The sequence below is a fragment of the Amblyomma mixtum genome, chromosome 3 (assembly GCF_055824585.1).
Source record: "Amblyomma mixtum isolate Tamu chromosome 3, ASM5582458v1, whole genome shotgun sequence".
Taxonomy (NCBI): Eukaryota; Metazoa; Arthropoda; class Arachnida; order Ixodida; family Ixodidae; genus Amblyomma; species Amblyomma mixtum.
Window position 1 is genome coordinate 322,714,411 of NC_143014.1, and position 72,089 is coordinate 322,786,499.

General features: G+C 45.8%; 2 protein-coding genes across 8 annotated transcripts; both read left to right on the plus strand.

Annotated features, from left to right (window-relative positions):
* Nucleotides 1-3,126: 3,126 nt before the first annotated feature.
* On the plus strand, nt 3,127-14,724 carry LOC149355771 (uncharacterized). 2 transcript variants are annotated; one of them, XM_089584005.1, is made up of 4 exons: nt 3,127-3,735; nt 4,996-5,103; nt 11,822-11,869; nt 14,139-14,724. In XM_089584005.1, the coding sequence occupies exons 2-4, from the start codon at nt 5,044-5,046 to the stop codon at nt 14,361-14,363; spliced, it is 333 nt and encodes a 110-aa protein (XP_089440131.1). In that variant the 5' UTR covers nt 3,127-3,735; nt 4,996-5,043; the 3' UTR covers nt 14,364-14,724. The 2 variants fall into 2 exon arrangements, with proteins under 2 accessions (XP_089440131.1, XP_089440132.1); XM_089584006.1 differs by lacking the exon at nt 11,822-11,869.
* Nucleotides 14,725-38,182: 23,458 nt separating this feature from the next.
* On the plus strand, nt 38,183-54,552 carry LOC149355772 (uncharacterized). Of its 6 annotated transcripts, XR_016291577.1 has the most exons (6): nt 38,183-38,475; nt 39,375-39,456; nt 40,028-40,102; nt 44,344-44,474; nt 50,070-50,178; nt 54,053-54,552. XR_016291577.1 is itself a non-coding variant. In XM_089584008.1 (5 exons), the coding sequence occupies exons 1-5, from the start codon at nt 38,460-38,462 to the stop codon at nt 50,120-50,122; spliced, it is 357 nt and encodes a 118-aa protein (XP_089440134.1). In that variant the 5' UTR covers nt 38,183-38,459; the 3' UTR covers nt 50,123-50,603. The 6 variants fall into 6 exon arrangements, 4 of the variants coding, with proteins under 4 accessions (XP_089440134.1, XP_089440135.1, XP_089440136.1 ...); XM_089584008.1 differs by lacking the exon at nt 54,053-54,552 and having other exon boundaries at nt 50,070-50,603; XM_089584009.1 differs by lacking the exon at nt 54,053-54,552 and having other exon boundaries at nt 39,378-39,456; nt 50,070-50,603.
* The last annotated feature ends 17,537 nt before the right edge of the window (nt 54,553-72,089 follow it).

Sequence of the window (72,089 nt, forward strand, 5' to 3'; positions counted from 1 at the left end):
TGCTGTCTAGAAGGACGCGGGTTCGGTACCGGGCCACGGCGACTCTATTCCGATGTAGGAGAAAGACCGGTGTACTGTGCGACGCCAGTGCACGTTAAAGAACCACAGCTAGTCGAAATTTATCCGGAGACCTGCACTACGGCAGCCCTCATAGCTTGAGTCTTTTTGGGACGTTTAGCCTCATAAGGCCGTGAAACCAATTAGGTATTGCAAATTTTTTGGCTATATCGCTGGCCAACAAATGCATGATATGAACAGTGTTACTATCGATACCCTATTGAAAAAACTCTGCGTGAGTTTGCACGAGAACAGTGATTTTTGTACGATCACGTTCATTTTGCACACAAATGCGCAGAAATTGTGCGTTACCTGTACGCATTCTGTGCGTCCTGTGTGTACATATGCGCGTACTGTGAGCTGATAGACGTTCACGCACACTCTTTGCGTGTAAAAAATCGTGGACTCTCGTGGAGAACTCTCTGTACGTGGACATCTGCGTGCTGAGAGGGGGCTTGCCGAAGCTGTGCGTGCTTATGTGCGTACTGAGCAAGCTCAGTGAGGTTGCGTGTGGCCATGTGTGCGTTTGCTTGCTTAGTAGCAACTTGTCGAGACTGTAAAGGCCCATTTAGGGTGAAAGCAAACAAGGTTCGAGCATTCAGTTAATGATTACTTCTCAATAATGAGCAATAAGCTCACGTTTTGCTGTTTTATAATTTTCGTCTTGGCGTAAGTACCCATTAATCATTTTCAACTTCAGCAAACAAATAACCAAAAAATTATCTTTTAGTGCAAAATGGTTTCCTTGGATACTGCAGGGACCTGTACATGACAACATGCACACTGAGCAAGAGCTTGTCAACATTGCAAGTTTATAGTAAAATAATGTAAAAAACAAGCTGCTAATGACTCTTACAGCATCCTTCAGTTCTTCCTTTAACCAATCCTGAAAGTTACAGATATCTTATAGATGCATGATGAAAGCCATCCAGAGCACTTATGTTGTTGCCCGTCATGCAGACAGCCATATTTCGAAATCAGAAGCAACACAACCATTTGTTGCTTGCACTCGAAAGGAGTCAATCAATGGAATAACTCTGAAAGGGCAACAGTGTTTGTTAGGTGCAACAAACAAGCTTGGGGATATAATCAGGTTCAATCAAACATGACGTGCAGAAAGCGAATTGTGAGCTGTAACAGGAATGTTACGAGGCAATTTCCAAAACCATTTCCAAAGCAATTTCCAAAGTCATTAGCATAAATTTACATACACGTAAAAAGGCCATGTAAGCCTACACGAAAAGACAGTTTTGAATTCACAGTTGGTGTCAAAAGTTCAGAAATTAGTGCCCTCTCTCAAATTCAGTGACAAATCACAGATCGATTAATTAATTCCCAGTATGGCTCCAGAACAAATCCAATGAATCTCATATGTGCGAAGTATATATACCACACATGTTGCCTGATTAGCACCAGCATTGCGTGATGCATGACGAAGTATCACACTCTTCATTCTTCAATCTGTTTTGAAATTTGCACTACCACAAAGACCATCTGGATGTGCTATTATTCCATCATATTGCTGAGAGTCACATTCGGAGACCAAGAGCAACACAAAAGTGTGCTGCACATGAGTGGATATAATGCACTGGGACAACTGTGCACAGTAAGGAACGCTTGTAAGGCGTCAGGTATTTGCTTGGGGAATGTAATCGAGTTCAGTCATGTTTCATGTGTAGAAAGGAAGATAAAAGTTGTAGCAGAACTATGAAATCCAACATCCAATACTGAACTTCCCCAGGTGATCTACACACACATAAAAAGCACGAAAGGATAAGCTCAGCGGTACTGTTAAGTTTGATGCCCTTTGAGGTTTGACTTGCGCGTCTGTATGCAACCATCAGATACCATCTTGAAGTTACCAGAATGCCCAAAACAACTTTGTTGAACTGTTCTACTCTAAACTGAAATACTTTTCCTTAAAACATTTTTTTTTGCGACATGCTGTGTAGCTAATTATAAAATAAAGAAAAGAAGCTGATAAAATTTTCTCATCTCAAACGTACTGATAAGTACACAAATCTGAGTGCTTTCAAGAGAGGTGACGCACCCGGTATTCAGTGTCCAGAAGCATACATAATGCTGCAGAATCCTATAGCAAGAAAATTTCTTTTAGTTGACAGATGGCTATGTCTGGTTACAAAGTCAATACCAAGTAAGGCACATATCCTAACCTGCAATTACAGGAAGCTGCACGTGCTTCATAGGCTGTAACTCCGCCAATAACTACTACATATTTCCCACCTCTAGCACGAGTGCGGAATCAATATACAGCATGGAAACAGCAGTTTTGTTGCTTTAGCTTCTTTACTATGCTGTTTAGGCAAGGGACGAGTTGAAATATTTGCATGGGCAGTTCTCGATTGAAGTAACGTAAAAAACATCCGCACTCCTTTCTGCTGAAGCGACTGGTGGACCACTTTTGCATGTCGCATCTCGTATGACTTGCTAAGGGTCCAGACTGACACACGCACCTCGTCAAACCTTCACACAAAACACTCTTCGCTTTTGCTATAAGCTCCGGCCACAGGCAGTAAGTGTCCCGTCACCGTTCACATCGCAAAAGAAGGCAGCGCTCGCAGGCGGTCAGTTTGAGCTGACAGCGACAGGTGTTGCAGGCACACCGCCGACTAAGTTTCCAAGGAAGCCACACTGTAGAAGGGCGCCGTCTTGTAATCGAAACACACCACAGAAACAATGGCCACTGTCGCTGCTTATGAGCCAGGCATTTTTGCAACGAAGTTAGCAGTGCAATAGGCCGAAAGGTTCGACTCATCAAACGACGGCACCGCACTGCTGACCTCATTATCGTTGTCGACCAGACATCCATAGCACATATGCCCCGACGGATCGCTTAATTGGGAGCTGCTACTACTCTTGGATGAGAGCGCGCCCACCGGCAGCACACACCGGTAATCCTTCTTCTTTTGCGATTCCAGCACAGTAACAGCGGCGCGCAAGACAGCCCAGCAGCAGTACGAGAAAAGCGAAGCTCACGGCGGTGATCTCAGAAACCATGCAGCATGTCGGATAGGCTTTGGATTTGACGAGCTAGACCATCCCACTCACGCACGCACGCACGCACGCACGAATGTACCGACACGCATATTAATGCGTCCATGCGTCACAAATTTCTCAAGTTTTTAATGCTAATATGTGCACAAGAACTTAATTATTTTTGTAACGAAAGTTTCATTTGGTTTTAGTTCTTTGCTATCGCACTGCCCAAAAGCATAGAGCCCGAAAGAGACGACCTGGAGGAATGCCTGGAGGCGATGCCTTTCTAAACGGGTCGAAGGAAGCCGGAACTGGCCGAAGCGCTAGCCAACGAACGCAGCGTCTGGGGAGGGACAGCATGGCGGGCCGCGGTCAGCGTTACTACGTTTGTCGTGGTCCTTTGTGGTGCCGAGGGCGTGAACGATCGCTGGCATGAGCATTTGTCACTCTTCCGATATGTGATGTGCCGACAGCAGTGAAATTCGCTGGTGCGATGTACGAAAACGTGGTAAGGTGCTGAGTAAACCTGTGTTTATAGCGTGCGTCAGCGGGCTCGACGGATAGCGCGTCGTCCTTTGCGCGCCTTCACTGGAAACGCTATGCGGACGGTGGGGCTCATTTCCTCCATGGCGGAGCAGCTGGTGGGAGACCACTACCCGGGTGACATCTCGCATCTTGGGGGTAAGTTAATTTTCTTCGAACCTGTTCATTATTTCAAAGCCTTTGCGCACAACTGGCCACGTCAACACAGCTAGTACAGAGACGCGAAGACGCAGTGCGTATCGCGGCAGCACGCAGCGCTGAAAGGTTGTTTGCTGGCGGCACACGGGCATGAATGCGCGTGTAGTGTCAGTGGTCACACGGTCATGGTCAGTATGCCATGCAAATATGCACAGCTGATCCGATCGCGGGGTGCACGATATCGGCGCCGTACTGCCGCCGTACTGCCATTCATCTCTCGCCGAGAATGGAATATGTGCCCACCAATAGATCTTCGGCCCGGGCTTTACATTCTCGCCGCATGTTACGCTGTAATTGAAGTAACAGCGCTCGAGCAGTTTAACTACGTAGACTGCGATTCAGCTGTATGCGTTTGGATTGAGCTTCCTCCTCTTTCACTTGTATTTCACTTGTACTTTTATAAATTGTGTATTTAAGGTACGAAGCTCCATATGATCCAGCTGCGTTCGTACTTATAGCCGAGCCAGTGTAGTCGAGCCTTGAATAGCAGAACGGTGAGATAAAAACAAATTGCTCTGAAGTTTTTCGCCTCTATTTTGGCATTCGCTTTTTCATACTTTGGCTCGGAGCTGAAATGGTACAAACAACTGCAAAATGCACACAGGTGCCATAGCTCCATTTGCCCTAAATCCCGAAGTTGCAGTGAAATTTAAGGGTAATTGAGCCTTTAATATGTACGAAGAATAAACTTCATTGTTTCATGATTATAACCAATGCCGCAAATAAATCTGACTTTGACTTAAATATGCTGAGGTACCTCTCCAATACCTTATTTGATGTTAAAGGAAAAAGTGTGGTTTTTCTGCAATTGGCACTATTAATTCATCATACCTGTGAGAATGTGAAATCATTGCTAATCATGCCAGATTTCAAATTGAGGGACGCATGCAGAATTTGAAGCAAACCAGCCTTCTACTGAAAATATCGTCCTGCTGTGGTCTGTTCTTTTGAATGGTGGCATGTATTGTAGAAACGATGCTGGATATCGATATGCAAGTGATGTCTCGTCTGAGGCTAGGTTGTGAATGACTGCCGTGGTTATGAATTTCTTGTTGCCTGGCCCACTTCGAAATGTGGTTAAACAGTTGTGTTCCATTATGCGACCGGCTCCTTTTTGTGCCTTGCACTTTGCCTTACATGCTTGATTCTAGTCCATTTTTTGCACTGTGCTGCTGTTAAATGTGTCTTTTTACCTTGCAGCAATCTCCACATAGCTTTACCAGCAATGCCTCTTCCAAGCTCTCCAGTATGGCTGTGCCAGCCTTTCACTTGGTGCTAGGATGCCCAGCAAGCAAGCAGGCTTTTGAGGTAAGCACTGAAGACATCTTCCGACACAAGTAGCTTTTATTTTCCTAGTCCACTGCTACTTGTGTGACCCCTCGAGTAAAGATCAGGTTCTTCTTCTTCTTTGCACTACAGGTGCACCGCCAGAGACGGTTGGTAACTCGAACTGAAGCTCTTCGCACCAGGGGTGCCACGTCAGAGACGCTCGTGTGATCAGTTGACACGCAGGGATAAAAAAAGGCAATAACTGAGGTTTATGTACAGATATTTACAGCGTACAGAAGTTTAGACACTCGAGACAAATTAAACGGCAAAAGACAAACAACAAAAAGGTGGATCTGGCTAATACTAGGGGAGGCCCCTACTCGGCGTGGCCGAAGATGCGTTGCATCTCACCTTAGCCCAGAACCCCGCTTCCAGCTCCGGGGCCCGGTTTTAAAGCCCTAAAGGCCCGGCCCACATTCCATAGCTTCCAATCATATTGTGCTCTCAACATGATTGGTTCTTCAAGAGCCTGGCCAGCCCTCCAGCTGCCGTAAAATAGAGCTCTCTCTCCACCACAAAATAAAAACAAACACAAATAGACATCCGTGCCAGCACGTGTGCGAATCAGTACTGCGGGTGGGGGGACACCCGTATACCTGCCGGCGCGTTCGCGAGCGGCCGCGTTCCAAGAAAGGAGACGCTTCGCTTTGAGCACCCCCAGGCGCGTTCCGATGACCCCGCGAACGCTACCGAACCCTTACACGCCCTTCCCAAGATTCTACAAAGGGCTCAAATGCCACTTTTAGAATTATAACAAAGGGATCGGTACGGGTCACAAAACCACCCTGTGGGTGACATACCGCAGCTACACCAGCGCTGGCACCAACAAAACCAAAACCAAAAACAAAATGCAAAATGCACACACAACATCAGCAAATTCCACAAATTCACACGGTGGCATGCCTGCCGTGCGCCGTAACACGCGTCCAAGTTGGTGCGTTGCACCCAGTTCACCAGCATGCACACCCGCGTCCTGCTCGACACACACACCGACACTCACAACTAGAGCGTTCAGTAGCACTGATATGGGCCACGTGAGCCTCCTTAGTCGCACCGAGCGTCCCTGTGCGCGTTCGAGCCCACACGTGCCTCATTCGACACGATTAACACCTAATGGCCACTATGCTCGTCAGGCTGGTGCCACAGCGGGGCGTGAACTGAAAAGACGGTGCCCTCCAGGATCAAAAACGTCCTGGTCATCGATAGGTGAAAATCTCTGACCATGCGACGCACTTGAGAGCACTCTCTCTCCGGCGCACCAGTACGACACGCGTGGTGCGTAAAGAGCATAGCCCCTGGCCCGTCCAAATATAGCAGTACAGCCAGTCTCGCTACACTTGATACGCCGACCTCTAGCACGGAACATACTGTTCCTCGCGTCGACTTTCAGCGTGAAAACCACGCACCTGCCTCCTGCCACTCCACCTCGCCCGGGGTCATCTGCACCTTTACTGCACGAGCAAACTTTGAAACCGCCCCTCCGTGCTTGATCAGCGCCCGCTGGCCCCGTGGCATAGTCTGACTCCGAGGCTCCATGAGCTTCCTGACAGTCACTTGACCCGGGCTTGCCTTGCGGCAAGTCGCCACACCTTTCCGGGTCCTCAACTGACCTGGTCGGGCACACACCGGGTGCGTTCATCTGCGCGGCGTTCTGCCCGGTCGGCCCAACAGGCCCACCTCCGCTCTTTGCCTCGGATGAAGGGCTCTTGCCACCAGAAACGCTACGGGGCACTTCATGCTCCATACCCGACACAGTGTGCGGTTGCGGCGACGCCAGACTTCCTCCTTTCACTCGCTCGCCGATCTGACGTCTGTCCTCACCGACCGTTTCCTGCTGCACGAAATGCTCTTTTTCACAGCTTGCTTGGGACTGCGTTTTCGGAATTGTCAGAGTGACTTCCAACAATCCTGAACTCGCGTCCGCGTCCCTGGTCTCATTAGGGGTTGAGCTAACTTGTGCAGCTGGATCGTCGGAGTGCGCGTTCACCGCCTCGACTACCGCGACGCTGCGTTCCGTCACGATACTTTCTTCACGAGAGATTGCACTTTCGTGGAAAGCTGGCTCCCTCTTTTCTTCTGCCTGGCTGTTTTCTTGACCTGTGCTTGACAGGTATAATCCTTTGTCTTCCAGCACAGGCGGCCTCGCCTCTCGAGACTCGGAGTAGTTGTCCCTCGCTAGTTCACTAGCTCTCTTAGACACCTTGAGCTCAGCGAGCTCCAGCGCTAGCTGCTGGCGCTTTGCTTCTAATTCCTCCAAGACGCACTTAACATCCTGAGGTTTCTCCTCGCACAGTGGCGCCTTTCCTCCATTTACTTTCGCAAGTTCAGCCTGAAAGTACGCTAAGCGCGCCTTCGCTAATTCCACTTGGTACCTCACATCAAGTGAGGGCAGGCTTGGATAGCTCTCCATACCGCCTTCCGTACCCCTCAGATGTCCTATCGGCTCGAACACAGGGACGTGAACAATGCGACCAAGGAAACTCACGGTTTCGATGCGTCGATCCGCATTGCCAGCTCCTTGGCGTCGGGGTCCACCGCCACTTTCCCCGGACGCTGCGATGAGCTGTCGCACGCCGCTGGTCCGCCGCCGGTGATCGTCGAGTTCCCGACGCGCTGCTTCCTTGACCGGACGCAGTCCCGCGTCGCTGGACTACTGCCGTGGTCCTTGCGTCCTTGCCGCCGTGTCTCCGCAGGTCCGTTCACGATCGCTGACCTGTCGCCTTGTCGTCACCTTTCTCCCTGCCTTGTCTTCTTCCTGCGCCGTCTTCCGTGGCCGCAGGATCCTGTCGACTGCGCCAGTAAAGATCAGGTTCTTCTTCTTCTTTGCACTACAGGTGCACCGCCAGAGACGGTTGGTAACTCGAACTGAAGCTCTTCGCACCAGGGGTGCCACGTCAGAGACGCTCGTGTGATCAGTTGACACGCAGGGATAAAAAAAAGGCAATAACTGAGGTTTATGTACAGATATTTACAGCGTATAGAAGTTTAGACACTCGAGACAAATTAAACGGCAAAAGACAAACAACAAAAAGGTGGATCTGGCTAATACTAGGGGAGGCCCCTGCTCGGCGTTGCCGAAGATGCGTTGCATCTGACCTTAGCGCAGAACCCCGCTTCCAGCTCCGGGGCCCGGTTTTAAAGCCCTAAAGGCCCGGCCCACATTCCATAGCTTCCAATCATGCTGCGGTCTCAACATGATTGGTTCTTCAAGGGCATGTCCAGCCCTCCGGCTTCAACAAGGTAAAACCACCCTCTCTACCACTAAATAAACAAAAACAAACACAAATAGACATCCGTGCCAGCACGTGTGCGAATCAGTACCGCGGGTTGGGGGACACCCGTATACCTGCCGGCGCGTTCGCGAGCGGCCGCGTTCCAAGAAAGGAGACGCTTCGCTTTGAGCGCCCCAGCCGCATTCTGATGACCCCCGCGAACGCTACCGAACCCTTACACCTCGTTATGTTGATTTTGGCAAGTTAGGTTGCCTATTAAGGGCTCTCTTTTGTTTTTCACCTGCTGCTGTGGCCTACTGCATTGGTGTTCGGCTACTGAGCCCAAAGACGCGGCATTGAATTGTGGTGGCTTCGTTTCGACAAGGCGAAATGCATATTTGCTCGTGTTTTATGCAATGTCAGTGCATGTTAAAGAATCTTTGGTGGTCGAAATTTATGCACAGCCCTCCTCTATGAATGGAGCTATTGTTCAACTTTGAGGCATTAAAGGGACACTGATGGCAAGCTGAAGTTGACCTGTGATGATGAAGTTCCGCATCCTAACCACAAAGACGACACTTTTTCTGAAAGTGGAGCTTTATAAGCCAGAGAAAGCAAAACATACAATTTTCATCAGCACCGGCTGATTTCGGAAGTAAATTGCGATGCGCTGACTCCGTTTTTTTTTTTTGGCACAGATTCCAGAGGCTAGGCTGAACTGCCATTCACCTCAGAACGGTTATCATGGAGTCCTTTGTGTAGACTTCATGAGTTCAAATCGAGTGGCGGGAAAATTATTAAATGTAATTTTTGCACCAATCATTGTGTTGATGGCGTTTGCACTGCTGTTAAAAACCGGGATAGCAGTATGGTATCCCATAAATCTAGGTTCAGGACTTGCAGGAAGTGGTTTATCACATTCCGCTAGCTTGTGCAAGAAACTACATCAGGGATATGTGCAGGTGTCTTTAATGTGTTCCTGAGTGAGCACTAACTCGTTAGGGGGAAGGCAGCTTCTAATCTGGCACTACAGTGCCAATGTCGTGAGTGTAAATCATAAGATGACCCATCAGTATGTACGCCTGATTTCTGTGACACTTCAGTGGTGTATAGAAGTGGTAAACAAATCTGTAAGGTATTTGATGCATATCTCCAAGGCAACGGCTGTATGAGTAGCGAAGCCATTAGTCAATCTTCAACGGAAAGAATTTTCTCTTTTAGATGACGTGCTTGTATATCAGTGACAGTTATTTGTTGTCCTGCCTTTCGCTGGTGTGAGTCATGTGTGGCGCATCTTCATGCGAGCCTTCTTTTCCTTTACAAAAAATTCAATTGATAGTCCAACCTGTTTTCTTCTTTTCCTGTGTTGCATCTTTTGGCTGGTTTTAAATCTGTAACTGAGCTCAGACCGTGATAATTACAGCCGGTAAACAGGGCTACTGAATGTGAGCTTGGCATACATGCGTACTGTATGTGTGAAAGTGCAGTTTACAATATTCAGAAATGCTTGATAGCCTTACAAGAATCTAAAATTTTGTTGGAATTCCTATTTGTTCTCTGTTCAATTGTCGAGAGTTTTTCCGCTTCATCGTGTGATTAGAGCCACTTTGGTACTTAAGCTGAAATCTTTTCTTTAGCCTGCATGTTTCTCACTTTTGGGACAGAAACGTGGAGGCTAATGAAGAGAGTTCAGCTTAAAAGAGTATAGACACCTAATCTTGGTGGCATGTTTTCTTCTCTATAATGATGCGGAAGACACTACTGTGCATGAATCACCATCTGGTATTCGTGTGAGACCGCTAAATAATTTATAATCAACTTTTTCTGCCATCCTGTTTCGGTGAACAATTTGACTATGGCTATGACATCAAAGAGAGCTTTTAGGTCACGTGAGGCGTGGAAAAACTGCACTTATAATCGCTGCTTCATCGTTTTAATTCGCTACAGCGCTGACGCCAGCATTCCTTAAGAGCCAGAAGTACCAATTGTATTGCAGTTTTTCATGCCTCACGTGACCAATAACCTCGCTTTGAAGTCACAGCCATCATTCAGCTGTCGAAACCGAAACAAATACAGCAGGAGAAAGAAATTTGATTATAAATTATTTAGCGGTCATAGGAGGATGCCATGTGGTAATCCGTGTATAATACTTTATGCCTTATTACAAAGAAAAAAACACGTGCCAAACGATAAGGACAGCAAAGTGAGCTATGGAAAGAAAAATGATAAGTCTAACATTAAGAGACCAAAAGGGGGCGGAGTGGGTGAGGGAACAAATGCGGGTTAATGACATGCTACTTGAAATTAAGAGGAAGAAATGGGCCGGGGCGGGGCTTGTAATGGGAAGATAACATAACCGCTGGTCCTTAAGGGTAATGGAGTGGATTCCAAAAGAATGCAAGCATAGCAGGGGGCGGCAGAAAGTTAGATGGGCGGATGAGATGAAGAAGTTCGCGGGGATATGGTGGCCACACCTAGCAAAGGACAGGGTTAATGTGGAGACATGGGTGAGTCCTTTGCCCTGCAGTGGGCCTTGTCAGGCTGATGATGATGGTATGTGTCGCACCTGCTGCTTCGTGCTATCAGCTGGCCCATGCTTGGCCGACCGGACTAGCCAAATTTGTGATGTGGGTTTTCTATTGCACCTGCATTTGTGTACACAGAGGACTTGAATGGTAGCAGGCGATGCTGTGCATGTGTTCACGCCACAGCACACATGACCCACACTGAAAGCTTCTCTGCCTTTAGTAAGACAGCTGCGTCAGTCTGGGGCATAACGTATCCCAGTGCTAGAGTATGAGTAAATTGCTCTGGAATTTTAATCTGGTATCAGGTAGCATAGCGCAAAAGAAGGCTAGCGCGGCTGCCTAATATTCTCTTGGGCAGCTGTGTTGGATTTTCAGTGCCTGTTAGTGTAATCCGTGAAAGTTCACTGTAACCCATTCGTTTCGATGTAAATTAGGAAGTCCTTAGAGCCCTGTACTTTTTAATGATAATAACAAGGTAATGCAGTAATTCAATTGTACCTGTTCTCTTTCAACACAGTAAAGTGCTGCTGGGTCGAGATCACAGTTTTACTTTGTAGGTGTGCTCAGGCTGTCATCATCAGCAGCAGCAGCAGCAGCAGCAGCCTGACTACACCCACTGCAGGGCAAAGCCTCTCCCATGTCTCTCCAATTTTGTCTGTCCTTTGCCACTTGCGGCCACTGTATCCCCACAAACTTCTTAATCTCATCCACCCACCATTTTTTCCTGTCTGTGTGTCTTCTTCGCCATTCTGAAATTCATTCATACAAATGGATTGATGCACGTAGTGTCAGGTGCGTAATGTGATACCACCAGCTCACCTCAAGCTGTGCTCAGATTTGCCTCATTGCTGCAGGAGCAATAAGGCAGGCTTGAGGCTGAGTGGTGCAAAAACATGATTTTTCAAGAATGTCTTTGTGGAAATTGCAATTAATCATGTGAATTTGCTTTCATTTTAGGAGCTGCACACAAGCTGTGCGCCTTTCCATGCTGATCATGCTGGCCAGGTACGCTTATGGTTACATTACTAGGTTGTTTTCATAATGGCAGTTGTGGATTTCTGTGTGGTTTTAAAACATAAATTGTATAAGTATTTGCCCTGCCACAAAAGTATAGTGGTGCATTCAAGGCCAGTGTTACAAAGGGATGTTTTGATTGCTGCAAGAACTTGAAGGCCCCTGTGTGGTCACTGTGGAAGGCCCCCTCCCTACTTAGGAATTGCTATTTGGGTTACTCAGTCATTTGGCAGAGGAATAGTGTATAGAGATAAGGGATGGAAGAATGCTTCCAACTAAAGAAAAAAATCCAGCAAGCAGTCATAGAAGCAGAAGTACAAAAATGGCAAGGCTTTCTCTAATTTACGTCGAATCTTTTTCACTTAGACTTCTTATTGCATAGAACGGCTGATGCTTGGCTTACACACATATTTTCTTTAGGTATGCAGTAGGTCTCACATTCTTGTATGATATGGTCACGGTGCCAAAAAATGATGGTGGTGTTAGAAAACTCGGAATATAGAGGAATTTTATTGCTGACCTTATGGAGAACTATGGTAGCTGTGCAGTCGTTATAAATATCTTCCAATATTTTCACATAACACTCTTCTACACCCTGATTCCACAATGCCTGCATGACAGCTGTGGTTCCACCGAGTCAATTGCTGTCTGGTAGTCAATGAAGGCTATATATTGGGGTTGGTTATATTCTGCCCATTTCTCTATCACCTGATTGATTGCATGAATGTGGTCTCTTGTTGAGTATCCTTTACGAAAGCCTGCCTGATCATTTGGTTGATTGAATTCGAAGGTTGTCCTGACTCTATTAGTGATTACCTTAGTAAATACCTTGTAGACAATGGATAGTAAGCTGATTGGTCTGTAAATCTTCAAGTCCTTGACATCTTCTTTCTTATGAGTTAAAATAATGTTCGCATTCTTCCAAGCTCCTGATACGCTCGTGGTCACGAGGCAAGCGTGTACAGGGTGGCTAGTTTCTCTAGCACAATCTCTCCTTCGTCCTTCAACAAATCTGCTGTTACCTGATCCTCACCAGCTGCTTTACCCCTTTGCATTGCTCCTGAGGCTTTCTTTACTTCCTCCCTCGTTACTGGCGGGAAGTCCCATTGCTATGCTCTACTGCCTCTCTCCGTAACGTTCTGATTACATTCACTACTGTAGCGATTTGTGCAGAACTCTTCGGCTACTTTAACTATCTTATCCATATTGCTTATGACATTGCCCTCTTTGTCTTTTAGCGCATAAATCTGGTTTTTACCTGTGATTAGTTTTCTCTTCACTGATTTTAGGCTACCTCCATGCTTTAGAGCATGCTAGGTTTTCTCCATGTTAAACTTTCTTATGTTGGCTACCTTGCACTTATAAATAACTTCGATAGCTCTCCTAGTTCTATTCTATCTCTGAAGTTAGACGTCCTCATGCTTTGGCGTTTCTTCATCAGACCTTTCGTCTCCTGAGGTACCTTGCAGGTATCCTCTCGAATGATCTGACCACCTACTTCTGCAGCACGCTCCAATGAATTTAAATATGTATTTAAAGATAACAGTTAAGGTGGGAGATTGAGCTTCGAGATTTGCACTTCATCTTGGGAGTTATGCCACTGCTACACAGAATACTTGATCGCCGTAGAGATATTTCATCATCTCGCACCAAGCTGCTGTGGCGCCACTGTCACAGTTGATAATTTTGCTGGGAAGCTGTTGTAGTGCTCACACAGTTTTGAAAAGGTGGTATTCATTGTATTTGTGCTATTGGCAACAGTGATAATATGCTTGCTGCAGTGTTTTGTGGCTAGCCTTCTTTTTTTTTAGTGAAATAAGTTGTACATTTCATGTTGAGTATTCTTTCAGCGATTAAATTGCTTTGATTTTATTCCTTAGTGTATAGTTGCGAGTGCTCCATGTCTGAGTGCAAATTTCTACCACTGAAAAGCCTTCAAAATCTTAATAGATGTCCACACTATTCTAGGGACTCAGTGGCTATTGGAAATGCCCATTTAGCTGTATTCAAGTGCCGTTGAGTTAATAGCCATTTGAAAGCCTTCAAAATGCCTGTGTGACACGGTTATTAGATTTTGTGCAGGTTTGATGCTGAGCAGTCTGCGTGCTTGAGTCGGGTTTTCCAGTGTCTGTATTTCAAACCTGAAACTTTTCGAAATCATCATTGGTTCATTAATGGAAGAAGTACTTGTGCCCTTTTCTGGAATTTCCAGAAAACAGATTAACTGAATTTTTTTGCATATACTCCTACCTTTTTGCAGGTGCTGCATAGTGAGAACCTGTATCAAGACGCCAACCTGCTGGACTTGGAGAAACTGAAGAAATTGTTTAGCCACTGTGTGGCACCCGTCATGAGGGATGTGGCATTAATAAAGCCAGTTAAGGTGACCTTATCTATGTCCTTTTGCAAGCATGCTACACACATGAGAGCCATCCCACGAAGCACCGTTTCTGCAAAGCTTGTTATCTCACAACATGCATGCTGAATGAGGCAGTGACAGACAGATGAGGAGGCCTTAATGCAGTACATTAGCGTACCGTGTTGAGCAGTGATGTAGGAGCCTTGCAGCCATGCAAGGTATTATCGGTATCATGATGGTAACTCCATTAGACACTGTCTAGTGCTCTGTGAGCCAGACTCGGCTCTTGAACATTCTGGGACTCACCCTTGGCTCTCGGACATTCTGGAAGCCTCACCCGGCTTGCGCATATTACGCGAGGATGTCTCCTGCTGTACGAGCCTTACGCGGCTTGCGCACTTATGTGAGAGATGTCTCGCGTTTGCGAGCTTGCTCGGCTTGCGCAAATTATGTGAAATATGTCTCGCGTTCTGCGACCTCGTTCAATCGTCACATTTTGCGTGGCAATAAACACGCAAAGATAGGCACGCAGAATTCACGCTCAATATTTTCAATAGGGTAGTCTTACTATCGACAGTTTCACTATCGATAGCGGTAGTACCGATAGAATACTATCGATAGCAATAATATTGATAGTAACACTATCGATCCTACTATCGATAGTACGATCAGTAAAACTATCGATAGTCTAACGATAGTAGTACTATCGGCAGTTTTTTTACACCATCGATAGTTTAAAAAAAGACTATTGATACTAGCGATAGTAAATTTCCCAATAGTTTTGCATCACTATTATAGGCTCAATACCAGCGACGACAGCCGCATTTCATGCAGAAAAACATGAAAGAACGCCTGTTACTGTGATTTTCCTCCAGGTTGAACATCGGCAGGTGGCCAAGATTAATACAGGGCCTTTCAGCACAGTGTGCATCATTCCACAGCGTTGCCTTCGGACGTCCAAATACATCCTTCAAAGAATAAATTCAAAAAGAATAAAATGCCGAAAAGTCCCCGCATCTCTAGCGTCATACATCTTGAGGTATGTGATTAAGTTTCAGAACATAATCACAGTTTTTTATGCTACAGAGTTTCCTGTACAAAAAAACTATAAGTAGAGCTCGTCAGCTGCAGGAAGCAAGCATAGAACATAGGCTGCAAAAAGCTGTGCTTTCTCTAACCACACTAAAATATGTTGAACAAATGTATTCGTTTGGGTGAGGTGACAGATTATTACAGCATATGTTGTGGTCCACACACGTAGCTGAGTTATTACAAAAGCTGTTTCATTAGGCCGTCTCAAGAACACAATAACCCACCGTCATCTTCATCATCAGGCTGACTACGCCCACTCCAGGGGCAAAGGCGTCTCCCATGTCTGTCTAGTTAACCTTGTCGTTAATTACTCGAGAAAAAACAAGAAACCATCGCACTTTGCGGAAAAGGACCTATGCACAAAAGCTGTCAGCCTGGTAGCAGCCTAGGCAAGAAAATATCCTCGATCTGCTCTCAGTAGCTAGCGCAGCCAATGTCAAAGCTATACATGTAGTTGCCGTAGGGATTGCTTCTGGGCCAAGCTGTGTGGCTCGTTACGCGTCATCAGTGCTCTACATTAACTGAGGGTGAAAGAAACTCTCGCCCTCACCCGCTCGATGTTCGAGCCACGGTCCTGTTGCACTCGAGGGAGGATACTCTACCTCAACGGCATTGCTGCAGACCTACACCATCAATGCAGACTTCAGACGCGTTCGCTTCGGATAGTGCGACACCCGTCGAGACTGACATGCGAGTGTTGTGGCCTTACATAGCCCTGCTTTGAATTGCGCGGAGATTCGCGCTCTTGAAGACCTCATGTGAGTGAACTATACCTGGGTTTCGGACGCGCCGGCTTCTCATAAATAACTTTCTTCTGTTCGTCTTGGGTAAGTCAGTTTGCGCCGCAAATGACCACATGTTGTCTGCGGCCTCTGAGAAAATTAATTCCTTCCTAGCAAACGATCGTAATGGATGTTTCATGTCACGTTGCTACAACGTCACACACTGCTTAAATTCTCTGACGCCATGCTGTGTTACCTTCTTCCCCTGTTTGGACCAGATATCATGAAAGTATAACACACTTATGGTTGGACGATAATGTGCACCCTGTGAATGTGAAGTTATTCATAAATGCGGCATTCATCATCATCATCATCATCAGCCTGACTGCACCCACTGCAGGGCAAAGACCTCTCCCATGTCTCTCCAATTAACCCTGTCCTTTGTCAGTTGCCGCCACTGTATTCCCGCAAACTTCTTAATCTCATCCGCCCTCCTAACTTTCTGCCGTCCCCTGCTACGTTTGCGTTCTCTTGGAATCCACTCCGTTACTCTTAAGGACCAGCGGTTACCTTGCCTACGCATTACATGCCCTGCCCAAGCCCATTTCTTCCTCTTGATTTCAACTAAGATGTCATTAACCCGCGTTTGTTCCCTCACCCACTCCGCCCTCTTCCGATCTCTTAACGTTACACCTATCATTTTCCTTTCCATAGCTCGCTGCGTTGTTCTTAACTTAAGCTGAACCCTCTTTGTTAGCCTCCACGTTTCTGCCCCATAGGTGAGTACCGGTAAGATACAGCTGTTGTATACTTTTCTATTCAGGGATATTGGTAAGCTACCACTCGGCATTAGGTACATGCAATTAAGATGGCATTATTGCTGCATGCTACAATAAACCTGCCTTCCTTTTGAACAACCTATATAAGGCGCCACACTCCAGCATTTTCGGCGCATGGTGATCAGGTTTTCGGGCAGTTATTCGCTCTTGTGCGCTATCGCACGCAGCCCCGAGTGATATCAACGTACGGAACGAGCGCGGGGCGAAAATAGGCCATCTTGTTTCCCTCTTTCCATCCGGAACAGCACCAAGGTACACTGGATCTGTCATCATCATCATCATCAGCCTGACTACACCCACTGCAGGGCAAAGGCCTCTCCCATGTCTCTCCAATTAACCCTGTCCTTTGCTAGTTGCCGCCACTGTATCCCCGCAAACTTCTTAATCTCATTCGCCCACCTAACTTTCTGCCGTGCCCTGCTACGTTTGCTTTCTCTTGGAATCCACTCCGTTACCCTTAAGGACCAGCGGTTATCTTGCCTTCGCATTACATGCCCTGCCCAAGCCCACTTCTTCCTCTTGATTTCAACTGGATCTGTACTCGCCACTTATTCACTCTGGTCAGCCTTGGACTAACAGTGACAACGCATCAAAGTGTCACAATGTTTGCTGCGCATGCGCAAGCAAGTCGTGTCCTCGGAACGAGCACGATGCTCCGAATAACGACCGACATTTCCGTTCGAAAAACCGCAACATACCTTGAATTCAGCGGACACGCCTACCGAACTACAGCTGCCAGGTACTCAGTCGACACAGTTACCCATTGCCCCGGCAGCGCGCCTCTGCTAGACGCTTGAAGCGGGGGGGGACATCCTTTGGACAAAGGGCCTGGCTACGGCGCGGCTAAAACACCCAAGGTAGGCATCCTTCCTCAAGTTCTTTTTCATATTATTTAATTATCTCATGGCCCATGGGGAAGCCGTTAGTTTGATAAACTAAATTCCGGCCCCAGCGTTTTTTTCCCCTTTGCATGTGCGAACTGAAGCGGAAGAGAGAAGGCGCTGCGGAGTAAGACTGCCCTCTTGCGTTTCACTCGCATGGCTCAAGATCTTCTACTATCAACCCCCTGTATCGCCCTTGCTGGCGCTTCTTGGTAGCTTATGTTGTTTTCGGAATGCTGCTGCCGTACGCATTTACCCGCCTGCCCCACAAAAATATTACCAATTTAAAAGTATTTCAAGTGCGCTTCATGTCGGAAGAAAATCTAACCAACAGCCGCTTCTCGGGTATGTGCCATGATGTAATGTTATTTAGTTGCGCTGAATTGCGTGTTAAGCGTGTGAGTATGACAGCGGCCAGGTAGTGAAGCAGGGCGGAAAGCTGCTTGTTCGCAGGCATACATGACTGAAACAGCAGATTAAAATAACAACACTATCGGTCAGCCTTGGTCGTCTTATGCGGTATTTGGCTGTTCCTCGCTGTAGTAAGATAGAATGTGGAAGTACATGCGCGGGCAAAAGTGGAGAGACCAAGGAACGGTGGCAGAACTGCTAATCAACGTTTCTTGACGGCGAGTGCCTAATATGCTTCAGGCCTGTTCGGGCTTGCATTTTCATCGGACCCGGCTTCTTCGAGAGCAAAGCCGTCAGGGACCGTTCTTTGCTTCCGCAGTGGCAGGCTGTCAGCATGGGTGAGCGAGTTAGCGCGCACGGGCCTTTTAATCAGTCAACCTCCACTGCAAGTTGCTATTGCTGCACAACTTCGCGCGTTAGTTCTGCGTAATATCTAAACCAATGCGCGGCTTCCATATAGCGGTGGGTATTTTCCACGTCACTATGCGGCAGAGTGAAAGCTATAGTAGCCAGTTTCTTGCTTCTTGCTTTCACTCCTGTGAAAGTCGCCTCCTGTGCCATTCAACGAGAGGCAACGGATCATTGAGCCCAGCTCGCAGCATGTTACACAGCGCGAAATTTTTGTCTCTACTGGCCTTTGACGGATTATTATTGCAGAGGCACATCCATAAATCTACGCGCGAAATATTACCGCGATATCTACTGCGACAGGCTCGTGCGCGCTAGCTCGCTCGCCCAGATAGCCTTAGCCTTACTATGCGGAACTGAAGTGCGGTCCCTTGGTGTTTCTGTAGGAAAGGCCGTGTCCGACAGAAATACGTGTGCAAAGAAGCCATAATATTAGGTAGGCACACCGCGCATGCCTCGAAAATAGGCGCATGACGTCAGATACCTCTGACGAGCAGCTGTCACAGTTCCCGTAGGGGACCGCAATGGTGGCCTAGGGGTTTGAGCATCCGCCTCGCATGCGGGAGGTGCATGGTTCGATCCTGAGTCCCGCCGGGTACCCACCCAATAGGTACAGGGTCGTCCCCTCTAAGTGCGAACACGGCTCAGCGTGGCTGCGCTGTGCGGAGCCACGAGGGGTGTAAAGAATATAGCCAACTGAGGTATTTAACATCCACTGACAAAGCTGAGCACACGAGTGCCTTGCATTCCCTTTCCACCGAAACGAGGCCGCCGTGGCACCGATCGCACTCGGGTCTCCGCAGTCGGACATCTTAGCCGCTGAGCCAACGGGGCGGTGCATTCTTAGGATTTAACCAACTTCTTTAATTGACCAAGGTAACAGGCAAAGATTTTCTCTGCGCGTGTTGTATAAGGCGGATAGGATGTTTGCATATGCAGCTGTTAATGGTGTGTGCACAGAGATAGCGTTGAGCACGTTTTTCTTGGTCGAAGTAGTCACATTATGACTTCAGCGCGAAGCAGCTCGTGGATCGCGTGGCGAGATTTCACAGCCCATAAAAGAATTTTTGGAAATCACCTATATTGGCAATGAGGTTGAAAACAAATCACAATTCGTTTATTCCATCATTTACTTTTTTTTTTAGCGGGCTGAACGACTGTATTTCGGTGGAAGCTGCCGGTCACAGGACCCTAGTACAAGCACTGAAACGCCTCGTAATGCGCCGACATTTCCGATTTGCCTCAGTCGCATGTTGGTTTCCGCTAACGCTTTTTCGCTCTTGCTTCGGACATGGCGGAACGTCGCTTAAAACAAATGTGACATGCGTAAAGACCCACTAAGGACAGCTGCAAACTAGGGAAGAAATTTTATTCCAGGAAACAGACGTGCTGTTCGCTGTGAGTTATGCGGTCCGCAATACCAACGAGAGCGAAGAAGAGGCGGCGGCTCTGTGACCTCGCGTGTTACACAATCGCCGCAACACGATACCAAGCGCTAGAAACACCTCAATGGGGGGTGTTGGGAAAGGAAGAATGAAGACCCTTTCCTACCTAAGCCGGATACAGTTCAAATCTGCAGCGAAGCTCCGCCCACATTCAGGATTGCTCCACAATTCTGGTTTATGGGGTTTAATGTCCCGAAACGACTCGGGCTAGGGACGCCGTAGTGAAGGGATCCGTAAATGTCGGCTATATGGGGTTCTTTAACGTGCCAAATTATTCATCGAAGTTCCACCGCCGCGGCCCGGATAGAACCAGCGTCTTTTGGGCCAGCAGCCAAGGGCCATAACCACTGAGTTACCGCTGCGTTTGAACACAGTTCTTTCACTGCCGAATAGCAGCCTGTTGTTCAAACTTTCCATGCCTCGTGAACATGAAGCTAATCTAGAACGAAGTAAGCTCAGTAATGCTTAACGGGTGCCTGAGGTAACATGAATGGGTTTGAACTTCTTTTACACTAATTACCGTACATCATATTATTATTCCCTTAAACTTGTGTCTAATGTTTTGATGAAGACGGTTGTTTTGATATACTTCTGGTTCAATGAATTCCTTGTTCCGCATGTGCCCTCCAGTTGCTTAAAGGGACACTGAGGAGAAATTGAAGTTGGCTTGTATCGACAGAATACCAGCTCCTGATTACAAAAACGCCACTCATACTGACAACAAAGCTCTTGTAACGTAGAAAAGAGCAAGAACCAAAATACAGGTATCGCCGCCACAGGCCAAACTCGCAAGTACAAGCGTCATGACGTCATATAACAAAACAGTGTTGCTAGAACCAATAGTTCTAGCAACGCTAGGACACGAGAAGCACAAATCACTGAGGCGCAGCCAATGCATGCGCAAATCTCCTTGACGTCGCCAGATGGCGCCACGTGCTGGGCAGCTACGCGCTCGCCTGAAGCATCGGGACCAATCAGCGCCTGCTCGCCGGCGTTAGGCGAGCTCCCGGTATTCCGCTAGCGGTATCAAGGTACACGGTATGCTAAAGGTGTCTATTTGCGAGAACTTCGTTGACGACTTCGAGAACGAGATCCATCGTAACGCCCACAAAACGCCGGTGCAAACGTAAGCGAAGCGACTGTAGCGACGGCCGCAATAGCCGATAGATGACTTCAACGTGCGGCCGGCGGTAGCTTTCTTTTCGGCTGCTGCTAGGCCGCACTGCTGGCCGTCAGAAATCACGGAGTCTGCATCACGTCATGTCACGTCATGTTTCACGTCACTTAGTCCTCTGTCGTCATAGCCGAATCCCAAGTTTGAATCACAGCGGCTGGAAAAACCTTTTCAACTTCGAATCCAAATTTCTTAGAAATAAATGCATTTTTCGCTGCCGGCCAAGTGGCAACAAAGCCATGACATGCCGAACTATCGGATTTTGCTATAAAAAATATATTAATAGTGCTCTCCTCAGTGTCCCTTTAAGACCCAAAGACCATTTTTAGGGGCCACGGTGTCCCACAAGATAGGACACAAGAACACGGGCTCATTAAGCTCCGCGTCCCTCATAGCCTTAGTCGCTTTGGGACGTTAAACCCCATAAACCATCATTAAGCTCCTTGTTCAATAATTTACCCCTAGGCCCTTCTCTACAAAAACTAAAAATAAGCTAAAGGAACCACTAAGTCGTATCAGTTTGTAAAAAGGTACGTGCGTTCTTATCTTGGGACAGCCTTTTCATTTACCTGCATCGCTTGAACGAAAACATCTTCGACGGAGGTGCGTCTGGTTGGGTTTTTGATAGTTGAAAGAAACGCTGACGCCAACCAATATTTTAATTTTGCCCAACGTTTCGGGACCAACTTCGCTCTCCCTTTGTTAGCACGTGGCGGAGTCCACTAACGTACGCAGAGGGGAGCGTTCCTGGAGTTCTAGTCATCGCTGCCTTTGTATGCCGGATGTGCCATGACTCCACATGTCGCCTCTTGAACAACTTTGGCTCCACGGCCAAGACGCTCACCTCCTCGAAGGCTATAGAACGTTTACAGAGAGCAGTTTCCTTTGTACTCGACAAAAGGCGCCAGTAGGAGGTCCGCCACTTGTGGCCTTCGAAGCCGACGTTAGCAGCACCGGCGCGCAGTGCGAAACGCTGCTGCGCAGCTTGTGTACGAACGTGAAGTGACTCTTAAACAACACAGCTGTGATACGGATGTCATGCGTATTATTGAATTAATTTACCTGTAAATGAATTTTGCTGTTTGTTGAATTAATATCTACAGCAAATATCCCTGTGCTAAAGTGTCGAAAAATAGACGCGCTTCTTACATAAAGGGAACCGCTACACAATTGGCGCCGTTCCTGGATTAGCTGTCTTGCGAGTTCATGCTGCTTCCAAACAGAACAGGACGTTAATGTGCTGTTCCACGGAAAAATAAACATCACAAACGCCGCGCGCCAGTTTATTTCAGCGCCAGCATTAGCTGCGGGAATAGCAGAACATCAGTACATGCCTGTCACGTTTCTCGCCGTTGACAAACACTGATCCAATACATCGAATGATCGGTGCTTCCTTGGCGTCGGCACAGTGCCCACTAAACTGTCATCCGTACTTAACGGTAGCAAGGTGGAAGCGGCAACTGAGCTTTTGTAGAAGTCCTCAAAGAATGCGCTTCTACATGCAATTCTGTCGCCCAGTGCAAATCTCTACAGAAGTGCGCTAATGCATGGGACAGCGGTGAAATTTATCACAACCAGACATTGCATTTTTCCGCTTATTTCGGCTGGCTACATCCGCGGGGCTGAACTCCGGAGCAGTTTTACTTTGCGAGAGAGCATAGTCGAAGGTCGCCGAGCTTCAGAAAGAGTCCACGAAGAACATCCATACTTTTTCTTTGTAAGCCGGAATGTTAACGGAGGATAAAGTAAACATCTGAATAATCGGTCGGCGATCGCACGCACGCGGACGTTCGGTTGTAAGTCGCGTGCTGTGCTGAGCAGCGAACGTTCTTGATAGCGGTGAACACATATTCCTCCATTCGGCAAAAATATCGAGCTCTAAAACGCAAGCTTTAAGGCATTGGCCCGCTTTTAATCGGCAGTTACACAAGTTTTGCAGTTCACCAATAGTGTTAGAAGGTGAACTGACTGAATAAATATGAACGCGCAGGTAGCTGAATGCGGTCTGTTGACACATTCGAGCCGATGCGGGCAGTCTGAAAGGGGCGAGTGAATGATTTGGTTGAAGCAAACATTTTTCACGTTCTGTGCGGACTAACACGAAGATTTTGTGCCGTCTGACAGCTCGTTATCCACAGCGAGAGCCGAAGAAGCGTCTTGCAGCCGGGCACCATGCAGCGCGCCGGCAGCCGTCGAAACGAGAAGGCCGGAAGGCCGGTGATGGCGGAATGGTCACGTGACCAAATATGGCGGCGCCCATGCTCGCGCTCTGTAAAGCGTCTGTAAGGTGGTCGCCGCGCTCGCAGTGTTCGGCGAGGGGGTTGGCTTCCGAATTCATTAGCCGGACGTCATTCTTGTGTTGCCTTATTCTTTGGGGGAGGTTTCTTGTTTCGCCGACGTATGAAGCCGGGCACTTGGAGCACGGGATTTTGTAAATGACACGGGATTTTTATGGGAAGCATACTACTTTAGCTACCACTTCAGTCCTTCACCGTGGTTATGCGCCTCCAAATCACGTGATACATGACGTCACACCACGTCCCACGATGACGTCACGAGAGTAGAGAAACGGGGGCCCACCTCGCGCCATCGCTGTGGTTGTGCGCCTCCAAATCGCGTGATACATGACGTCACACCACGTGACGCGATGACGTCATGACAGTGGAGAAACGGGGGCCCACATCGCACCGTCGCTGTGGTTGTGCGCCTCCAAATCACGTGATACATGACGTCACACCACGTGACACGATGACGTCACGACAGTGGAGAAACGGGGGCCCACTTCGCGCCGTCGCTGTGGTTGTGCGCCTCCAAATCACATGACACGATGATGCCACACCACGTGACACGATGACGTCACGGCAGTGGAGAAACGGGGGCCCACCTCGCGCTGTCGCTGTGGTTGTGCGCCTCCAAATTACGCGACACGATGATGCTTCGCATTCTCCAGGCTTAACCAAGTTGAGCCTCAGCCATTTTTTTTCTCTGGGGACGCGGTCTTTCGGTCGCAGTAAAAAGCGGTCGCAAGAACGGTTCTCGCCGACCTACAGAAGAATGGCTACACACGTGACTTCATTCAACGTGTTGGCCGCCGTCAGGCTCAGAGGACAGGGGGAACAACAGCCAACAATGAAACAACAAAACGCGCGCGCGTGGTGCTTCCATACGTGAGGGGAACCATCGAGGCACTTGCACGCATTCTGGGAAAATGTGGAATCTGCCTTGCTCACAAACCGCGACCGAAAGACCGCGTCCACAGAGAAAAACAACCTGGTGTCATTTACAAAATCCCGTGCTCCAAGTACCCGGCTTCATACGTCGGCGAAACAAAAAACCTCCCCCAAAGAATAAGGCAACACAAGAATGACGTCCGGCTAATGAATTCGGAAGCCAACCCCCTCGCGTCTTGGCCGTGGAGCCAAACGTGCTTAAGAGGCGACATGTGGAGTCATGGCTCATCCGGCTCACAGAGGCTGCGATGAATAGAACTCCAGGAACGCTCCCCTCTGCGTACGTTAGTGCACTCCGCCACGTGCTAACAAAGGGAGAACGAAGCCAACACCCCGCTGCTGCTGGCACACTTCAGTCACTCCTGAAAAAGGGACCGAGTTGGTCCCGAAACGTTGGGAAAAATTAAAAAATTGGTTGGCGTCAGTGTTTCTCTCAACCTGCATCTCTTGTGCTTGTGTGTATGCAATTCCCGCTGTACCATGGCAGACTGATTTACATGTGCATAGCATTACTATGATTATTTGGGTCCGCACACGTTACTCTGTTTCGGTGCTTGGTGAAAAATTTTCGTCGTGGAGACTGTATAATCCTTGTGTTTTAGCGTGCTGTGAATGGTTTTGATGCCTGCCAGGCGCTGGCACTCAAGCCAACAGTGGCTTTGACAGGCCTGAATATGCATTGGGTTTTCATTGTCAAAAAGGGTAATTATAATTTTTGTTATTATTATTATTACTGTCTTAAGCAACCACATTATGTTAAAGACCACCCTATCAGATAGGAAGCCACGCTTTAACCAAGTCATGCGAACGCGCATGCGTGACTTATGGGTGGCGTGTCTGACTCGGGATTCGGGTCCCGGGTTCGATTTCCATCTCAACCTCTGTAACGAGCTCCTGCCAATTCGGCCATGTCATGTGGTCTCGTGACGTCGCTTGACACGCCGACCACTCAGCGCCCGGGCATGCCACCGGTGATCTACCTTCTGCCAGAGGCATGAACGTGAATTTTCGCTTGCAACGCCACTGCCGGATTTTCGACAGAACGGTTCCTTTAACATTATTGCGTTAAAACACCATCGGGGCAAAGCAAACAACACTCTATCGTAAACGGAAACAGAAGGCAAAGATATAACCCTACAAAGAACCTTTAGCCGCTGTGGTGGTTAGTGGTTATGGTGTGCGGCTACTCGGTCGGGAGGCCCGATCGCGGCAGCGGCAGCCCCGTCTCAACGGAGGGGAAACGAAAGAGTTCGTGTTAAAGAACCGCAGGTGGTCTCAATTATGTGGAGCCCTCTTCTACGGCGAGTTATAATCTGAGTGAAGTGCGCTTTCCCGCAGTGCCGACGCGGAACACTCGAGCACAGAAAGTATGTAATGAATTAGGTACACTTCGTAGAAAAGCAAGCACAATATTCTCCTGCGCTGTAGCAGACAACACTAAGCCTCGCCTCCAGCCTCGTCGCGGTGGCTCAGGGGTTATGGTGCTCGGCTGCTGACCCAAAAGACGCGGGTTCGATTCCGGCCGCGGCGGCTAGAATTTCTTTGGAGGAGAAATTCTAGAGGCCCGTGTACTGTGCGTTGTCAGTGCACGTTAAAGAACCCCAAGTGGTCGAAATTTCCGCAGCCCTTCACTACGGCGTCCCTCATAGCCTGAGTTGCTTTGGGACGTTAAACCCCAATGGACCAAACCAACTAAGCCTCGCCTCCAGGCCCATGTGCGCCTGCGCGCTTCGCTTCGATGCCCGGCCGCGGCGGATGCGCTGGGGCTCCGCAGAACAAGGCCAAAGGGTGCCTCGGTGTAACGCTCCCACGTAGAGGATGGAGACACTGCCTTCGTGGCCGGCATCTTGGGGCAAGCATAAACGCCGGGCTACAGAGCGACGGCCGGTATTCTTGTTCGGCATGCTTTTGCGTTAGCAGGTTCAGATGTATGAAGTTTTTGCAGCTATGCTCGCAATTCTGAGCCTTTTGCTCACGAATATAAAAGAGAACAGAACTAGCGTATGCTTGCACGCACAGCTCTCAGGGAAAAGTACCGTTGTGCAGCTAGGTCAGCACATACTCTTTGGTCGTCTTGGATACTCAAAGCGGGAATTTTGACTACTGGCTGCTTTATGAAGTAGTGCCTTTCCGTTCTGCTGGACATGAATGAATTTGAAAGCTTTATAACCTGCAGTAGGCTTCAACTGCGTCTCCTGCTACATTTCAACTACCAGCTTACCTTTCACTTAGCAGCGTATATTGAAAAGGGTTTGCATCACAGTGGTGTATCGTAAACCGTAAAACAAAAATAGTAGAAAGTTATGAGACATGATGTGTAGACCAAACCTTGACACGTGTCGTACGGTAATGTAGACGTCATTTTATTTCCAAACAATTCCCAGCAAGCTTTTCAAGCATCCTTTAGCTGCACACTCAGGAGGAGGCATTTCCTGAACCGGTTATTTAAGATTAGGGCCAACTACAGTTTTCCTGCCGCGCAGCTTTAATACTGACGTAAGACGGGCAAATTTAACTTTACTTGAATTTGACTAAACCTCATGCGGGTACATGCGCGCTTCAATGCGGTACACTTCGCCTCGAGATGTGTCACTGCGCGGCAAAGAAAAAGCTGCTTTCGGAATTAACTTTTGTACTGAGCAGGCACCTTGCCTCCTCGCGACCGCTCTCTCAAGGTGGCGCCGCTCGCGAATACTCGAACTGCGATGTGTAGAGTCTGAACAACTAAATTTTCGTGAGGACCTAGCCTTTGCTTTTTTTTGTGATTCACAAAGACCTCTCGGAAAATTGTTTCCGCTGATAATTTGAGAAAATTTGCGCTAAGGTAACTATCACGTGTGCTTCGCGTAATTTACAACTTGCTTTAGCACTTGCTAAGTTCCGGGACGGCGGAATTACAATGTCGCCTTTTTTGCAACTAAAATCCTTGTTCACGAACTGCGTTTTCATTTCGTACTCTGCCCACAAAGGGGATTAACGCGAGGGAAGAAGTGTCCATCGCCCTCCACTGTAGTGTTTTTCGAAAAGGAGGGAGGGGAATGCCTCTTAATCTGCGTGACCCTGAGGCCGCTACGGTTGCTTACCAGATTTCAAGGTCGAGAGTAAAGGACTGGTGTCGAAGGGTTACAATTGTAAATTCCTTTGAAAAATACCAAGTTCGACTTACCGCGTTCGTACCCCGGCTATGAACGCAAAAGAGGCGAGCTCTAGTCACTAACGATTGTTGTGTTGCACTGTGGGAATGATACTAAAGTCGTATGTCACTCAGTGAAATTGATGCTCAATTTTCTCATGTCGGAAATATAGCAGACACAATTGCCCATATATTAGCTTATAAGCGTTCACACCCGCCTGAATTAAAATGCTGCACTTAAAAAATACAGTGCGGCTATCTCGACTCCAAATAATTCAAGGCCATGCGTTTTATATTCTTTGTAACGGCGCTTCGAGCTGCTTCAGCGTTGAAAAAGGGACACCAAAATTTGTTGTGCATAGTACGAGATTAGATTGGTGAACAACGTAAAAAAAAATTACACAAACGACACAATGCTACTGTTTTGAGGAAATGGGTCCATTTCCAGAGAATAAGGTTATTGCTACCTGAAGCGCATAATTGCGTGTGACATGTATAACAGCACAGGTGCCGTGACTTACTTCGCATATCATGGCGTTCTCATTCGCCTTCCACCGCAGGGGCACCTTTTGAAACGAGGTGTTGGTGCTTTGCGCCGCCACGGACCCTTAGCCCTCATACCGAAGCTGTCATCCGTACCGTGGTGATAGGTTGAAAGGTGGAGGGAAGAAACCATGAACGGTGGCGGTGGAGGAAGTGGTCAATCCTTGGCCGATGGGCTCCTCGTTTGTCTACCAGGCGGGGAGTCCCGGGACCTTCCTCTGTGTATAAGGGTGAATCAGAGGCGACAGAGTATTAGGAACCCTTAGCCAGTACATGCCGTATGGAAAAATTTGCAAAAAAATCTGATCGGCCCCCAGAAAGGGGTCGCACCGATGCAAAAAAATTGATGCCACAGAAACCAGAAACGTTTCCAAAGTTTTTCATGGTTCACTCAAATACAGATGAACCTGTAGCAAACTTGTCTGCATTTGTGATCGCCAACACTCTGAAGAACTGTGTAGGCAGAAACTACAAAGCAAAAAAGCAGCGAACCGGAGATCTACTTGTAGAAATAAACACAAAAGAACATAGCACCAAACTGATGTCATTACAGAATCTTGGAGAAATGAGTGTACAGGTAACCCCGCACCGCACCCTCAACCACTCAAAGGGCGTCATATCCGAACATGAACTCCTGCAGAGTACCGATGCCGAAATGGAAGAACTAGCTGAACAAGGAGTAATAGAAGCCCGACGAATAACCATCCGGAGAAACAATGCTGAAATCAAGACAAAACACATTGTCCTAACTTTCAATAGCATAACTCTGCCTGATTCCATCCACGCCGCATACCTCCATTGTAAAGTCCGCCCATACATACCGAATCCGAGACGATGTTTACAGTGCCTGCGCTTTAGACACAGCATGTTGGCTTGCCGAGGTAAACCCACTTGTGTGACATGCGCAGAAGGCGCACGTACAGAGGAAAGATGCGAACGTACACCAAAAAGCATTAACTGCAATGGCGCACATGGCGCGTACTCCAGGTCGTGCCCAGTCTGGAAAACAGAAAAACAGATCATAACTTTGAAGACCACAGAAAACCTGTCCTACCTTGAGGAAAAAAATGCGTCTCTTTCCAACAGAAAGGGACATACTCCGAAGCGGTGACGCGGGGACCGCCGCCGCCTTCGGTTTCTGTCGGCACACAGGTCGATCCGAAGGACCTGGGGTCGACAACCAAGTCCCCACCACAGAAGTCGGTGACACAGTCCACAGGGCTGAAAATTTCGTGGGAAGACCACGTGATCCTCGCCGGAGGCCCTCAGGCCCCACTTTCAGCAGCGGCATCCTCGGCGACAGACACCCAGAACAGCTCTGCTGAACTGGACCTGTCGCCCCACCACTCTAAGAAGGCAACTGCTGGCCCAAGAGACTCTGCCGCTGGAGCAGGGCCTGGTTGAGTGGTGCCAGCAAAAAAGACGAATGCGAAGGCCACGGGCCATCGCAACCAAGAAGCATCCCCCACGTCCACCGTGGAGGATATGGATGTCAGCGAAAATCCGCCGACATCTAAAACTCACACATCCGCGGCGTCTCCGCGGAAATCCGGCGCCTTGAAAGTGGCGACGGATTTAACTCCTGGTTCGCCACCGCTGCAGCGGCGGCGAGACTCCCTAGAGAAAAAAGGGAAACCACGAATCACTGCCCCTGAAAATAAGTAACTTTCCCCAATCTCCAGCTTATCACAATGGCATATCTAATACAATGGAACTGTAGAGGTCTACAGAGAGAGAGAGAGAGAGAAAGGAATTTTAATGAGGGAAAGGTGGAGAGGTCGGCCGGTGGTAACATGGCCCTGGCCTGCTACTCCACAGGTCTACACAGAAACTACACAGACATAACCGATATGCTCAAAACAATGGCACCTACAGCTGTGTGCCTGCAGGAAACGAACCTTGGGCCACAGCACACAAACATCCTAAAAAGATATAATATTTTCCGGAAAGACCAAGTGCAAGCTAGCCGACTCTCGGGAGGCGTCGCTATCATTACGCAAAGCGATGTCCCTGCAAGAGAGGTATCATTAAAGACAAACTTAGAAGCGGTCGCAGTAAACATTATTAGCCATAAAACAATAACAATATGCTCTGTGTACATACCACCACACAACACAATTACCATGCATGACCTAGAAGAACTTCTGGGACAGTTGCCTGAGCTATATGTGATAATTGGGGATTTTAACGCACACTCCTCATTCTGGGGAAGTGAGCATACTGATTCCAGGGGTCAGCTGATCGAGCATTTTATTCTTTCAAATAGCATATGTTTAATGAACACAGGAAAAGCAACGTACTGCTTCCCCAGCTCAGGAAAAATGACCTGCCTAGATTTAGCGTTTCCATCACCATCGGTTTTTAATGATTTTATTTGGGATGTTTTAGATGACCCTCGGGGAAGTGATCACTTACCTATGGTTTTAAATCTAACATCAGGTACATCCATCCTCCTTACGAAGCCACGGCGATGGAAAATGCACCTCGCCGATTCGGCACTTTTCAGAACGAAGGCCACACTGGAAAAAGAATATGCCGAAACCCTTACTATAGAAGAACTAAATGAAAAATTTATCACATGCTTAATATCTGCAGCAATTGAAGCAACCCCACAAACATCTGAAATTGCACGAAAAACACAAAGTTTGGTGGTCACATGAATGCACATTAGCTAAAAAGAAGCAAAACAAGGCTTGGGGCAACCTTCGCAAATATCCCACTGCAGGGAACGTGTTCACCTTGAAAAGAGCTAGAGCCAAAGCACGATACATTAGACGCAACGCAGAAAGGGCATCATGGCAACAGTACATATCCTCGATAAACAGCTCAATATCATCAAAGAAAATGTGGGAGCAGGTGCGGAAATTCACAGGAAATTTTACTCCTTTTACATTTCCAATGCTAACAACACCCGGTACTCAAACTACATTAAAGAGCAGGCCAACATATTGGGTGAGCATTTCTCTACAGTTTCTAGCTCATACAACTACACACACACATTTCAAAAGCACGAAACAGTAGAAAAACAAAAACTTCCCTTCGGGACATGCATACATGAAGACTACATTCAGCTTATTACAATGCAGGAACTCAACACAGTACTAACATCCGGTAAAAAGACAGCACCAGGCCCAGACAATATACATTATGCCATGCTTGCTCACATCTCTGAGACTGCCATAGAGGCTCTCCTAAAATTTTTCAATAAAATATGGATGAGTGGAGAAATCCCCCATGCATGGAAAGAAGCAATCATAGTACCCTTCCTAAGACCAGGGAAACCACCAACTAGTCCCACCAGTTACATGTCAATAGCACTCACTAGCTGCGTAGCAAAGTCATTCGAAAGCATTCTAAACATCAGACTAACCTTCATACTTCAGTCTCGGCAACTTTTAGATATACACCAATGTGGGTTTAAAAAGACATGCTCCACAACCGATCACCTTGTACGCTTTGAGAACACAGTCCGGGAAGCGTTCATCCACAACCAACACTGTATCGGGGTCTTCTTCGACCTGGAGATGGCTTACGATACCACGTGGAGGTTCGGTATCCTCCGTGACCTAGCGGACCTAGGTATCCTCGGCAGGATGCTGAGCTGTTTGAGCGACTTCCTGACCAATCGCACGTTCAGAGTCCGCCTAGGCGCAACCTTCTCCAAGACTTTTATCGAAGAAACTGGTGTACCCCAAGGGTGCATCCTCAGCACGACCTTATTTGTCACCAAAATGAACTCCATAGGAAAAGTAATCAAAAAATCCATAATGTACTCAGTTTTCGTAGACGACCTCCAAATAGCATGCACGTCTTCCAGCATACCTACCTGTGAGCGGCAAATACAAATAACAATAAAGAAACTGGCTGCCTGGGCAGATATAAACGGATTTAGATTTTCCCCTCAGAAAACAGTAGCGGTTCTGTTCTCGTTGAGACGAGGCCTACAGGCCGACCCCACACCATATTTACACCAAACCCCACTACCAGTCAAACAAGAGCATAAATTCCTAGGGATAACTTTCGAGAAAAAGCTCACTTTCTTGCCACATATAAACAGCTTAAAGAAAAAAAAGCTTCCCAGGCCCTGAATGTGCTGAAAATACTATCAAGAAAACGCTGGAGGTCTGATAGGGCTTCCCTGTTACATATATATCGTTCTCTGGTTCGCTCTAAGTTGGACTATGGGTCCATAGTATATGGCTCAGCAAGACCGTCCTACATAAAACGACTGGATCCTGTCCACAATCTTGGTTTAAGGTTGTCTTCCGGTGCTTACAGAACTTCCCCAATAGAAAGCCTGTATGTGGAAACTAATTAACCTTAGAAGATCTAAGAACTGCACTAACTTGTACATACATCCTCAAAATCCTTTCTCAGCCCAAACATCTGTTACCCAATTGTCACGAAATGCCCATCCCGAATACTCTTCAACAACAAGCCCTATGCGATTAAGCCGTTGCTCTTGCGCTTCGAAGAAAAATGTCAAGCTCTGAACATACTAAATGAAATAAAAAATATTGCCCTAAGACACGAAGCGCTACCACCGTGGTACACTCTCCCCACAGTGTGTGACATCACACTAACACGCCTCAGGAAACCCTGTACACTACACGACCATATAATACAAGATTATCTAGCACTACAACAAAAATACAGAAATTATACTGCATTTCATACTGATGGGTCAAATACTCATGCTCATGTAGGAAGCCCAGTAATACAAGGAAAAATAAAAATGCAGCACGACTGCCCTCATGTGCTACAGTGTTCACCGCTGAGTGTTATGCCATTTGTGTTGCGGTACAGACAATAACAAATGAAAACATCAAAAACAGCATCATTGATACAGATTCACTGAGCGTCCTTACAGCATTAAACTCCAAAAATGCTACAGACCCACTGATAGGGAGCATCATACACAATATAGTAAAGGTCACAGCACAAAAACGTGTTTAAAATTCTGCTGGGTTCCCAGTCACGTTGGTATTTGGGACAATGAAAGAGCCGACATGTGTACTGCACAAGCCAGAGCCATGGAAATAAAACATGTGAATTTGCCTCCGAGGGATTACATGAAGTTAGTACGTAGCAAACTAAGGGCCAAATGGCAAGCTTCCTGGGAAAATGAAGGAAACAGCAAGCTGCATACTGTAAAGCCCTTTTTAAAAGAATGGAAATCAAGCCGCCATAAAGAGCGTTTTATCGATGTAATTTTATGTCGTTTACGCATAGGTCACACACACATCACACATAGCTTCTTATTAACACAAAAAGCCAAACCTGTGTGTGAAATGTGTGGTGAGGAGCTCACGGTAAATCACATTTTAATTTCTTGTTCGCATCTCGAAGAATTAGAAAGAATGTTTTACGGCATTTTACAAAGAACACATTCCATTTCATCTCGCATTGCTTTTAGGCGAGCAAACAATTGTCGAGTTTTCGCTTGTTTGTAAGTTTCTAAAGAAATCCAATGTTTTAAATCTATTATAATGTAACCTCTGTACACTTGACATAACATCATCTAACCTGGTGTTTGGCGCATGATAGCTATAGTTGCTTATGCGCCATAAAACCCCATATAACTACTATCCTCTCACATCCATAAAGACACCGCAGAATATTTAGCTTTGAAATATTTTTGTGCATGGTAGTTACAGCTCTAGTAAAAGCTCTAGTCATGGCGGTTTAAAGTCTGCATATAAGCATATAAATAGATCAAAACACATGATTATTACTCTGCTTTCTAACAGGGCGTAGAGGAAGTGCACGGGATTTGTGTGGCGTGCAGGATATTCAAGAATTGGGAAATGTGCTGCTTCGCTGCTTCAACTATCTTGCCCGTTAAACCATCTCAGCAGTACCAAAATGGGGTTGTGATTTGCCAACCATGGCCCTTGCGGAATAAAAGCGCACACATCAGCCAGTTATTAGCCAGTTTTCATTCACCCCTGCTCTGGATATCCGAATGAATATTCTGTTAATGCGGGTTGTGAAGTATCCAAGAAAGTATTTCGATGAGCTTCAACCATGGTGGCCGCCCAACGCTAAATCATCCGTCATGAAGCATTTTGTTTGCGGTGCTCTGGGACGGCGGAAGCGCCAGATAATGGCACGAATACTTATAGAAAGTAACGTTTAGGTTCTGAGCCCTTGTTATACGTTAGTGTCATAATTCTAATTTCGTGGCTGCCATGAATCTGATGGTAGGCAGGGAAATTACACCATGCTTTGATATGACGTCACTGAGCTTCAATACTCACGCGCGCCGTCAACCATGCAACCCTAAAAACAAGCACCGCCAACCGCTGTGGGTCAGTTCTTGTTATGAAACCTGGTTGTAATCTTCATACTTGGCTACCCGATCAAAACGCAGGACAGAATTTTCTGTCGCGTATCTGTCGCGCGACAAAATTTTGTGTCGCGCGACAAGCCCTCTTGTAGTGCATTGTGTCGTGCGACAGGGGCTCGTGTCGTGGCTTCTTTCTCGCGACAAAAGTGTTTGTAGTGGGTTCTGTCGCACGACAGTCATCAATCCTGCATTTTGTAGTGTGCGGAAGGTGCCTGTCGCAGGATTTGTCGCGCGACAGGTTTCTGTCGCAGGTGCTGTCGTGCGACAGCACCTGTCGTGCCGCGCGACAGGGCCTGCGTGCCTCGACAGAGTTGCCTGTCGCGGGTTCAGTCGCGCGACACTACAGCCTGTCGAGGTATCTGTCTTGCGACAGATACCTGTCGTGGGTCTGTCTTGCGACAGATACCTGTCGTGGGTTCTGTCTTGGGACAAATATCTGTCGAGGCAAGTGTCGTGTTACAGATAGCATTCGATGGTAATTGTGGTTTTCTACAGAAATCTCGAATTTCTGTAGCGCCATCGTGGGATAGTGATAGGCGGACATTCACCAATTTCGTGTTAAATCGCTTGCACTTTGGCGAGCCACGAAGACGATGCGAGTTGCTTTGATCGATTGGCGACGATCATCGAGGGAATTAAATGAAGTGTTAATTCACAAACGCGGCTCGAGTTTGCAACTTGCTTCCCTAGACCTAGCTACCGGCCGCACGAAAATTGGCGGGGATGAGAGGCGCCGCTCGCAATCAATCTTCCCTTCAGTTCGCACATGACAGTGTGAGCGAAAGAAGACCATGCTCAAGAGAAAGCATATGCACCAGCGAGAATGCTAGCGGTGCCTGTGAATGAGGCAGTGCTTGCGGTAGTGGCTTGCTGCGAGCCACGCGAGCGTCTTCATTCCATCCGGCGCGAGCATGACGAATGGCGCTACCGAAGGTCAGTGTACTCGTGGCTGCTGTGACCTGTGCGTCTCGCAACATACTGTACCCACTACCACATGCGGAGAAAAGGCTAAGGTCACATATACGCGTCGCTTAACGACACGTAATGAGAGTAACCTGATGGCGAAAAAGCTGGAAGATTACTCGCAGTAATCGTCCTGCTATCACAAAGGCAGCATGTATGTTACGCACGCATGACCTGTATAAATGATCAAGGCGACTCCCATATCAAGTTTCCACGTTTCAGTTTTTAGCCGCGCATGCTGCAAGATCATCATAAAATATGGAAAAATATATATATTCTTACGACTTGCTTCCATTGAAAATTTCATGACAGTGACACAACCATCTCGCTAAATATAGAGAACAGCGTACGAAGCCTAAGGCCGGGTACAGCCTTTAGCGTGTTTGAACACGGACGCCTAGAAAGGGCGCGCGCGAGGACTGTTGCGTCGCGCCTTCGCTGTAATTGCCCGGAGGAGCAAGAACCCGAATATTTGTCAGTCGACGTGGCGTTACCCCGCGACGCCAAGGATTGGGTGACGAGTTCTGCGACACATGAAGTCGCGCCGCAAGAATTCGGTCAGTGAGTGACTTCCCCATGAGGATGTATTTGTTCGGGGCTCCCCCTCCGTGACCAAGGGGCTTAATTAACTCGCGCGAACTCTGTGACTCCCTACTGTAAACATGCGTTTAATGTCCATTCACACTCGCAATAGCAAAGGCCATGCGGCCAGCAGTCGCTTGCGATCGGGCAGCAGCTCCACGACCCTTCCTCACACCTACAAGAGTGACCTGCAGCTCGCCTGCTCGTTTGATTCTCACGTGAAATGAGAAGTCCTGGGACTGACGTCAGTCGATCACGCGCTTTGGTTCAGTCTCCTGCGCCCTCGCGCTTCGTCCTCTAGAGTGTTCTGGTCCCTCACGCTCGGTCCACTAAAGTGTTCTGGTCCCTCGCTATTAACAGTGTGCTACGACAACCTGAGCGAAGAGTAGAATGTCGGGGCGGTTTTGACGTGCGCCACTGCCATGCAAGCTTAAGGGCGCTCTTCTCGGGACCGGCCTGCCAGCCTGGAAGCCGGCGTCAGAAAAATTCACTGGTATTGTTTGTTCACGTCCATTTACTAAGCTCTGGGATAGAGTATCGTTAGCCAATATCGAGTTGTTGGTAGAAGCGATAACAGCAAAACAAATTTTCTCCCACAGCCGCTTCTGCTGCCCATTGCAGCTCGCCTGGATTCTGCTAGCTCTGCTCCTGAAGGGGTCGCGGAAACCGAGCTTATTTCACTATAACGCGGGGCTCACAGTAAAACGGTGGCGAGGGTAGCACCTCAGTGCTAGCCAGTTCCGAATCGCACTCAGCTTAGACGTCGATGTGCAATCGGCTAAGCTTAGCGACGACAAGGGTAGCTGAGAGCAGCGCGGAGTTCGTCGGCCGGCGCGCCCGCGGGCGGCGTCGTTGCCGAAAGCTCGGCTCGCTCAATGATTGGCTCAGTAGCTCGCGAACTGAGCAGGCAAGGCTGGAAAATCGAGCAGCGAGCGTCTGTCCTGCGACTGAGCGAGACTTTATTCTCACGTTTGCAGCATAGGTGAACAAATTTAGCACACATACATGCATCGAATATCTGCTGCCTTACGGCGTTTATTAAGCTCGTCCTCGACGTCACCGTTAGCGCGGAAACTGCGCATATCTTTATTTAACTACGACACATGGTTCGCAGTACAACGTACAGTGAAGAGAGTAGCACCTCAGCGCTAGCCAGTTCGAAAGCTCTCTCAGCTCTGGCATCGATATGAAACCTGCCAGGCTTAGCGACGAATACGACATCCAGGGAGCAGTGCAAACTTGTCGCTCGGCGCGCTCGCGGGCAGTGTCATTTCTGAAAGCTCGGCTCCCTCAATGCTCAGCAGCTAGCGACTTGGGCTCGCAAGGCTGGAAAACTGAGCAGCTAGCGGCTGGACTGCTACTGAGCCCACGTGTGCAGCACAGGTAAACAACTTTTAGCGCACATATACGCTTGGGATGCCGGCTTCGTTGCGGCCACCTTAAGGTGATTCTTACGCTCGTCATCGAAGCCATTGTCACCGCTCGTGACGCACTGGCTGAGAACTACAATTCGAGTGCGTGCTAAAACAAGCTGCTCGTATTTCGCGGAACAATCTGAACTCGAAAACACAGTTGCTTCTATCGGCTTCCATGTGGGCTCTTGCTCAATTGTGAAAGTACACGCGAACAAGATGCGGCGAGTGCGAGCCGCTGTTGCATATCAGCTAAAGTGTGACGCAACTATCGGCGTAGTTTCGCAAAGCAGTTGATATCAAAGTTACCCGCTTGTACGGGTCACAGTTAAGCTCTCAGTTTCATGTAAATCGCCGTCGAGCATGCCCGCGTCAGTCAAAGTAATGCATCGCAGCTGCTCTCAGTCCTACCGCTCACGTCCAACATATCGTTGATATGCACCAGCTTGAGGTACGGTGCATTTCTTTGCCCGTTTTTTCGCAATTAAGAGATTTTAGCTGGCAGCAAACGAAATTTCATTCCGTCAACAGCGTCGTCTGCGCCGTCGTCTGCTCCGTCGTCTGCTCCGTCGTCTGCTAGGACATCCGGGGCACCCTGGGTGATGGGATCACAGGATCGCAGCTTCTACAAAAGTATTTAAAAGCGCTTTAGTGTTCGCACTTAAACAAAAAATAAATTTAAAAAAACTGAGATATTTTTGTTCTAAACAGAAAATAAATATTAGTAGTAAAAAAGCGCATTTGAGTTGCAGTTTTTCAACGACGCAAAAACAAGGGCAAAGCCGCTTCCGCCGGCGCCATGTCAGTGTGTGCGTTGCTGCACGTTTTGTGTTATTTGGCTTTTCATGACATTGTTTGAGTGCTTGTGCGGCGGACATGTGTGAAGAACAGAAGTGTGTTTTGGAAGCCAACGACGAGTATTACGCCCAGTCAACATCGGTGAGTTTGGACGGGCAAAGCCATGAAGAAAGGCAGCGCTACGACGTCTTGTCATCTGGAAAGGCAATGAAGACGACGGCGCGGTTTTACTAAGCCTGGATGAGCTGCATGATCGGTGAGTCCCGTCAACGCTTCTCTATTCTGATCTGTATTCACACGCGTTATTAGTGTGCGGCTATATAGGGATGGCAGTGGAGGCACTCTACGTGCGGTTGCCTCAGCTATAATGCGTTGCCAGAAAAGAACGGGCGTATAGCCTGCGTGACAAGTGCTGCTTCATAGTCTGTCTGCGTTTAGTACTCAGGTGCCGTGGTAAATAAAAATGCCACCAGAGATCACAACAGAGTTATGCGGTCGCTTGGTAGCGCTGCGAAAAACTACAGAGAATGTTTACTACATTCAACTGGCATGGATTTGTACTGCGTAGAAGACGACGATCAGTGCCGCGGGTGAGAGCGCTTTTGCGTGGACAGCTGACAACAGGCGAGGGAACTGACAACGGGTGAATTTGCTCGCGGCTGGTACCCATCGGATGGATTTGTGCTATTTAGAAGATTATTATGAGCGGCAGTGCTGCGCGATGAAGCACTCGCGCTAGGCGAACTGCGAACAGACGACGGATGGTTTTGCTCGGTGTTGGTGTTCATCGGATCAGTGCTTACTTCTTAATATTCGTCATGCAAATTATTTTGAAGACAGTGATCGCATGTGGAAGGCTGGCGCATATGTACTAGTCATTTGTAAACTTTTTATCTGTGCTTCCCCATTGGAACAGAATTTGGCAATATTATGTCAGTTAGGTCGTTCTTGTGTCTTCCCTGAACTGTAGGCGTCCATGCTTCCTCTGCTTCAGGGCACTGAACTGTTGGGGATGCAACTGCACACTTATTTGGGATTTCAAGCTTTTTGCTGTATGCCTCGCTTATGCGGCCCGCTTTCAGGTCGTTCGCAATTGGTGATGGTTTGTTATTCATTTTCACTTTCTCTTATTTATTCTTGGTTGACTGCCGGCAGCAGTTCTCCGCGCTCGGAACTGTTCCCAGGCACGGAACCCTACCCACAGACCTCCCTGCACCTCACTCACCAGTGTTCTTCGGTATTTTTTTTTTGCTTTTGCCCCTACTTGCATTACCACTCGACAAATGTTTTGCTGTTTTTATTTGTGTGCAATTTGTTAAATGCACTACTAATTTTCGTATCATGCTCAGTTGTGACGTGAGATATCGGGCTCCTTGGTATTGAATGCATGTCTTTTGCATTTTCTCTTCTCATTTATGCAAGGTAAACTGGTCGACTGGGTGCTATGTTCAATTTAAGAATACATTAGACGCTAGTGCAAGGCACCCTAATAGTAATTAACTAAAGCCTGCGCATGCTATATTCGAATAGTTGGGCTCTTTTCATCATGCATAAGAATAAAGCGGTATTCCAGCCAGCTCATCTTTCAATGTGGTTGTGACAGTCATGTAAATGTACTCAAAGAATGTGTATGGGTGTTTCACATACAATCTCCTTATTTATTTTGTCATGGGCCACCTCATTGCTTTTTGTGTTCCTATATTAATACCTCATTTTAGTTTCTGAAGCAGTCGACAGTTTGTTTTGTTGTCATTCATGACATTGTCACTGGCACTGATAGCTGTTGGTCGGGACGTATTTACCTGCAGTTGCCAGCTGCCAGCATCTGCTGGGCCATGCGTGCTTCCTGCCTTCAGCTGTGCCATCCCTCCAAGCCATTCATGGTAATTATCTTTTTCAGTTACGCATACCTTACCTGCCTGTTTTGAAAAATATTTTCAACATAGGCTCACTGCTGTGTTTAAAAATGCATGCAGAACTCTACATGCACTTTACAGCAGTACCTCAGCTTATTACATGAACTGCAAATTTGTACGAAATATAGCCGCTCATGTAGCTCTTGACACTGCGCTGTTATTATAAAGTTGAGCCTGCTTCAGGTGCAGTGACTATTCCACACCTGTTGCCTTTTATGCATGTGTGTCCTCTAAAAGGGTCAAAATGTTTGTTTATCTTTTAAAAACGTTGTGCTGTACAATAATACTTTAATGGTATTTCTTGCTTGTACACTGAAATGTCAGTCAGTAAAGTAACATTGTATGATGACACCAAATCTTGCGTGGCATAGCATCCTTGCAGCGTACTTGGCAAGCTCCTGTCAGCGCAGATGTATTGCTGGTTTATTGCTGTGGCATGTGGTTATACTGTACAGTTTGTACCTCTACGTTCTTGAAAGTATGCTTGAAAAATTTAAAATTGGTTTTTGAGCCAAGGAAGTGACAGAGTAACTGTCTCACATCTTGATAGGCACCTGAACAATGATGCAAGGGAAGGGATAAAGGAGGGAGTTAAAGAAGAAAAGAGGTGCCGTAGCAGAGGGCTGCAGAATAATTTTGGCCACCTGGGGATCTTTATCCTGCACTGACATCAAACAGCATGCAGTTTAGCCTGTGTTCACTTGGGCCCGCATAAAAAAAAAACGAGCAGACCTTCTTAGAACTAACATTTCATTGCACCAGCTACTTTGTAGTTTCGACTGCAGTGACCTGAAATCAACGGTTGTTTACTTTGCACAACCCACATACCCTGAACAAGATGTGATGATGCTAGACGAGGTGACCCTCTCTGCATAGCAGCAGGTTGGTTCAGGAAATGCGAAGACTCATGGAGAACCGCTCAGTTATATTTGATTTCATCTTATTGTAGTATTAATGGTGAGTTGTAGTATAAGTGATGAATTCTTGCAAATGATTGAGGACATCAATACTCAGTGTGAAAATGAGAGTTAAATCAATACTTAATAATCAGGAAAGAGGCCTTTTTATGAAATGCAGTAAGGTACTGGAAGTCGAAACAGAATACACCTCGGCCAGGTCATGCACAGATATAGAGCATTTGAAAGAAATGGTTGGGAGAATAAGAAAGGGGTTTATTGCCTTAGGCATGCACTCAGAAGTTACGAGCAGCACCTTGCAGTATGCTCAAAAAGAAATTTTAAACTGCTTTGCCTTTGCTAAGCTGTCGGGAAAAGTGGGGTACTTTACAAAGGGCTTAAAATTGAGAACAGTGCGGTGAACCACTCAGGAAAATCATAGGGTTAATTATAAGAGATTGGGAGAGAACTGAGTTGGTTGGAAATAAATGCGAATTAAAATCTGAGCGGGAATCATAAATAGACATAGGCAGGACATACATTTTTTAAAGAAGCTGGCTATCCTTTTGGATAGTGGAGCGGTTACTCACAGCAGGAAATTGTGCTCTTCTTGCTTTCATTTTATGGACATATGCTTTGTGTCTTACATCTCTTGGCCTGCCATAGGCAGCATATGCTCATAATAAATTTTTACCTGTATAATTATGTGGCACAGGGAGAATTGAACTATATAACCTCATCAATGCACACCCTCTCTGAAGTGAACTTTGTCAGCCCCGTCAGTCACCACATTGATGCATGTCACCCCAAATGGGAGCCGTCATGGTGGCTGAGTGGTTATTGTGCTTGGCTGCTGACCCGGAAGAGGCAGGTTCGATTCCAGCCAGTTTTGATTCCAGCTGTACTAGTCTCATTTCAATGGAGACGAAATGCTTGAGGCCCAGGTACCGTGTGATGTCAGCACACCTAAAGAATTTTCCAGTCCTCTACAATAGCGCCCTGTATAGCCTGCGCCGCTTTGTGGCATTAAACCCTTTAAAACCAAGTAAAGTAATGGATACGTCATTTCCAAAAATTGTTTAAATTTATTATTTTCTAAACATTAACAATTTTCTGCACCTGTTTTCCTTCGTCTTTCCCTCTTATTTCCTCCCTCATGCTGAGTAACAGGTCAGTGATTTTAAGTAAATATTTTGTTCATTTCATTAGCAAAGTTTCTCTGTCTCTCTCTATTGCTTTGCTTTTTGTATCTGCAGTATAGTATTATGCAGAAATATGTCAAGATTAGATCCAAGAGATATGGCCTAGATTTTAAGTTCTATAGTCAACCACACATTACTTATTACGCTATCAAGGCTTTTTTTGGCATGTGCTACCTGGTACAGAACTGATGTGGCCTACAGCGGTAAATATCGTTTGAATGTGCATAAATTGAATAGGAAGGCAAATTTCCCATTTGACTATGTAAATAGATTGTGCAATCATGTGCTCACAAAGCTCATAAACTTTTCTGTTTCCAAAACTTTCTGTAAAAGGCACTGACTCACTGAAATACACTACAGTTACTTTTGCCTAATCCTGATATTATTTACTGAAGATTGGTTGGAGGGAAAGTCCACTGAGCTCGAATGAGTGCACGGCAGCTTGTCTTTGTCCAAAGTATTTGGAGAATAATAAATTTTGTTACCTGGCAGAGATAAAGCAAGGATGGCAGTGTTTTGTAATGTCCACAGGGCATTCTTCCAAAGCCCAGTATGCATGTAATTCCTTCATTTTGTGCAACATAAAATGTCTTCCCTTTACACTCATGGTTGAAACAAAATGCTGAATACTTCACCACTCAAAAAATGAAGGCCATTGTGCTGCTCTACAAAATATCAGGCTGCAGCGGTTGTTGCGAGGCAAATTCACCAGGTTGTCATCATCATCAGTCTAACACCCAATGCAGGGCAGAGGCCTCTCCCATGTCTCTCCAATTAACCCTGTCCTTCGCCAGTTGTGGCCACCGTATCCCCACAAACTTCTTAATCTCATCCGCCCGCCTAACTTTCTGCTGCCCCCTGCTACGTTTGCCTTCTCTTGGAATCCACCCTATCACTCTTAAGGACCACTGGTTATCTTGCCTTTGCATTACATCTCCTGCCCAAGCCCATTTCTTCCAAATAACCCACGTTTTTTTCACACCTATTTGTCAGGCTCCGCGTTTTTTTCTCACCTATTCGTCAAGCTGCAAGCCACTTGCACGCTCTACAAACCTATTTAAAGTACATTATCCAGCATTGTTGGCATGGAGTGTGTAGTGCTAAAACAATAAATAATACAATAGCTGATGATCTGCTAGAGCAACAGAATTCCAAGAGTTTGAGAAGGGCAGTGGGAGAACTAGCAAGGCGGGATAGCGATATTCGACAAGCAGTGGACAGGGATCCTGCAACTTGTAGAGGACAGGCAAATTGGAGACTTGTAGAAGGGGCTGTAGTCTTGAGTGCGCCTAGCCGGCCTTGTGATGCATTGTATAGGGCCCTTTGTTTTTGAGTAAAACTGGTTTCTCCTGATTGTTGCATTCCAGAAAGATTCATCAAGATTGGGTTAAACCCAAGTTTCGCGTGCAAATGTGCCTGTAAGAAAGTGTAGATTGATAATGCATGAAGCTAAAGAACCACTGGAGAGTAGTGGATACGTCTCGTATTTCTTCATATCTATATTGTTTAAACAGTGCTGGCTATTTTAATTCCTTTTTAATGCTTATTGCTTGTCGAGTTGCATAAAATTTTAGGATAAATTGAAAACTGCAGGTAGGTTTAATTACAATAATTATACCCGTATTTCTGAAGCTCTGTTCGAAGAGAGGTCCACATTTTGTGTGCATGCTTTGAATTTGATTATTTTCACACTGCAAAATGGAGGACAGGTCTGCTGTGAGAGTTTTTTTGCAATGAAGCGAGAGCAAGTGGTGCGGAATGCTTGTTACTGTGTCGCCCTGCCAATATTTCTAGAACCCCTGGGACCACTGAGCTTGTATCTATGACTCAAAAGGTCGAAGCTGATTGCCCATTCCGTGGTTGTCTGTATTAACCGGTGCAAGGCCAAGGGCTCATAGCTAACAAGCATATGACACCATAGAAGTAGATGCAGTCAGGCTGGGACTGTGCAGTATGTCAGTGTTAACGAGGTCGTGATAAACGAGGTTTACTCTGCGAAGCTAGTGTGAAATAATAATTGTTCTTATGGAAAATATCGTTTTTTCTTAGTCATTGCAGCAATACAAGCATATCAAATCTGATATCTCTCACTCATCCCTCTATGTTTCAGTTTCAAGGGACCAAGAGTTGCGTGGAAGTCGTGCAAGCCACAAAGTTGCGTGCGGCTTGAGCCAGCAATCAGGAGCAGGCTGGGAATTTGCGAATTGCCAGTGGTATTCGCTCAGTCAAGCAGGCTTTACTGTAAGTACAGTGTTTTCGCCATAGTATTTCTTTGAAAAGTACGCATTGAGCTTGAATAGGACAAGCTGTCGGTCTAGTTGGTCTGATCCTTTGTGGTTGACAGAGCTTAGAAACACAGACTGGGGTCAGAAAGAAAAAATATGAGGGCACAGGTGCTGACTACAGATTTATTCCAGAATCACCGAAACACTGCATATATAACCAAAACACAGGCGCCAACAGGTGGCAATTTTATGCACTCGTGGCAACAATAAGTGATATGGCCAATAGTGGGAAAACAACACAAACTAGAAACAGAAACCAAGACTATAGAGCAGGGAAGGATGAAACCATAACAAGGTTAAAGGAATAGTTTTAAGCAAGTCATTTTTAAGACCACCAGCACGTGAAACAGTGGAACGGTTTGACCAAAATTTTCAAGTACTGGTCTGATAACACGGAACTAAAACACTACACGCAAACACAGATCAAGGGCAGTGAAATAAAAGTAAAATGGCAAGAAAAAACATGCCGTGAAAAGAAAATGGTGATTGGGCAAGCAAACAAGAATTGGTCTACAAAGGTGAAGTGAGCTAAAAAACTGAAAGAATAAAGGGCGAATAAATGCACATGAGCAACAAAGGTGAAGCCAAGAATTAACATGGCTACAGGAGGAAGATGAGCTACTGTAAAAACGAGAGAGATAAAATATCAAAATATGAAATTCAATTAGTATTAAAGATAAAAGCAAACAAAAACGCGAAAATAGAGGAGTTGGCAGAAAAGTCAAGGCATGCAAGATGTTTTTAAACCAGGGCTAGGTCAAACATCCTGAAGAAAGGCAATCTTTTTTTCTGAGGGTGTTCTTGTCCATTAATCCTCGAGCCTCAAAATCCCGGCGGCTCCCACCAGTTCGTCATGTCGGCTTATTCTGGTGCTTTTTTAACACAATGGCACTTTTTCGAACATGGGTGGCATGGCTTTTTTCGGTCACAGTTTTGGCAATGGACTTGCAGATTTAGGACGTGCTTGTAGGCCAGTTGGTTGGAAATCGTTAGAAAAACCGCAAAACAGAATGGGACAAAGGCAGGCAAAACACAAGGCGGTACGACAACTGAACATTTATTGAAGAAATGAGTGCTCATATGGATCAGTTGCGCATGTAATCTGCAAACAATCATTGCAAAAACAACCTAGGGAGGGAAACTAATTCCAATTCTTTCTGAAAAATGGACACAGAAGGCGTGCTATCCCACCTATCTGGCTTCGACCTCAGGATGGCAACAGCCTTGAGAATTTCTTTCCAACTGGCCCTTTATTCATCCAATAATAATGTGCAGTTCAGTTTAGGTTAACAGTCTTTACAACTGGGACAGTGGACAGGCAGGCAAGGTCGTCCGGGCCTACCCAAGGAATGCTAATACTCTTGCAAGGGAGTGTTTCACCATCTACCAATTTGGCCGGTATAAAATCGACCACAGCCGAGAGGAATCGTGTACACCACCCCCGTTGCACATGGCATGAGGCATTCAAAAAGTACCGCCAACGGGCATGTTGTACGAGATTCCCCTCAGCTGTGGCCAGTTTTATATCGTCCAAAGTGGCAGATGTTTACACATTTGTTTGCAAGAGTATGCGTGTTCCTTGAGTAGACCCGGAGGCATTTGCCGTCCCACTCACTGTCTCATTGTAGACTGCTATCCCAAACTGAACTGCACACAGATTATTGGATGAAGAAAGAAGCAGTTGGAAAGAGAAATTGTCGAGGCTGTTGCCATCTTGAGGTCAGAGCCAGATAAGTGTGTCAGCACGCCTACTGTGTTCATTTTTCAGGAAAATTAGCGTTTCTGTCTGTGTTTCCCCCGGTTGTTTTTGTTTCATTTTTGAGCAGGTGATTGTCATATTTGCTCAGCTCTATGGTTGCCATTGAATTTTTTTGCCTCTTTACGATTGTTTGCAGATTACACACGTGACTTGTCTATATAAGCACTGCTGTTCAATAAATTTTCAGTTGTCAGTACGGCCTTGTGTTGTCACCTGCCTCTGTGTGATAGTTTTGTGGTTTTGCTCTTTCCGACTGGCAGATTCCCGAGAAATGTACCCGATAAATCAATCTTATGCTCCCTTATCCTTTCATTGATGCCAATGTATACCTTGCCGCAAGAAAAAAGGATTGATTAAATGCCCTCCGCGCATGGCGCTAAGGGTTTTCTGTGCTGCGTGGTGCAGCGTCTTTTTTTTTTCATTTAGGATTCCGCAACTGCAATAGGTGCTAGGGGGTCAGAAAAGGCAATGTGTACTCCTGCTTTCTCTCCGATTTTCTTAAGGTTCTGTGAAATTTACCTTTAGAAAATTCGAGAGATAGAGTAGATGCTTTTTTTGCTGCCGCCCCCCCCCCCATCACCTATCACACCTCTCTAGGATCGTCAATGAAAAATAAAAAAGAAACAGGCTGCACTGCATTGCACAGAAACCCTTAGTGGCATGCACAAGAAGTGCTTTCTCAATCCCTTTTTCTTGCTGCAAGGTATACATTGGCATCAATGGAAGGCTAAGAGAGCATTACACTGATTTATCGGGTACATCTCTTAGGTACCTGCAAGTCCACTGCTGATAATGGGACGCAAAAAAGCCATGCTGCCCAAAGTTCGAGAAAGCCACTGTGTTAATAGAGCCCCGTAATAAGCTGACGCAATGCAATGGTGGAAGCCGCAGAGATTTTCAGGCTCCGGGGTGAATGTAAAGAACACGCTTGGTTTTACTCGGAGGATTGCCTTTCTTTGTGGACGTACTTGATCTAGCCCTGGTTCTACATGTGTGTTACATGCCTTGCCTCTTCTGCCAACTTCCCTCTTTTGGTGTTTTTCCTTGATTTTTGCCTTCATACTGGTTATTGAATTTCACTTTTTTATATTTTATCTCTCGGCTTCACTGTACGTCATCTTCCACTTTTAACCATCTTAATTGTTGGCTTCACCTTTGTGGCTCATGCGCGTTTTTATTCCCCTTTTATCCTTTTAATTTTTAGCACACTTCACCTTCGCTTGTTGCTTAATTCTCGTTTGCTTACCCAATCGCCATTTTGCTTCTATTGCGTGTTTTTTCTTGCCATTTCTCCTTCATTTTTTTTTCACTGCGCTTGGTCTGTGTTTGTGTATTAAGGTTTTTTAGTTCCATTTTATCAGACCAGTTCTTAAATATTCTTTCGGTCAAACCTATCCACTGTTGGCAGTCTTTTAAAAATGACTTGCTTATAAATTTTTCTCTCACCTTGTTCTGGTTTTATCCTGTGCTGTGTCCTCTGGTTTTTGCTTCTAGCTTTTGTTGTTTTTCCACTACTTCTCATACCACTTCTTGTTACCACGAGTGCATAAATCGCTGCGTATTGGTGCCTGTGGTGTGGGTATTTATGCAGTATGTCGGCAGTTCTGGGAAAAGTTTTAAGTTCAGTGCCTGTGCCATCATCTTTTTTGTTTCTGTCCCTTGTCTGTATGTCTGAGTGCTGTCAACCACAATCGGTGCATTGAGCTGACTGCTCTTCAGCTACCCATGTGTATGCAATGAAGTGGCTTCAAGAATAATGTACACAAAAAAATTGATTGCTTAAAATTTCTGGCATGTTTTTAGGAAAACATTTGGCATTTAAAGGGCTAAGAGTGCTCTGAAAATCTAAAAATTATGTGCTTCTTGGGGCCTTTCCTCAAATTTCACATCACCTTGTAGCGTGATGCAAGACGTTCAAGTTTTTACCCACAGTTTACTTTTTTGTTGCCCACTTATTGGCTGCCACCTTCTTTGGGAGGCAGTGTCATGGGGTTTGGGAGACAATCTGATTCCTGTGTGTTGGCTGAAGCTGTCTAAGCTTTTGGATGTGGGGAGCAGGTTCACGGTGCCAACTTTTGGCTGTAACTACAGTTTGGCCATGACTGTTAGTCCTTTTCTGTGATGCAGTGTCATTTATGTAATGCATAATTTGATGATGAAGCAGTCTCAGGGGTTGCGGTGCTCAGCTGTTGACTTCAAAGACACAGGATCGATCCTGGCCGCGGCAGTCGCATTCTGATGGAGACAAAATGCTGGAAGCTTGTGTACTGTGCGATATCAGTGCACGTGAAAGAACCCCATGTGGATGAAATTATCAGAGCCCTTCACTATGGCCTCCCTCATAGCCTGAGTCACTTGGGACATTAAACCCCATAAATCCAAACCCATTTTGGTACTTCTCAGCTTCGCCGCTGGCCTCTGCAGGCCAGCGAAACCTCCCACAAGTTGACGAACGGCAGTTTTTACACCATTCGTAAATGCCTACATAGACGCTACATCATTGGTGGCAAAGGTTGCCAGATGTGCAAGCGTTTCCGGTAGTTTTTCTCTGTTGCTTTCGTCAGGCAGCTTGCAAAAGATGTTTTACTAGGCTAATAAACGGTGAGGTTCTTTGTGTTCTTAAGGTGGTGCAGCGTGATAAAACAGACACTTAATAGCCATGCCATGCTTTTTTGTAGCCAAAGGCAATTTTTCGCCTTATTCTCATCATCATTTGCCTTTCATGCTTCCTCAAGGGACGGCAGTTGAAAGAAGGTCTCTAGAGCAGCTCCTTGTCTGAAGAAATGCCGAGTGGCATTCTTCAATCCTAACTGCCCATCAAATGGAAGAGCAGTTGTTTTCTCCACTCCACAGAGTGGAGACGGAGTATCGAGTTGAGGCGCACTTCTGAATTCGGCGGTTAGCCTTTCATAGGCAGCAGATATGCGCAATAAACTTTATTTGCTGTTAATCTTCCAGTTAAACACCAAATCCTCCTCATTCCTCATCAGTGCACACACTGTGTAAGGAACTTTGTCACTCCATTTGTCACCACTTTGATGTATGCCATCCCTAATTCAGGGGCTGTATAATTTTTGAAATTTTTTTGAAATTGCTTGAAAACCTTTGCAATTTCCTGCACCTCTCTTTTTCCCCCAAGTCCCAAACCTACGCAGAGTGCAAGTGGGTTTTTAAACTCCAGCTAAATTTTGTTATTCATCAAAGGGCTTTTCTCTCTACTGCTTTGCTGGGTGTATCTGAAGTATAATATTATGCACCAGTGTGTGAAGCTTTGCTCCCAGAGCTATTAGCCCGAGGTAGTAATTTTAGAGCATTGCGTTGCGTTCTCAGCCTGGTTGCGTTTTGAGCCTGAGTTGTGCTGATTCCACGGATAGAACCCAAGTTGGCAGCCTCCAATGCAGCAGTGTATCCCAGTAGTTGCCATGGGAGCCGAGGTGGTTAGATAATGGAATAAAATATTAGCAGGTGGCAGTGTGATGCTCGAGCACCACAGCTCGAAACTAAACTATATCGATCAGTATATGTATATCTGTCTGGCAGGCATTAAAGTCTGGCTGCTTAGTAACGACATTCCTGTAAAATTAGTGGGTGAACCGTTTGGCATGAATGTACCAGATGGTGTCATACGATTCAGCCTGTCGTGCAGCATAAACTTACTAGTTAAGTTAAAGCCTTTCTTGCAGCACGGATTCGAACTGACAACCTATGTTAGGTGTATTAATGCTCATTATTCGATCTGCTCATTTTTTATATTCAACCACACTAACATTACTTATTACCCCATCTGTGCAGATTCCTTCTGGCACTATTTGAAGCTGAAGGGTTGCTCGGCTGAGGATCTCTAAAAGTACCACAAGAAGGTGACGCGCTACCTGGCACAGAAGTGCTGTGGCCTGCGGCGGTAAATATCTGTTCAAGCCAATAGTCTCTTGTTATATGCATGAATAGATTGGGTAAGCTCATGTGCTTACAAAACTCGTAACTTGACTGTATTTCCTAACTGTCTGTATGGTACACTTAGGCACTGGATTAACCTGCAAATCGCACTGGAATTTGCCTACTATAGTGAGATACTGCTTTACCCAAGTTCTGCTTAAGGATAGTCTGCTACTGAGATGACGCACAGAAGATTATATTTATGAACCAGACTGTTAACAGCACTTATGGACCACATTAGCAGACTGTTCTGAGACCGCACGCAGCCAGGCTTTTCAGCGTGGAAGAGGCGGCTTTAGACAAGGCAGGCGAGCGCTCTGTTCCTGCACATTAAGTAGATGTCGGATGAATCTCGAAAAAATATGAACGACGCGCCAGGAATATGACTACTACAACACTTCGGAGATGTGCAGTGCACAGTATACGGCCATGCCAGCGACATGTCTTTCTGTTCAAACTTTCTCTAAAACCGCTGTCACTACGCAGAAGCAGGTAGCAGTATCTGTACTAAGAATCTCTTAGTGAAGCAGCGCAACAGCACAAGGCCAAGGGAAGAAGGGGACAAAAACAGCGCTGAACTGACAACAAATGTTTATTCCGGATGCTAACAGCATATATATACTCTTTTGCACCTTAGAAAAAACAAAGAAACAGAGAGCAGCAGAAAGTATCAATCCCAGTCATTATGCGCATGCAGCTGTATCGCGTGTACATCGATCATTTGAAATAAGGAAGTTGTGCTCTTTCACCGAGATGGTAACGGAAGGAGTGCTGATACAATTCGCACCCAGCTTCATGATCTCAGATGCCTCAATAATCTCTCGTGTAAGCTTATCCTTGTGTTTGGTAACAACTTGGCTGTTTTTGAATTCTGGGTAACATGAACAGTCACGACAGTGAGTACCTATGTGGCGGGCCGCGTTCTTGACATTGTTTGCGTGCTCTTTAAGTCTTTCATTAAGACACCGGCCAGTTTGGCCGATGTATGACCCACCACACTTCAACGGGACTGAGTACACCACGTTGTCTTGGCATGGCACATACTTCATCCTGTGGTTTTTCTTGCAATTATGACCAGATTCTGATCTTTTATCCGGGCGATTAACTCTCGCACACAAGCCACTCAGTCTGACAGGAGCCGAAAAAACATCTACTCCAGCCTTTTTGCCTATTCTCTTCAAATTGTGGGACACAACATGAACATAAGGTATTACTGCCAGATTTTTTTGCTTGGAATGGGGGACAGCTTTGCCCTCCTCCAGCTTTTTCAATATCCCTTCTGCTACTGATGCCAGAATATGAAGGGGGTATTTTGCGTCTGTTAGCCTATCAACCTGATTGGAGAAACTAAATTCAAACTTGTGTGGGCAGGATTTTTGCATGGCATTTTGAAAGCATGACGCCACAATGCCTCTTTTAACAAGCTTCGAATGGGCTGAGCTGTATGGAAGTAAGGGCTTTTTACCCCTAGGATCAAATGCCTAGCATACATGGAAATCAGTAAAATATAAGGTCAGATCAAGGAACTTAATGCGATCATTCACAGCCACTTCATGCGTAATTTCCAGCGGCGAAAGCACTTCACAGAATATCGCGCACAGGTCATTCACTTCCGCAGCGAAGCTAGCCGGGTCACAATCTAGTAAAATTAGGTAATCATCTACATATCGGAACACTCTTGCAACTGTTGAGCTCATGAGTGATTGTTCGAGTGCCCTGTCAAGCTTAGCAAGGAACATGTCACTTAGCAATGGAGCGATGCAAGATCCTATGCAGATCCCATTCTTTTGAACTGTTTTTATTCAAAAGAATGGGATCTGCATAGGATCTTGCATCGCTCCATTGCTAAGTGACATGTTCCTTGCTAAGCTTGACAGGGCACTCGAACAATCACTCATGAGCTCAACAGTTGCAAGAGTGTTCCGATATGTAGATGATTACCTAATTTTACTAGATTGTGACCCGGCTAGCTTCGCTGCGGAAGTGAATGACCTGTGCGCGATATTCTGTGAAGTGCTTTCGCTGCTGGAAATTACGCATGAAGTGGCTGTGAATGATCGCATTAAGTTCCTTGATCTGACCTTATATTTTACTGATTTCCATGTATGCTGGGCATTTGATCCTAGGGGTAAAAAGCCCTTACTTCCAACAGCTCAGCCCATTCGAAGCTTGTTAAAAGAGGCATTGTGGCGTCATGCTTTCAAAATGCCATGCAAAAATCCTGCCCACACAAGTTTGAATTTAGTTTCTCCGATCAGGTCGAGAGGCTAACAGACGCAAAATACCCCCTTCATATTCTGGCATCAGTAGCAGAAGGGATATTGAAAAAGCTGAAGGAGTGCAAAGCTGTCCCCCATTCCAAGCAAAAAAATCTGGCAGTAATACCTTATGTTCATGTTGTGTCCCACAATTTGAAGAGAATAGGCAAAAAGGCAGGAGTAGATGTTTTTTCGGCTCCTGTCAGACTGAGTGGCTTGTGTGCGAGAGTTAATCGCCCGGATAAAGGATCGGAATCTGGTCATAATTGCAAGAAAAACCCAGGGTGAATTATGTGCCATGCCAAGACAACGTGGTGTACTCAGTCCCGTTGAAGTGTGGTGGGTCATACATCGGCCAAACTGGCCGGTGTCTTAATGAGAGACTTAAAGAGCACGCAAACAATGTCAAGAACGCGGCCCGCCACATAGGTACTCACTGTCGTGACTGTTCATGTTACCCAGAATTCAAAAACAGCCAAGTTGTTACCAAACACAAGGATAAGCTTACACGAGAGATTATTGAGGCATCTGAGATCATGAAGCTGGGTGTGAATTGTATCAGCACTCCTTCCGTTGCCATCTCGGTGAAAGAGCACAACTTCCTGATTTCAAATGATCGATGTACACGCGATACAGCTGCATGCGCACAATGACTGGGATTGATACTTTCTGCTGCTCTCTGTTTCTTTGTTTTTTCTAAGGTGCAAAAGAGTATATATATGCTGTTAGCATCCGGAATAAACATTTGTTGTCAGTTCAGCGCTGTTTGTCCCCTTCTTCCCTTGGCCTTGTGCTGTTGCGCTGCTTCACTAAGATATGTCAGACCAACTCGCCCACCAGTTCATGTTGTACTAAGAATTCGTATCTTAAAGGAAAAAAGAAAGCGCAATGTCCACCTTTGGCATGATTTCTGCTGTGATGTGCGTTCTGCCGGCTGACAGTACACCGCTTGCTTGGTGTTGTAGGCCTAACATGTGCTTTACTCAAGGTGTAGCGAGAAGCGCTTTTGAACTAGCCACCAGCGATCACAGAAATGTCTACTCTTTTTACCGCCTCTACAATAACTTTATGGTGGTATGAACGTGCAGTTTTTATTCCCGCAACGTCTTCGTAAGTGAAGCGCGCGGAAAAACGGGCCAGGCGGACCGCCTCGCACTGATAGATGCGGGTTGCATGCACGGACTCATTCTGAGCCGTTGGCAGAACAGTCATTACAGGCCATGATGCACTTGGTCACACGTTGCATGCACGTCTGCATCTTGATTTCTATCTGGAAACAGCTTGGTTGACGTCACTTCTGTCAGTAAAGTGCTCTGCATGCCAATGTCTCTCCCATTCCGGACGGTTCCCGCCAGCCATCGTATGAAGCGGCGTGTGCATATTCTTCAGTTGTATAATTGAGGCTTTAATGCATTATTCCTATGGGTTTACGTCGGGCCCGTGCCAATTTGATTTTAAATGTGGATCGTTGCATGAAAGGGGAATGCATAATCAAGATTCCACTGTATGACTTTTGTAACATTTGCATGCATTTGTTGTGTATGCATACTATATATATCACTGTTCTTTTTCTTCACCTAGGACAGTCTGAACAAGAGACCTGCTGAAGAAAAATTCTGTATATATGTAAATAAATAGTCGATTTGCTCCAAGTGAGGTGTTTTTATACCTGGCTGTACTGCAGGAATGCATCGAATGTTCAGAGTCAGACTGCTGCTCTGTAGCTGCATATTAATTGACAAATAAAGCGTACTTGGTAATGACTACAGGAATACAACACACTACACAAATGCACTACAGAAGGCAGACTACAGAGATACGACACTACAGAATTACGTCACTACAGAAGACAGACTACAGAAATACTACACTACAGAAGACAGACTACAGAAATACTACACTACAGAAAGACTACAGAAATACTACACTACAGAAGACAGACTACAGAAATACTACACTACAGAAGACAGACTACAGAAGTACGACACTACAGACTACAGAGGACAGACTACAGAAATACTACATGCCCAAAATACGACAGACTACAGAAGTTTTCTGTCGTAAATTCCTGTAGTGCGTTTTGACTGGGTATGTGTGGATTAAGAGCGACCCGCAGCGGTGGCTCAGTGGTTATGGCGTTCCTCTGCTGACCCGAATGACGCGGGTTCGACCCCAGCCGTGGCAGCTGAATTTCAATGAAGGCGAAATTCTAGAGGCGCGTGTGCTCTGCGATATCAGTGCACGCTAAAGATCTCCTGATTGTCGTAATGTCCGGAGCCCATCACTACGGCGTCCTTCATAGCCTGAGTTGCTTTGGGACGTTAACGCAATAAACCAAACCAACCAACCACCCATAAGAAGCACTGCAATCGTAAACAAGAGCCACAATGAAAGCAGGCTCACAAAATCGCGCTTCTATGCCGGCATGCTGACGTCACTTTTCGTGTGCACCACTTAACCTTCGAGCGTAGACGAGTGCTGCCTGCACTGCACACTCGAATGTTATGCCATGCAATCCTCCGTTTTTTTCCTCAGGTTTTGCAGAGCATGGCAGTGTCATCAAAGAAGTTCCAGAGCTCCGGACTCATCACTACAACTTACATAAACGACCTCCAGAGGTTATGCACGTTCAGCGGAGCTACCACCGGAGACATCACCGATATCGTCAACCAGCTGCGCTGCTCTCTAAGTGGGCGAACTCCTACGTCGTCGTCTTCTCACTGCTCCAGGAGCCGCAAGCGGGGCCCCGGTGAGGACAGTCTTTCCCAGGTTGCGAAGTGATGTTCTGACTGTTCAACTGTGTATACAAGCGACGTTGAAAGCGGACGCTTCCACTTTCGGCTTTAAATGATGATGGACTAAGCAGCGATCTGAGGGAAGAAAAGCGGGGGGAGCAACGTTAGCTGACAAAGACAGCAATCTAGATTTCAGAACAGATCAGATAATGTTAACTGTCCAGGCTGCGACCAAGAATAGCTCAATGACTTCGGCAGTATATGTGATGCGAGCAGATAATTGGTTCCCGACTGGTTTAGTAGACTGGATGCGCAGCTAAGAAAAACATAGCGAGGCCAGTGGACGTAATGTGTCAGGTAATGAAAGCGGCAGGGGAGCTGGTTTTTCATTAAGTTTAGTTTTAATCGCACTGCCTGTATCTTGGTTCTCGCAGTGTCCGCAATCTTTGGACGAAATAAATTGCCATGCGCCAAAAATGATGCACAGGAGGAGTGAGGCGGGCTCTACCGGCAGCGTCATCGCATACGTTGCAGAAAAATGTTCGGTGAGCTCAAACGCCTGAAAAAGTACGTCATGTTCAAGCAGCTGTTTCAGGAAAAAGTTTCCAGTCATTTCTTATATTCCACTGCAAATTTCCGGAACGCTGGTTCAACCCCGGCCGCGGCGGCCACGTTTCGATGAAGGCAAAACTCAAGGCGCCCGTGTAGTACAATGTCGCTGCTTGTTCCAGATCCCCAGTTGGTGGAGACTAGTCCGGAGGCCTCCGCTACGGCATACATTATAACCCATGACACTTTAGGACGTTGAACCTATATAGCATAGCATTCCGAGATTCACGCCATACCCTACAAATGAAAAAAGTAGAAAACGGAAGGACGTAAATGTTTGTTTTTGCTCTGAAATGATTTGGTATGTAGTGTGCAGTGGTGAACGGAGGACACACACACTACAAAAAAACTAATTGTAGAAACAAGGCCAGAGCTGCACAAAAAAAGTAGTTTCTCTTTGGCGCTCATGTTGTCGCACATGCTGTGTGCGAACGGGCAGGGAGTTGAATGATGTAGTGTGCGAACCGCAGTATTTGAAATCAAATCAGATTACAGCCCACATTAATGTTCAGTGTAAGACGCCTAAGTGAACACCAGAGTTCAAAAAGTGCTCGTTTATGAACATTGCTGGATATTAAAGAATTACCGGGAGAACTAAACCTTTTCCGGCCTAAATTAAAACTGCGATATGAAAAATTGATTTTCAGAGACTAGCAAGCATAGGAGCAGGATAATAAAAAGGTAATAAGCAAAGTTCCCTCTGTTCTTTCTCATTTTTTTTTAGCATATTCCAAATGGAATCAGTGGTACTTAGTTTGTTGCAAAATGCTTAGCCTGATGATTTCTTTGAAAATTTACTTGTCGCTTGTGTTTGCTCAAGTAGGTTTGTGCCACTGTTCTTAACAAGAATTTTTGAGAATGACGTAACAGACAGCTCGCGCTTTCTTTTTAATTGAGTGCTGGTCAGTGCGCGGAAGCTTGGGTTGGCTTAAGGCAAGCACTGGTTCTTTTCAGAGCTAGAATACAAGATGCTGGGCGACCACGCTCTCTGTATGCAGATTTACAGCATACTACCTCTCCGCATTAAAATTTTTAATGTGAAATGCTCAAAGAATGGTTTACTGCAAAAGCTTTTGAAGCATTCGTGCCGTGAAGGTGCTACTTGCCATGGGGGTTAATATTTTTGAATTGTGCGTTATTCAACATTAGTGGTATGCTGCGTCCGCAAAATATTTTGCTGTTATCACTTCTTTTGAGCTCCCAGCACGACTTGTTCAGCGAGTTGGCTGATGTTTCGAAGGTTGAAAGCTATCCATCTTTGTGCCTCCAGCGTAGTAGCACCACACCTAATTTTTATATCGTCCTGCAGTTCAGTTGGCTACCATGGGCGATATTTTATAGAGGTTTTACTGATTTCGTGTAATATTTTCGTTGGGTTCGTGCGATCAATGTTTTTTTCTTCATCGGGTGAATTGACACCTCGCAAGTTTGGCGGGCCCCTGTCGACACGTCTTCCTTTCAACATGAAACGTGCTTGCACTGAACATAAATTTTTTTCGTAGGAAAGAATGTTTATTGTACTTACAGTTCCGGAGAAGCAATAATTGAACGACTCAAGAAGCCACAGGTAACTCAAGAACGACCACGCTGCCTACTGACAGTAGGGCCTCGATCCAGTTGAGTTGAATTTCTGTAAGCTACAGGTGGGATTTGCCTTGTGGTTTCTGCCAGTAATTGCTCTACCGTAGCGGCACCTACAATAACTAAATCATATAATGCGGCAGCAAAGTCACAAGTACAAATAGTCACTCCTGCTGTCATCACGTGGAGGCTTGATCCGTGTCCAGTAAGTACTTCAAGAGAAGACATGGAGCCTCCTTTCTACAGATTTGGTTCCCGCGCTGGAAAACAATGTCCTGAAGGGAGCTGTGAGGGAGTCCTACCTTCTTGAAACAACCGAATGACGCGCTCTTTTCAGCAATGTAAAGAGTACAGCTCATTAAGTACTGTCCTATATCATGCACACACCCCACGTTAAACATGATGGAGGCTACACCAGACCCGTCTTATGCATCTACGCAGGAGTACAAGCAGAGCCCGTGCGTATGCGATACAGTAGAGTTGCTTGGGATAATTGGAGGCACTTGGACACACATGGCTTCTTGGGTCCCACAATGAAGTGAAATGACTAAGCACGGTCTCTCTGAAGACTGTTGTCATCTTTAACTTTTGAGGTCCCTATGATTCCATTTGGACTCATTGACATTTGAGAAATATTTTAGCACTTGCAAATATCTTTTCCCGAAATAATTTATTTTGAAGGAGTAGCGTGAAGAATACTGCGCCCTCCTGCGTGATTATAAAAAAATAAAATTTGTTTTCTTTCTTGTGCTTGGTGCAAGGGAGGAAGTGATGTCGGCCGATGGCGACGGCAAAGCGAACGCAGTTTCTCTTTCCCTTTCCTACCTACTAGCATATATCGGTCAGGTCGTTGACATATATTTATGAATTGGAAAATTTCAGAACTGCTACTAAACCAGTGGGAGTTTTTTGCTCAGTTCAAGACTGATGAACTCTAAGCTTGATGATTCCAATTGGAATCACTGGGCCTGAAAGGATTGAGGAACTTACGTGCGAGTAATGCGAAAGCTTTGCTATTCTATTCCGTCTATTACACCTACATTGTAAGTCTATTCTAAGTACATTGTCATTATGTTCCGATTTCATTTCAGTTCTATTCTAATTTTATTTAGCGTTTATTCCAATTCGATTTCGATTATATTCCAATTTCTTTTCGAAGATATTTCAATTTCTTTTCGAAGGTATTCCAATTTCTTTTCAAAGATATTCCAATTTCTTTTCGAAGATATTCCAATTTCTTTTCGAAGATATTCCAATTTTTTTCGAAGATATTCCAATTTTTTTCGAAGATATTCCAATTTTTTTCGAAGATATTCCAATTTTTTTCGAAGATATTCCAATTTTTTTCGAAGATATTCCATTTTTTTTCGAAGATATTCCAATTTTTTTCGAAGATATTCCAATTTTTTTCGAAGATATTCCAATTTCTTTTCGAAGATATTCCAATTTCTTTTCGAAGATATTCCAATTTATTTTCGAAGATATTCCCATTTCTTTTGAAGATATTCTAATTTTTTTCGAAGATACTCGAATTTTTTTCGAAGATATTCCAATTTGTATTCGAACATCTTCCAATTTCTTTTCAATTCTAGCCCAATTTCCTTGCAATTTATTTCGATTTGATTCCAAATTCATTTTTTCAATTTTTGCCAGTTTTTGTAATCTTAATTATTTCCAACTATATTCCAATGCCATTTTATTCTTTTCATTTGCTTTTGGTGCAGTAAATACTATTGGTTGTAAAACATTTTATTGGCTGTAAAAAGCTTGTAAGAGGTCCCGCTAAGTGTTGGAGAGTACGCAGACCTCGACGACTTCGTGAGCCTACTGCACCGCGAGAACTTGTGTTATGGGCTCAGAGCTAGCCAGCTCGCTCTCCCACCGCTTGAGGGAAGGAGCAGTAACTAGGTCACCCGGAGGTGGGTCTTTTTTACAATCCCACAGGATTGAACTATTAGTGAATACTGGTTAACATTTCGTATTTTCCCGCCTCTGATGACGTCTTGCCATTTGGTCTAATCGCGAGTTTTGTAACGTCCCCACTTTTTGAGGGAGGCCGGGTTTTCGTGTCGATGAGCCATCTAATGTTCTCTCATTAAAATGAGACATGTGCTAGATGCCTTGCATATTCCCTCAGTGTTTCATCGGTAGGAGATATGGAATTCTTTTTGCTCGGTGGCTAAGCAAACAAGGAAGAAAAGAAATAAAAGGGAAGTTGCTTTATGTTTGGTTCCGTGTTGCGGTGACGTTAGATTTTCTGAAGGTTCGTCATTTAGCCGCAGTAAGTTACTCTGCGTAAACATAAAATAACTCTTTAGTGCGCTGACGGGTTGCCTGAGCGTCTCTGCTCCGTCTGCTATCAATTTATAGCGAAACACTTTCTAGCTCCATTACAAGAAAAGCTAATGGCGCGAGTTAGTCTTAGTGCGTGTCTACTGACAAGTGGCACAGAAAATTCCAGCGATGGGAAGAAAAATAGTGACATCATCAAGCGGGCGTCAACCACCTCCATTTCAGACAATCAATACATATGTCGTTTCGTCCTCATGTGAACTGCCCACTGGCTGGCCTCAATGTGGCGCCAGTTCTCCCGACTACATTCGTAGCAAAACTCTGAGTAACCGCTTCTCGTGCAACGTTATGCTGGTGACTAACGATTTCCCGTCGAGTATAGCTTCCATGTGCTTGTAAAATTCAGGCCAGCTTGCGACAGGCATTCTAACAGACTGCATATGCGCCTTCAATTATATAACATGAATTGGTGGGCGAGTTGGCCAAACATGGTTCTTGTAAACCCGCGCAGCGGCTCGAAGCCAAACAACGCAAACAAATCAGCGTTGTGTTTTGTCCCTTCCTTCTTTGGCTTCGAGCCGTTTGCGGAGGTTTACAAGAAGGGTTCAATTGTATGTCGTCGCAGACTCTGCCTCTTCCCATAAGGCGCGGTTGAGGAGTCCAACGAGACGCGAGACAGTTGCTGCGCCATATCCTTTCCTCAAAACCCAATTTTCATTCCAAAATTGTGACGCGGCCATTAATCGTACACCGTTGCGGGTCGTGTCTTTCGATGTCTTGTTCCATATAGCATTTTCTTATTCAGGTTTGACGGTTGCCCGAGACAGGCATTCGAACAAAGTGTTCGGGTGTTGGCTCTGTGGATTCAGCGTTTGCGGAATCAACGTTCGGAGGCGCATCTTACTCTCATTTCTCATAGCGCAACCTAATCGAGGTCGAACGCTCACGATGACTAACACTTTTTCCTTCACAGCACGTAAGCAGTCTGAAGTGCCCTCTTCATTTATTGTTTGACCAGTTTTCGTAAAAAGTTTAACCTGCTCGCCCAATGGTACATGCTAGTGGTACTGAAGGTAGGATAACCAGGGTGCGGTTTTGTTCCTTTATTTCATTGTCTTCTTGCCATACCTTCGAGTCGCGAAGACAAGGGAAATGACAAGCAATGATTGAGATGCCTCCTTGAACCAGCTTCTGTGCAGCAGAGTGCTACAAGACTAAGCTTTCCAGTATTTGAAGATTTAGGGAATGTAGGTTCTCTACTTTCATTTCAGCCAAAAATAAAATCAGTTACAATGTATGCGGCCTTTGGTAAAGTAAATTCTGGAGGTTGGATGCACGTTAGGCTTCTTTGACGCATGTTTAAACGGTGAAAAGATCAAAACGGCGGACACGTCATATTTTTTTGTGCCTCATTTCTAAAAACAATGCAGTCACACTGTTATCTTGTTCTGTTTTGCATGCTCCTTTTTACTCTGCGTACTGCCAGCTTACCTGAACAAGAACATTCATGTACCCTATATATATGAAACGCATAATCTCCCCCGTAAGTTCTGTGGTCCAGAGGCAATTACTGCAGTGTGTAGTTGGGCTAGTTGATGGCTGGAGATTACGATTAGACAAGAGCACACAGATGAGGGAAAAAGAGACGACGCGTCACTGTCGCGTGGTGTCCCGTCGCTTCTTTCGTTTCTTAGGAAAAGACACCAAAAATGAAATTTCAGAGGAGAAATGCGCCAGCCACGTCGATGCGCGTGACAACACACACACACACACACACACACACACACACACACACACACACACACACACACACACACACACACACACACACACACACACACACACACACACACACACACACACACACACACACACACACACACACACACACACACACACACACACACACACACACACACACACACACACACACACACACACACACACACACACACACACACACACACACACACACACACACACACACACACACACACACACACACACACACACACACACACACACACACACACACACACACACACACACACACACACACACACACACACACACACACACACACACACACACACACACACACACACACACACACACACACACACACACACACACACACACACACACACACACACACACACACACACACACACACACACACACACACACACACACACACACACACACACACACACACACACACACACACACACACACACACACACACACACACACACACACACACACACACACACACACACACACACACACACACACACACACACACACACACACACACACACACACACACACACACACACACACACACACACACACACACACACACACACACACACACACACACACACACACACACACACACACACACACACACACACACACACACACACACACACACACACACACACACACACACACACACACACACACACACACACACACACACACACACACACACACACACACACACACACACACACACACACACACACACACACACACACACACACACACACACACACACACACACACACACACACACACACACACACACACACTGTGCCGCCCCTATGTCTCAGTTATGGTGCTCGGCTGCGGACCCCGGGTTAGATCCCGGACGCGGCGATCGAATTTCGATAGAGTCGAAATTCCAAAGGAACGTCTACTGTGCGATATCAGTGCAGTTAAAGAACCCCAGGTGGTCGAAACTGACGGAGCCCTTCAATAGTATCCCTCATAGCCCGAGCCGTTTTGGGACGTTAAACCTTCAAAAACTGAACTAGAAAGTAAACCAAAATCAAACTAGAACAAACTAAACCGAAAGTGAAGTGAAAGTTAACTAAATCTAAACTACCACTGAATTCAAACTAAGTTAAAACTAAGTTACAATTGAATTGTAATAAAGGCACAACTAAATCACAAGAAAACTAAAAATAAATCCCAGCTAGATTGCATGTAAATTACAAGTAATTGTTTATAATTTAGAAGTATTACAAGTAATTGCAGATAACTGAAAGATATTAGAACTAAATTATAAGTAATTTAGAAGCAATCACTTCTATATTAGAAGTAATTGCAAGTAAATAAAATGTAACTAATAATAAATAAAACTGAATAAAAATAAACCACATGAATCAAAGCTAAATGAAAAAACTAAGAATAAATAATCGCTAAGTGAAACTGAATGACAACTTAATTGCAATTAGAACTAAATGACAAGGAAATAAAACTAATCTATAAATAAATTAAGGGTAAATTTTAAGCAAGCAAATTGAAATGAAAATAAATTGAAAGTAAATTTTAAAGTTAGTTTAATGCAAATCTAAAGTAAATTTAAAATAAATTGAAAATAAACTAAGGCTAAATAAAACTGGATGAAAAGTTAATAAAACGTAATTGCAACTAAATAAAACATGAACTAGACTTAAATTAATGGTAAACTCAAAATAGAGTGCAGCTGAATTAAAACTATATCAGAAGTAGATAACCTACATGGAAGTTAATGAAAAGGAGATTATGAATAAACTGGAAATGAAATAAAACAAAAAAGTAAATTGGAAGTAAATAAAGATATATCAAAAGTAAATTTAAACTAAATTATAATACGCTAGACCTAATATAACTCCCAAAACAGTAAATTAATACAAAAACTAGTTACTCAATGATTAGAAGGAATTACAAATACTTAAAACTAAATTACAACTTAATTACAAGTGATTGCCAGGAAGTTGCTTCTAAGTAAGAAGTAATTAGTAGTTACAAGTAGTTCACAAGTAATTTTTTGTAAATTTGAAGTGAATATAATTACAACTGATCACAGCTAAGAACAACTTCCTTCAAATTTAATAAACATTAAACCTGATTTAATTTAATTACAACTAAACATTAACTTGGAACGAAATTAAAACAAAGCTTTATTGCATAAAATAAGTTAAAAATAAAAGCATCGTTGAATTACATTTAAATTAAATCGAAGGTAAATAAATTATATTAGAAATAAACAAATTTAAGTTAAACTTCAAACAAAATTACAACGGGAATAAGCAGTCTTCAAACGATTTTAAAATTCGTTCTGTAAAGGTGTGTTTACCTTTCCTGAAATCCTGCTGGCGTGACGTTGTTAGGGTTGGTTCGAGGAAACAGATTCGTTTAAATTTTACATTTTCTCTGCATTTTCAAAGACTGGAAGAATAGATATGGGTCAATGATTTGTAAAGTCATTTCTGTCGCCTATTTTGTGGATAATGGAGACTCGCGACTCGCATGCGCTTGGAAAATACTCCTTTTTGTAGGCGAATATTGAATACCCAATACAGTACTGGGCTGATGAGATGAATTAGATATTGAAGCGAAAAGCTTCACTAGGCTCGTCAACAAAGCGCTTCGCGTGAGCCACCTCTTGGCGCCGCCGCGGCGCGTCCTTCCTCCTCCTCGCCACCGCCTTCGTTCTCCTCCTGGCCACCGGTTTACCCTTCGCCGCTGCTAGCGGTTCTTATCGCGTTATCGCAAGGCGTTGCGATAACGCCAGAGCGGCGGCGGCGGACATAAGGGGCCGCGCGCCGCGGCGCGCGCTCCGTCGTTGCTTCTCCTCTTCGCCATCGGTTAAGCGCTTGGGACGGTTGGGACGGTGGTCTCCGTCCCAAGAGAAGGTTCTTTCTCAAGGCGTTGCGAAAACGCACGCGTGAGCGGCGGCGGCGGCCGTAGAAGAGGCGCAGACATTCGCCATGGAAGAAAAGAAGACCCAGAAGTGGTAGCGAGGGGGTTGGCTAAAAATCTACACCGCTACCGTGGTGCTCCCAGTGCATTGTGCGCGAACTGCGACAGCCATGACGTCAAACAAAGCATAACTGCAGCTTTTCGCTTGCATATTCAGGCTTGACCAGAGCTAAGTCACTGCCAATTTTTTTGAGAGGTTGTAACTGCAAATGATCTACAATACGAGTCTTGCTGTTTTGAAGGGTTCGAAAGTAACTTTAAAATTCGTACTTCTCTCGACGACACAAAACACTTTGAAGGTATGAAAATCGAAGAATTTGAAGCAACGATGGTCATGAGTGCGGCTCCCCATAGATACAAAGTATTCCTTAATACAGTTAACCAGTTTCTTTTTAGATAATTTTGAATTACCCAGTGGCCACAGTATAGTTTTGGCGTCTCTTGGAGGCTTTAAAGCATTAATTTCCTTCCACAGGGGTCGTTACTTTTTATTGTATTGCTATTAAATATTTAATTCATGTAGTTCTTGATTTGGCGCAGGATTGATGTTACCTGATTTCTGTACGTTTTTAAAAGCCGCGAGATAATGGTGAGCTCGAGAAGACCGAAACCGGTGGTACAGCTTGTTTTGCTTCCGCCTCCAATGGCTCATGTATGGCATGGACAGGAAGTGTCAGGCCTTCACCAGTCAATAGTCAACAAAAAATCAAACTGATAGCCATCGAAGTAGCCAATCCATACAATCCACATTGAAATTCGTAATTCAACAAGCCAAACTGTATTCCACAATCCAATACATAATTCAGAAAGTCACGAACTGTCAATGAAGAAAAATAAGAAAAGTTGGGTCTGGGCCGGAATCGAACCTGGACCTGCGGCGTGCGAGACACGAATTCATTGCGCCATGATGGTCGTTTTTTGTTCCAACATAGGATTTACTACACGAGGTTATGTATGTACAGAAAGGGGATATGAAAAAAAATTATTTACAAAGCACGCAGCTATTGACTGCAGTGTACTCGCTTGACATAAAACACATCTAAAAAGCTGTAAACGACAGACACTACATCAAGAGCGGGAACTAATCCGGTTGAAAGTCCCTTTCATCATAATTATCCCCGAGGATGACCACCATTCGACTGAAATGGCTTCTGGTTGCAATAAGAGGTTCAGCGTTGCGATCCAGCATGCAAAGTTTTCCGAAGGCTGTGAAGTCCAATGAGGTGAAACATTTCGCATGGTTCGCGATCAGGTTGAGTAGCCGCAAGGTAACGAACACTGTAGGAATTTAAAACAGTCTGCACAGGGATTCGATAAAGATGCTCTTTCCGCCGCCATTGCACCGTTCTGTGTATTTTGGCCTGAAAGATCATGGATAAGACATGACGCCGATCCCTCCTTACACCAGAACGTTTCGCTACAAATTATGCACCGAGCCTCTTCTTGTTAACACGTGGGTTGCAGGCGTACATGAGCTATTATGAGCACATAAATTACAGAGGCCGCAGTTTAGCCAATAAAAAAGTGAGTCTCGGGAAATTTACTTATTGCTTGGTGTGTCATTGCGCCATCATCCTGCACCCACTGAAAAAACTCTCTTCGCAATGTTCGACGCTGTCCCAGCAGATGGCGCCATTATACAAGCCTAAGTGCTTTCGCATTACCGCACGTAAGTTGCCTTAAGTGCATCCTTGAATTTTTACATTGCGAGGTAGTCTTTGTTGATCCATGATTTGCGAGCTTTTTTCGGTCTCTTGGCAGGTTTTTCAGGATAGCGCTAGACATATATTACTTTAATGACTAGTATGAATGTTGCATACGCTCTATCTGGATCCTTCTTTGCATACACGCCGTCCCAGGGCACAGCATTAAGTATGGATCGAAATACTTCCAACGTATTCGCATTTATTGTTCGATATGTTTTAATCATCGGTTTGTCTCTTGACGCTGTTTTGGACAGTCAGCGAAAGGAAAAAATGGGGAACGATTACTCACTTCAACTGAAATTGCTCCTGTTTGAACATGTGCACCCTGAGAATAGGTGATGAAAACATCAATTATCTGTGTTCGTGTTCGCTCTATGATGACACTTCAAAAGCTATTGCAGTCCAAAACCGCATTAATGAGCGCTGTAATTAGCCGAGGTTAATGAATCTATGTTCATGCCACCACACCTACTATTATATTCAGCTTTTTCTCGAGCGCAATGCTTGATAAACTATTGAAGAGACATTATTTCCTGCATTCACACTGATGATCTTGACCTACTAGTGCGAGAAAATGCGCTTATAGACGTTTCCTGTTCTTTTAGATTTAAAAAAAAAGGAACCTTCATAAGAAGCTGACATTTAAATATGTTTTAGCTCTTTATCACAAATAGCCGCCGCGGTGGCTCAGTGATTATGGCGCATGGCTGCTGACCCGAAAGACGCAGCTTCGATCCCGGCCTCTGCGGTCGCATTTCGATGGAGGTGAAATGCTAGAGGTCCGTGTATTGTGTGATGCTAGAGCACGTTAAAGAACCGCAGGTGGTCGAAATTTTCGGAGCCCTTCACTACAGTGTCTCTCACAGCCTGAGTGGCTTTGGGACGTTAAACCCCCTTAAATCATGAACCTTCATCACAAAGTAGACAAAATCAACCTTGGGTTTGAGCATGATAGCGTTAGCGTCGTGTGCGCCACAAAACTCCACGCAAAATGTAACACACACACATATCGACGCACGTCACGCAACACATACGCATGTTTAAACTCCGTCTGCAGTTGCCTTTTTGGCACCTTTTCGTAAAGCAATGTTTAGCCAACTCGCACAATAGGGCGTGCTAAGCCTCCTTTTTTGTGCCGTGTCCATGCGCTGCTGTGTAATCAGTTATGCCATTCCCTTGACTACACGGCGCTGGTGTGTAGTAATATCCCGATAAGGGTAACTGGCGCATCAGAGATGCCCCTTAAACCAGCGTAATATATTTTCCCATGTTTACTAAACCGAACGCAGCTCTTCAAACTGGCAGCGGCCACCAGGAGAACTTCGATCGGCGCTGCACGTGGCAGCCGGCCGAAAAGCAGTGCTGGCTCGCGTCCGAGCTGGAGCCGTGGAACCGCGAGCTGTCTCGGAACTGCATCGAACTACGCGAGCACTCGTGGGGCGAGCTGACCCTCCGGGGATTGAGATGGCCCATGAGCAGCCCTCCGGAAATCCGGGACGTCCTCCAGGCCTCCGTGCTCATGCACTTGCTTCTGCGGCAGCACAGGCGAGTGGCACAAGCGAGTGGCACAGGCGAACACTTATGTCGTGCAGCTCTTCATGAGAGTAGGATTGATGGCGAAAGAAATGATTTGGATCACGTGAGCTTCTACTGCAGCCCACCATACAAAGTTCATGCATGAGCACGGGAATCGGTCAAGAAGATCAGGAGTCTACGTGGAAAGGAAAGGCGCGGTAACTGTTCTGCTGCAACTGTGCCACCGCAGCGGTGGCCTAGTCGTTTGAACATCCGCCTCTTATGCGGGAGGTGCGGGGTTCGATCCCGAGTGCCACCGGTTACCCACCGGTGATAGAATGGGTACAATCCTTCTCCTGCCTGGTGCTCGGCCTCTCTTGGTTGAAATGGTTGGGAAATGGGTCTTTGACCCCGCCTTGAGTAGAAGAAAATACCTTGTGCCATGGCTCTCTTTGGCCACAGATGCCAAGGCGCCATAAAAATCCGTCGCCATCATCATGCCCTGCTGCGAGTGGACTCCGGCGCCCAGAACTATACATTCCCTCTCTGCCAGGGTCTTTCCGTGAGACCAGTTCAAAAGAGTTTTTACCATTCAGCCCGAGGGACTGGAACTAATCGGTATCGGGCACAACGTGTCTGCAGGTGCCTCGTCTCTGAAGCGGCGGTTGCAGACAGGGTCGTCGCATATACGTGATTCGTTATTCATGATATGGAATTTGAGGTGGACATGCCTCACCTCAGGCAGACGTTTTCATGGCCTTGTCGCGATTTTCGTGAGCCTTTCTGCTGCATATTACGAATCTATTCTCGACAGAATACGCCTTTCGCAATTTGAGTTTGGCGGAGCCGTTTCCAATCTTTTAAGCCAGTTCCAGAAATCACTGTTTTCATGCAATTAGAGTTGTTCTTTAGCATAGAAAGATTTCAAAGCGTCGGAACCCACAGCTTAGTCAAGACATAATCGGTATAAAGCGGCGTATTAAATGGAAATGAGAGGGCAAGTTTGCATTATAATTAACACCTCTTATTGACCAATTGCTTACTAAGTTGAAGGCTGCGCGGTGTACATTTTGAGGGCAAACTTTCGCAGTTTTCATGAAGGAATCTCCTGAAAAATTCTGGCGCTATTTGGCAGGGTCTAAACCAGGTGTGGAACGGCTAAAGTTAAAGGTAAAATGTGCAGGATTCTTAAAACTCTAAACGAATTCATTACTAGCATTCGTCAAGCGTTTGCAAGGCCAGATATTTAACATATGTAGCCTAATGTTGCACGAAATACTGTCTGCTCAGGATGAAGCATTATAACGAGGCGAAGATTCGGCCAGTGACCAAATAAAAAAGAAGCAAAAATGACGCTTCATACGGGACTTTTTGTACACAATAAGGCTGTCTCTGAAAAACGGTTGGGTAATATAACGTTCAGGATTCCTCGTAATCTTTTCCCATTGACATCATATAGTGTGCCTTCACTCTTCTTCAATGTGTCCGGCGTCGTCTTGATGATTAAGGACTTTACATGCAGTCTTGTAACAGTGTTTCTGTTGCCACGATTGCCGCCTCATCCCAGCCTACCTCGTAGCCTGGTGGTCAGCACACGTTTCGCGGTCGCAGTCTTTGATGAGCGGTTGTTCCCGACGTGAGCTTGATGCGTCACTGGAAATTCCTAGTTTCCCCGGTATCGTCAGAGGGGAATTCAATGCGCGATTAAAATATTTCAATTGCATTCTATTTCTATTGTAACTATTCCAATTCTTCTTCAATTATACTGCGGTTTTATGAAATTTCTTTTCTTTCGTTGCTGGTGTAGCTGTAAGTACTGGTACTCACTATTAGAGGTTAACATTTTGCACTCCCCCCCCACCCCCCTCCCCCTTTGGTGAGGTATCGCAGTTTCGACCAAGCGCTAGTTTTGCAACGCCGCCACTTTCTGAACGACGCCGGGTTCTCTTGTCGGAGAACCATCCAATGATTTTGCATTAATAACGTGGTTATCGCAGTGTGCCTCAATTTTCATGTGCTAATGGTATGCTGTCGGTGTAGCTACCGAGGAAGTATTACACGAGGATTTTGGAAATTTAACTATTTACACTCACTCACTTGATATACTACAGCACTGCCACTAAGAAATCCAGTCCATCCCATGTTATTGATAGTATAACAGCCAGAACAGAAAAAAAAATTCTTTCTCGAGAGTGGATGTCAACAGAAATGCTTTGCTGTAGCGGCGTAGCACATTCTATAAACAGAAACTAGTTGCAAAGCAAGGTCTCTTCTTGGTCAAACGCCACCATTCGTCCGCAGAGTCAGTGGGGAGGTTCGGGAGGTAGAGTGCAGTGCCCTCACTCTTTACAACGGGTTTTGCGCTGCGCAGAGTGATGGCGTCATTACTGCACGCCAGACCTTCGGTGCGTTGATTGCTCCAGGCGCGGGGCGCTCTCAGTTCGTTCCGTGATTAGCTCACAGGTCGCTAGGACTGCTCGTTTAGCGCTCAGGCTACCCGACAGAGCGTAGGGTTCTCCTCGAAGCGCGATGGTTCCGCCCACTATAGGACTGGAAAGGCGCTGTTGTTGACGCATGCGCTGCTCCAGCGGCAGCGCAGCGCGTAGACACTAGGAAGCAGACGGAGGAGCCTTCCAAAGATCCTTTAGGTTCGCCTCCGTGTTCTCTCATCGCGTGGGCTCCGGTTCGGCGCCGTGTTGTCCCTTCGTTCTGACGCCAAGGGCACACGCGGGGCGCGGACACCAGAAACCAAAATCATTTGATGTGTAAAGCTATTAAATTGTGCTGCGACCCGAGTCACATCGGAATGCAGGGGAATGAAAAAGTTTAGGTGCGTCCAGCGCGAGCTCAAAAAAAAAAGTCGAAAAAGTGAGCACGCCCTAAAAATACTTGCGGCTGCAGCAAAAAAGCAATTTATTAAATTTTAGGAACACATTCCTTTCAAACTCGGCTTATTCTTACGAGAAAACGCTATTATACTGGGTGTTTCACCTAAGACTTTCTGCAATTTTTAAAAATAAGCTATTTGAATTAGATTCGCGCTTTTTCTGGCATAACATTGTCAGTGGTGTAGTACATCATAATTCAGCTTAGACGTGCTAACTAGCAGGCTTGTTAAATAACATATAATAGTTAACTTTTAAACTATTACCGTTGGGCTCCTTAATTATTGAGAGGCATGTAGCCCACCGTAAGTAATGTCCATATCCGTTTTTAGAATTTCGAGAACGCGATTATCCTCGGCGCTGTGGCCCAACAAATTTCGCCTACATCGCGCCAAAATACATGCGGCTTGAGAGCTTGCAGGCAAAGCAACCTCTCCAGTGAACCTAATTCGTCGAGATAGCCAAAATTTGTTGGGCCACAGCGCCAAGGATAATCGCGTTCTCCAAATTCTAAACACGGATATGGACATTACTTACGGTGTGCTACATGCCTCTCAATAATTAAGGAGCCCAACGGTAATAGTTTAAAACTTAACTATTAAATATTGGTTAACCAGCCTGCTAGTTAGCACGTCTTAGCTGCATTATGATGTACTACGCCACTGACAAAGCTATGCCAGAAAAAGCGCGCATCTAATTAAAATAGCTTATTTTTAAAAATTGCAGAAAGTGTTAGGTGAAACACCCTGTATACCTCTCATGCGCGCGTACATTCCTAAGGGAAAGAAAGCATATAAAGGCAATAATTTTTATGATCTTTTCATTTTTTAGAACAAACTTACATACTCAATTTGGTGTATCGCACATGATAGTTATAGCTGATTATGGTCGATTAAACACAACAGAACTCGTAGTGTTGCTTCGGAATTAACCTCAAGTGATGTGAGGTAGAAAACAAAAACAGCATATTATTAGGGAAGGCCATTACCGTTTCTAAACTCACTTCTAAGCGTCTCTCGATTTGGTGCGGACAGTATTTTTCAAGAAAATTTTCAACAGCAAATGCAGTAAACTAGAATCGCTATATTGGGACGCACTAGTGGAGAATTGAGAATGGCGTGTTGAGATAAGTCAGAAACCGTAGCGTCGCTTACGCATGGCTTACACAAGGTGCACATCGAAACTAAACAACCGTACAATTGAAATGAGGTGTAAGCACGACTTGGATACACCAATGGAAAGAGAGGCACTATCTTCCGAGGGCTTCTAAGCTTGTCATTCTCATCAAAAGCCATGATGTCATAACCCTGGCGAGATTAGGCGATGCGCAGGGCGTAAACAGATGTAGTCCAGCGAACAAAAACGAACTCACATTTCATCCCAGCAGAGCCGAGCACCAGGTCGAGAGAAATATTGTGCCCATTGGAAAGCTTGTAGGTACCCGGCGGTACTGGGGATCGAACCCAGCACCTCCTGATGGTAGGATGTGCGCTTAGGGTGCTTTTGTACCTTCATCATTAGGAGGCAAGATTATTCAGGG

Bases quoted from the DNA above. Each gene is read 5' to 3' on its own strand.
- LOC149355771 (XM_089584005.1), top strand. From the start codon at position 5,044: ATGGCTGTGCCAGCCTTTCACTTGGTGCTAGGATGCCCAGCAAGCAAG. The intron at 5,104-11,821 runs GTAAGCACTGAA...CTTTCATTTTAG, and splicing joins CAAGCAAGCAGGCTTTTGAG to GAGCTGCACACAAGCTGTGC. The intron at 11,870-14,138 runs GTACGCTTATGG...ACCTTTTTGCAG, and splicing joins ATGCTGATCATGCTGGCCAG to GTGCTGCATAGTGAGAACCT.
- LOC149355772 (XM_089584007.1), top strand. From the start codon at position 39,285: ATGCGGCCCGCTTTCAGGTCGTTCGCAATTGGTGATGGTTTGTTATTC. The intron at 39,457-40,027 runs GTATTTTTTTTT...ATTTACCTGCAG, and splicing joins TCACTCACCAGTGTTCTTCG to TTGCCAGCTGCCAGCATCTG. The intron at 44,475-50,069 runs GTAAGTACAGTG...CCATCTGTGCAG, and splicing joins TCAGTCAAGCAGGCTTTACT to ATTCCTTCTGGCACTATTTG.